This window comes from Astatotilapia calliptera, chromosome 13 (genome assembly GCF_964374335.1).
Source record: "Astatotilapia calliptera chromosome 13, fAstCal68.1, whole genome shotgun sequence".
NCBI classification, from domain to species: Eukaryota; Metazoa; Chordata; class Actinopteri; order Cichliformes; family Cichlidae; genus Astatotilapia; species Astatotilapia calliptera.
In genome coordinates, this window is record NC_137434.1 from 28,043,411 (window position 1) to 28,102,184 (window position 58,774).

Consider the following 58,774-nt stretch of genomic DNA (forward strand, 5'->3'; position numbering starts at 1 on the left):
AGAAAAAAAATACTTAAGACTGCTTCTCTTCTACTGACCTCAGTATTAGACCCCATTACTGTATTTCATCTATCTTAACCATCTCACTGTACTACATTATTCCAATGGAGCACATTGCTCTCAGACTGTGGGCTTACTTTGTGCTTCCTAGAGTTTCCAAAAGCAAGAATCTTCATTTCTTCTGTGGAACCAGATTCCTTAGGTTTCCTTTTGATAAAATTTATAGTTACAGCTGAATTAAGTGACTCCGACCACCGATTAGATAGGCTGCTGGAGGACTTTCCATCACGTACTATGCACTTCTTCTCTACTCCCCATGTCTTTATGTGCTAGTACTGCATGTTATTCACTCTGCCTCACAGTTTGCATTGTGTCCTTGTCTCTCTGTGTCTTGTTTTTTGTATTTTCTTCCCCCTTGGCCCCCAACTAGTTGTGAAGATGGCTGCTCCCTCCCTGAGCCTGGTTCTGCCAGAGGTTTCTTCCTAGTAAAGAATTGTTTTTCCTTCCCACCATGGCGAGTGCTGCTCATAAAGGATTGTCTCATTATCTAATATTGCAGGATCTTTGCATTACAACACAAATAAACTTGAGGTGGCTGTTGTGGCGTTATGTTGGTGCCATGGAAACAGAATTTAATTGAGTGTTGGACCCTCCCCTGGTGGACACTGTAAAATATAATACAACCTCAAAGTATATTGATGAAGAATTCTATTTTATTGAGCTACATACTATTCTATTATTATGGCTGTTTCTTTTACAGTCTGTTATGCGTTGTGGTTTTTGGTTTTTTTGCTAACTCCTTTATACTTATTTCTTAGAACAACTTATTTTCTTTGCTGTGTTTTTGATATGATTGTTTTCATATTTGTAGATAAAATAAAAACCACGTTTTGAACAGTACACGTCCCTGTTAGTCCTTTGCCTACTCTGCCCCTCACACATCACTGCTTCCTTACAATGATGCTGTCTTTTATCAGCATGACTGTCCTGAATTGATGATGAATTAGTGTATTTTTTATCACTTTTGTGCTTTTCATTTATTTGTTTTTTAAAGATGTATTTGTATGTGTAGGTTTATTGTGACATTAAATTGAACCTATCAGCCTCTCAGAGGATTGGTATTTTCTGCCTTACCTTATTTCCATCTGAGGTTCAGAACATTATGCCCCTCTATCTTTCAACAATGAAGTATCATAAAAGGCATTTTGTTGTGTATTATCTTCATGGGCCAGCAGGTGTCTCCAAATCCTCATCAACTTGTTCTGGGCGTCCCAGCTTCTCTTTCAAAACCAACATAGTTTATGGAGAGGTGTAATATGGGCAAAGAAAAGGGCTCTTCTAATTAGATTTTCCATAAACTAGATCCTTAAATAATGTAATGAGTTTACAGCCTAAGAGTTCAAACACTAAATTTACTCAGCCTTCTGTCTCCAGGCAGCATACAGAGACATTGTTTGAAGACAAATCCAGTCACGTCTCTGCTCTTACTTGATCTTTGATCCAGAGGTAAAGCAAGGCCTGGGCTGCCATCAGCTGACTGTCTTTCTAGAATGACTTCATGAGCAGTAAACTGACACCTTACCAGCAAGAGCGGCCCTCTGGGTATGACTGAGAGTTCAACTCTCTTTAAAGAGACAGGGAGTGCACCACAAAATGTTACTTTAAGTGGATATATTCAATGTCTAATCTGCTATTTATTTATATATATAAATATATATATATATATAAATATATATATACACATACATATAAATATATATATACACATACATATATATATACATATACATACAGGAAACAAGACTCCAAATAGTGTTATTACAGTAGCAGATGTAACTTACTACACTGATAATATAAGATTTACACATATTTGCTCACCACGGCGTCTTTAATTCGCTTTAAGATGAACTGAACACAAAAATGTCAAATCCACATTTAGGGTCATGCTTGGCTTCATATTTGTTTAACAAATCGGCTGAGGCAACTGTAAAATTAGTCTGGTCTTATCTTTAATAAAAATTACTGGTTTGATAAGACCAGTGATGTTTATTGCCTTTACTCTGGAGGGATTTTTAAAAGAGCAGAACATCACCCGGCTGCAGGGACAAGCTGTCAGCTCCTGACAAACACCATGAAATGAAGAGTCGTTTTTACATGTCTGTACGTTTTCTTTTAATTGATCCTTAACCATCTTATCTGTAACAACATTCAGCTACCACATTACAGTCAAACACCAATTACAGTAAAAGAAATTAAACCAACTCTGTCCTGCCTGTGAAACCAGGTAAATAACATCTTCCTTCAGTCCAGATGGTGCCCACAATAGTTACCCTACATTATAAAGTCACGCCACAATATTAGCTCGTGATGCTTGTATGCCAGCTGATTTCACTGTACCTCCGCATGGTGGTGGGTTTCAAGGCATCAATGTAATATTTATACAACCCCACAATTCTTGGCTGTAAGGAGGCAGATAAATACATCACCTTTAGCAAGAAATCTTTAAAAACTTCAAAGGAGCCTGATGACAGGCAGGGGGTAAAAACAGGAGCTCAGAGGGGCAGTTTCAGGAGTGTTAACAAAAGCGGTATTTCCCAAATTCAGTCCACAACAAACTAAGAGCATTCACAGCAGGTAGAAGTCTTTAATCATATTTGTGCAAAGGTCAGACACTCACAACTTGAATATGAATGCTGAGGGCAGATTCAAAATCAGCACCAGTTTCCACCAAAACTCCACACAGGCTTCATTGCCGTTTCACTTTCATGTAGCTGATATTAGATGAATTTTATTATTCATCGTTTTGAAAATAAAGTATATGGTGATAGCTCTGTTAGTCAAAATACCAGACACATGTTGTCATGGAAAAGAATGAGAGAAGACCCATCCTCCCAAGAGATTTTTTAAATAATGTGATTAGTATGTACTCGTACAGACTCAACAAAAACAGGACTCTGGTTTTATGTTTGGTCACTTGAACAGCTGCTCAAAACTCATCTGACCTTAACAGGAAGTGAAAATTACAGCAAACACCAGTCTGAGAACATACATTAACCGTCTGTCCAAATGGCTAAACATAAAATCATATTTAATGTGTAATGGCAGAAAAAAAAAACATTAAAATTACATTAAATATTGTGATCTCAGTGATCTTTTCATGACGTTGCTGACTTGAGGTATGCAATGAGGTCTTGGCGCTCTCCCTTCTTTTTGATGCCAGCAAAGATCATTTTGGTTCCAGGAATGTACTTCTTGGGGTTCTCCAGGTACTCCATCAAAGTGTCCTCACCCCAAATGATACCTGAGGGAAAATGGTCATCAATGAGTCAAGTAGCAAGCAGGTGACACCAAGTATCAGTGACCAGTTTAATGTGTGGCTTTAAAGAGGCCACATTAATAAAAAGCATTTAGCTTGTATACAATCTTTAAGAAAAAAAAAGGAATTAAAGCTGCCATTTATATAAGTCTAGTTTAGACTCAAAACGAATTAACTGAGGTGAAAATAAATGTCACCTAACACTTCCCACTCATTTGCTTGCTTCTTCTGAATGAATCTCACTAGAGACTTGTTACAACTCTAAACAGTCTTGTAGCAATTGAATAGTTTATTGTACAAACTGTTTGTGTACTCCAAATATTTAAGTATCTCATGGCTTGTCAGATGACATACTGCTTCACCACAAATACAGGATATCTGTTAGTGTCAGCAGCCTGCGATGCCAAAACAGTCACACTGAGACAATAGCGGAAATTTTAAAGATCCGTCCTTTTGTCCTTAAACACCCATAACCTTTAAGAGTACGTCTCTCAAGCGCTTACTGTTGCTAAGCTACGAGAACACGTCTTTATCGCATCTACCATTATCTTGACTGATATCACACACCTGCCCCTTCTTGAGTTTGAAGTTGGGAGGGGAAAGTTACAGAAGGAAGGAAAGCACCACAGAGGGGCAGTTTTACACAAAGGACTTTGAGCGTGTTGGCCCCCAGCTTCAGCAGGATTTATAGAGAAAACAAATGGCGAGGGTGCTAAAAATCGCAGGGATCTTTAGGCCTGTGTGCACAGTGAAAGAGTGTCATGAGACCTTTTATGAAACCTAAAATGGCTTTGTCATTTGCAAAATGTGAAAGAAATGTTCAAGTAATCCAACACCATTATAGTCAATGTGCACTGCATAACATAACGACCTCAGCAGGTTGTTATGTTGTTTTGGGGGTTTTTTTCCCATCAGAGCATCCAAGGCAGTGGCAAGAAAGATGTGGCACTCTTCCAAAAAGGGCCACAGGAGATCATTTTATTAACTTTACTTCAAGAGTGAGAAAGACCAGAGATACACCTTCAGGTACAAACTGTGTGTGATTTGAGCTGAAAACGTGCAAGCCTCAAAATGTGAAAACGGAGGATGATATGAGACTTTTAAAGCCCTAAAGAAAAAAAAAGAAAAAAAAAGCTTGACTACTTTTAATATAGATGCTTAAATGGGAATCCTTTGCCTTATTAAAATTAATAAAATGGTTTTAAAAAAAGACAGAAAAAAATCTTTAGCTTGTAAGCTACTGAGACAACATATAAACACGAAATAGCCCTTTAAAGACTTCTGAATAAAAAAAACAAAAACATTTGTGAACAGAGGTTTAGATGCAAGTCATTGTCCTCTGTCTACACACTTAGTCAAGCGAGGCAGTTTCCAGAGAAAGTCCCCGCAAATCAATTTAAAAACCTTTAAAATAACTTAGATTTCAGACAATGTCAGTCTCCCTTCTATATCTAGCATACAAATGTATTTATAATCTTCTCAGAGACCCAGTGAACTCACCTTTGCTCTTGTTGGCGTCTGTGTAAGTGAAGCCTTCTGCCTGTCCGGTCTTCCTTCCGAACAGACCCCAGAGGTTGGGGCCCACCTTATGCTTGCCACCCTGCTCTACTGTGTGGCACTGAGCACACTTCTGGACAAAAACCTTTTTTCCCTTTTCAGCGTCTCCCATAGTTGACTGGAGAAACAAAGCCAACAGGAAAAAGAACAGAATGAGATGAAAAAGGAGTTTAAAAAGTAAAAGTATACAGAATTATGAAGGGCTCTTTAAATACACCAGACAGTCTTCTATCCATAGCCCAGTTAGGAAGCTTAAAGCTCTAATTTGACCCCAGCGCCATTTTGTGAAGGTCACTTAAGGTCACAACTCCATAACTTTTACCATTTCTTTATCGTTGGCTCCAACTTTACAATGCATTCAGGTAAGTGATCGCATTGCCCTGTGCGCTGGCACGACGCCGAGATTACCCGGAAAGCTGACAGAAGCAGCGCAGGAAGCCGAAACTACACCGCCCTTAAAACACGTTGGACTAGCCACGAAGGGCCTCAGCTCGAGTTACTCCAGGGGGGACAGGTTGCCAGGTTTGGCGAGTAAAGGAGGACCTTTTTAATGATATTGCGCCATGAGGCAAAAGGTTTACCGAGGGGAGCCAAGGTTAATGTGCTTAGCGGAAAACGTGCTGTAATTACTAGAGCACCAGTGGCAGAGATCCGACCGGTGTTTCTGCCATAAAGTCGCTTCTACTTTGAGTTTCGAGGTTAAAAATGATGGTCTATCATCACTGGGGGAAACATTTTAGTGCAACACCACTAACATGACCCCCGGTCCCCCAAAATCCTTCTACCGCCCCCTTTTCATTAAAACTACCTACAAATCAACATTTTAGTTATCAGCTATCATTAAACGGCCAGTATTTTAGTAATTACATAACATAGCGGCTAATTTTCTCATTCTAGTTCTTAAGAGACGAACCGCACCACATCGTTTGCCGCGTAGCCTCCAACATGGCGGCAGCCGGCTGAATGACATCCCCCTCACGTAATATCAAGGGCATACACCCTTTACAACAAGTATCAACGTGTATTCGCGGTCTACGTGGCATTTTCGCCTGATTTTGACGCTTCGAATCGCTGACTCAAGCTCAGCCTGAACTCAGCTTGGGCCGACCATCGTGCTAGTAGTACGATAAGCCGGGTATGGGTCGCCCACCGGGGCTGTCAAGGATGCTTCAATGTCGGCGTACGGAAATTGCACTTCAAAGCTGCTGTGTTGCCCAAATATTTTCCCAAATCACACAAGAGCCCAGGTAAAATGTCTATAACGTTTAAATTACCTTATTATTCCCCCATAGCGGACTACGCAATGAGAACACAACCGGCTATTCACCAACGTGGGCGCTAACTCCCGCTACATACTACTGTTGCGACTCATATCCTGTTACTTATAATATAACCTCCATTCCCCTGTAAATACATTTATAAAGTATGAAATGTTACCTTTTTATGAGAAGATGTCGGGTTAAAAATACTCTACTGTAGGTAAGTAACCGTCTCAGCCTCGGCCGACAAGCAGTTTGTGACGGTCGCAAAGAAGGTCACTTCACTTTAAAGGCACCGGCTTTCGACGTCATCACAGCCAATCACGTGCCGCGAGATTACCGCTTAACCATTACGTGTCGTGTAGTATCATTTCTATGTTTTTTTGTTTTCAGTTTTATTTGTCATATGCAAGTTAGCACAAAGTCAACATCGCAATGAAATGTATTTGACGAGCAGAAGACAGTCACTCAGCAGAAAGGTACAGTAGAAGAAAAATAAATAAAAAAAAATAAATAGAAAAGAGCAAAATATCAATATGTATCCTCATCCATGTCATAGCTTTAATTTTGTATAAAGAAGTCGTTTACTTTTTATGAAAAAAATACAATTTAAACACAGAAACACTAATTTCGTGTCTATATGTAAGGTTTTACTAAGTCTTGTTATGTGTGTACACGCAAGGCGACGAGGCTGAGAGCAAGAACACGAAAGGGAGTTTTAGCACAGGTCCCAAGAATCTTGTCGCATTTCCTCCAGAGCCTTTATGGGGAAAACTGAACCTGCTTTTCTGGAGAAGTTTCGTGAAGGATTTTGGCAACCGAAAGTACTCCACGTTTAACTTGGTAACCAAAGATAGCCTTTTAATTTAACAAAACTGACACGTAATTTAATAAGTCACTCAATGATCGTACACACTTAGGTACATGTACTCTCCACAAACCAATTACGAATAGAAAATGTGCGCATAATGTTTACAAATTATTAAATAAATTATATTTTCTTCTTTTTATGTCTTCTACTTGTAGTTTCTTACATTGCCTTTTGCACTCTACATCCTTATCCCAAAATGAACCCTCACTCGCGAAGTGAAGTTTATGTGCCTAAATGATATTTATATTAAACATGAAAGACAAAAGAAAATGAAAAAATAAATAAATAAATAAAAAGGTTAAGTGATAACCCTTGAGTGTTTTCTCAAGGTAACCCTATGTGTCCCCAGGATAGTAAAAAAGACTTGTTTTATTAAACACAAGGAAATATAGCGATCAACATTCACAACATGTGAAACTGGAATACTATGACAGAAAGTGGCTATAAAATCTAAACGTTTGTGCTCAGAAGGGTCATTCAGCACGTGACCCGTAAGCGCCTAAAAATACACCTAGACACCAGCGATCGCGCGCGCGCGCGCACGAACATGAAAACTAGGATGCTTTCAAAAATAATATTCTACCTCCTGTACAGCACATCATATTTTAACAGCACGTGTTTTATTTAAATATCATGGTCTGACATTATAGATATAACCCCACAACTTTTCTGGTCGCCTGTCCCCAGCACGAATGTGACTAACTCTATCATCTGTAACGAAGGGCTAGCTCCCTCTTATTTCTTTAACTAAACACACACAGAGGCAGACAGAAAGAGCTCAGGTAACTATTTCACAGCTGATCCCTGATGAGTGTAATCCTGTGTCAAGTATTTATAGAACACGATTAATAGGATTAATAAACCATCAGGGCTTCTCGTTTGGTGATAAGTCCCATTACTCATGTTAATTAACGTGTTAGTTACAAAACCTCTCTGCAGCATCTTTTCGTAACACCAGGGTATTTTGTAACACCTGCATTTCTCCTTCCCGTGCTGCAGAGGGCAGTAAACGCAAATACGTGTCATCAGCGCCGCGGATGCATTTAAAACTGTCGGAATTTCTACAATTAATTCTCTAAAGTTCTCATTTGACAGCGAACAAAGCAATTCACTTTCTAAAGATTTAAAACAAAAGTACTAAAACAAGATTTAATCTCATGCCTTATAAACATTCTCTATGCACGATTCAATTTCATTGCTTCTCTGATTCATAACTTTTTCAAATGCTTGCAAATGGCTACTACAAGCGGTAAGTCGTGAATTTTTAAGTCTCAATCTAAATAATGTTAATGAAGGAATTTACTTTTCCAAAAGCTTTTTCTTTCAAAACACGTAGATAACGAGAGCGTTATATTTTACTTAAAAAATTGCCGCGGAGCACATGAAGGCAGCATTAACAACTGCAAGCAACGCTGCTGTGTTTATCAGTGATGGGATTTCCGGATCATTTTAGAGAACCGGCTCTTTCGGCTCGCCTCACTAAAAAGAGTCGGCTCTTTCGGCTCCCAACCGCCTCTTCAGGTTGTTTTGTTGCTTTAATTAATTTATTATTAACAATAATATAAAATTATGCACAAAAAGAATTACTAATGTAAAAGAAGTGGTTTTTATTTATATATGTTTATATATAAATATATACAGTGGCCCCTAGAGACAAAACACGTACAAACTCCAAAACACATTTCTAGCATTAACTGAACTTCCAAAACAGAGCTACCTAGATCACTTAAATTACACAATTAAAAGCATATGTGTATTGTTTGTGTATTTATACACAAGCACTCATATACATTCAAATAATTAAAAAAAAAAAAGTTCATTAACCTGTTACTACCACACACCAAAGCCGGTCGTTAGTACTTGCTGGCTTGTGTAGCCTCTAAGTAACAAAAGCTCAACACTGCGCCTAGCATTCTGGAGCACTTCTGTTGTGTTTTGTACGTGTTTTGGAGTTTTTACGTGCTTCTGAGTTTTTATGTGTTTTGGAGCTTTTACGTGCTTCTGAGTTTTTACGTGTTTTGGAGTTTGTACGTGCTTCAGGGTTTGTACGTGTTTTGAAGTTTGTACATGCTTTGTCTCTAGGGGCCAACGTAAATATACTTTTATAAATATACTTTTTTATTACATAAAATGTAATAAATAAATCATATAATACAAAAACCAACTAGTCACAGTTCAACTTTTAACTATTTAAATTTTCAGCCCTTTCCTTTCAAACAAATGTAAAATGAAACAACACAAAACACTGCAAACCACAACACAATTAAATATAAATTAAAATATGAAAACAAAAAGAAGATGCACATTCTCTGTCATATAGGCCTGCATGAATAAACCTTCTGAATCCTTTATCATCCGCAACTGAAAATAGTTGTGGATGACTACTATACCTTTCTAATGTGAGTTGTTGTCCCTGGCTTTCTTTCTCTGTCTCTCCCTCAAGCTCTGTTCCTGTGCTACTGTGTAACTACCGCCCCTCCCCCCTCTTCCCAGCGCAAAACACAAGGCTGGCATGTGGAGTGAAGCGGAAAAAAATTCCAGAGAGGATGAGAGAAGGAAAAAAAAAACATGGCTCGCGATAAGGAGCCGTCTCGCGTCATTCACGTCAAAGATTCGGATCTAAGAGCCATTTCGTTCGCGACCGACACATCACTAGTGTTTACAGGGAAGCGAAGATGGAGGAGTATCCCTCCAAACAGGTGCCCGAAAACCTCGACGATCCTCCCAACAGCCGACTGTTCGTGGTGACGAGTCGGTCCATCACTGAAGATGAGCTGCGGGAAAGCTTCTACGTGTTTGGGGACATTCAGGGGGTCTGGGTTGTCAAAGACAAGCAGACAAAGGAGTCCAAAGGCATTGCCTACATAAAGTTTGCCAAGTCTTCTCAGGCCTGCTTGGCCATGGAAGAAATGCACGGAAAAGTCCTGGTGGAAGGGACTAAACCTGTGAAGGTAATGTCAATGGTTAGGTCTCCAAAAAGATTATATTTTGTCTGCTTCAGTTCAGACGGTCGATTTATAATATGCGTATAGCTAGCAAGCTAAAGGGGCGTGATCGTTAGCTGCTTTCAGTTCACGGAACCTTAATTATCTACAATCTCACTCTTCTGTGCAAAATGCTGTTTAAATTTTAAATATTTGGAACTGAGAAGACAAAACATGGAATATTTATTGGCGAGGGATAAATCTTATTCTTAACTTTACATAAGAAAATATCATAGTTGCGATTCTTCTTCGAAAATATACAATTAACGTGTATCGTCCGCTATTTTAATGCATAATTTGTGTCTCTTTGTTTGCAAATGTTGGCTCTTCAGGTATTTATAGCCCAGTCACGGTCATCAACGAGACACAGAGATGTTGAGGATGAGGAGCTGACCAGGATTTTTGTCATGATCCCCAAATCCTTCTCAGAAGAGGACCTCAAAGAAACATTCAAAGTAATACTTCTTCTTTTGTGGTTCTGCAGCTCTATGTTTGCCTGTGTTTTAATGTCAGTATTGTGTTTCCTTTATGAAAAATATTTTTGTGCTCACCTACAGAGGTTTTGGCCATCTACCAAAGAACCTACACCAGGACTGTGATTAAAGTATTTTGCTCTAAGCTAAATATATTTATATTTGTCTATCAAATGGCCTAAAAATGCATAAACTTCTGTTAAGTAAGAACAAAAAACATGCTTTAACTGTATACAGACCACTTATGCTTAGCGTATATAGTGTGTTCTTTTAGGCCATCTTAATTGAGGCTCTCTAGAACTCACTGACACCCCTAAATGCTCATTTAGATTCTTTCTGTTTTCTGTTTTGCAGGAGTATGGGGATATTGAGTATTGTGTGATCATCAAAAACAAGTTTACAGGAGAAAGTAAAGGCCTCGGCTACGTAAGGTACTACAAACCCTCCCAAGCTGCCCTCGCCATAGAGAACTGCGACAAAGGTAGGTCTGCCAAACTCATTTACTTGTTCATTAATCCTGGTAGAAGCAGCTGTATGAACATCAAATATACAGAATGGTTGGTGAACGGTTACAGCTGTGGTGACTTCTCACTTCTGTTAACACTTAGTAAAGGTTATGTTTATGATTTAAAACTGTGGAAATGATGTTATTAGCCTACAGGGCCATTCTGGCTGAGCCTCGAAGCAAATCGACAGCAACAGAAGATTACAGCTCTGGAGGAGCAGCAGCCAGAAATGATTATGCTGGCGGCTCTGAATCCATGAACCAGTACACGTTGGGTACGAGTTTCTTTGTCATCAGAATTTACTACCACAGGAAGGAAAGGGTAAAGGTCTTAGTATTATCCTCTGTCTTGGTACTGACCCTGGTGTCCTTCTTCTCTGTATAGGCGACCCTGGGAACTACACAGTCATAGATTACCGCCACGGTGATTTCACACGCTGTCTCATTGTGTCCACGCGCATTGCACTCAATCAAGAGCAGATTTTTTCTCTTTTTGACATTATACCTGGCATGGAGTACTGCGAGCTGCAGAGGGATGCCTATGGAATGAACAAAGGTTAACAGTTCAATGTTATTTATATACCTCCAACATGTTACACCAGTCAGAATCTGTTGCATTGAGGAGAAAAAAACCCCTTTTAACACGAACCATCTGCAGAATGAGGCTCAGGGACGGTAACTGTCCAACTTCACCTGTTGGGCCAAGGAATCACTAAACACTGAGCAGATTGTTGGGAACAGTAACCTCAAAGTAAGCTCTTACAGAACATAGAGCCACCAATGTTATCAATTTAATCCTCTACAGATGTGACAAGATTTTAATCATGAATGTTTTCTTAGTGTGACAGAGTGACTAAAAATATTGTATTTGTGATTATATGAGATGGCTAAAAGGAGCAAACCCTCACATTTGAAAAACTGGATGGAGCTGATGGTTATTTTACACACTACATCAGCTTTACTCTAGTTTGCAGTATCGGTTCTCTGTGGATGTTGATGTGGTCCATTCTATTTTGATGACTGTAAAATATTCCACTCTGACCTTTTCTTTGCTGTGTGTCACCTGCCTCCAGGCCATGCTTTGATTCGCTACAGCAATCTTGGGTCAGCACTTTATGCCAGAGAAAAGCTAAATGGCTTTGAATATCCACCTGGAAACAGACTGGTTGTAAATTTTGTTGACGACGGCGAGGACCGCGGCAGGTATACACACAATGCACACATAACTACACAACAGTATATGTTTAACTTTGAGCCTGCAGAAGGGTCACAAATTACTGGAGCCTCAGAGAAGAAAAACCCTTTAAAGTTAATATATCCATAAATTAAAAGATAGGAACGAAAATGCCACTGATAATTAACTGCGACCTTGTCTGCATGCCTTCTTGGCCACATTTTATTTGTTGTTAAATATTCACAGGTGAAAGTTGTCCCCTGTGGGTTGTAGTGACCGGGCAGTGTTTTTTCAGAGTGCCGTGACTGCCTTTTTAAATATTACGTGATCTCAAAGCTGTTAGCGATACACACTCGCATTATTCATGAACTTCACACTCTCTCTAGTAAAAGACATCAGAAGAACAGGCAGAAGACGATCCTGAACAATATGGATCTAGTTAACTTGGCCAGGGTATTAAATTTGGTGCTTGTGGACTATATAGTGACAGTGAACTGGGGCTGAGATGCACAGCTGTCATTCCCCCTGCTGTTTCTCAATATGCTATGCCTCAGCATCTCTAACTATGCAATGTAGGACCAGTGTTTCCTTTCCTGTTCAAGTTGGCTTGAACATGAAAATTACACATCAGTAGAATACAGCGCAACACAGGAAGAAGCACAAAAAGCCATCAGAGATTAAAGTAGCATGCACTACTACACAGTACACAGTGTTTTAAACACTCTTCTTCTAAACACCTTCTGTCTTTAACATCACAAACATGAAAAAGAGTCACTCTCATTATAGTTGCTGCACAGAGTTTTAACACTGCCCCCTTGTGATTATATTTAGCTATAACATGTAGACGAAGCCCTACAAGCGACCAGTGCACCTCTGTGCTGGGTGCTTGAGGCAGACTTAATTTTCCCATCGTGTCCACAGCTGGAAACAGCCTGTATGTTTGCTGTTGTGTGTAGTCCTGTAGGTCGGATGGCCATGCAGTTTGTTGCAGCACAGATGATGTCAGCGGTCTGGAACGGACCATCCAGCAGCCAAGTGATGAAACCTGTGAGTCATTAATTCAACATCTGATTTACAAAATTGTGTCAGGTCATCGTCTTGTTACTCTGCACATTTTATTTACATTTCAGATGGTTTTTTTAGCAATGATAATAAGAAAATTTCTAAAAAAGCTATATTTTAATTCTTATTAGCTTATCTTTTAAAAATCTGTGCTCACATAAAGATTAAAAGTAGTTCAACAGATCAAACCTAGAATCTCCTTTTCTGAGGGATATGCAGTGTGTGAACAGTATGTGACATTTAAATTACTGATCCTGTGTTCTCTGTGTTGGTATGTACCAGGGCTTCTCTGTTGTCTCGTCAGTTTCTCGAATTCAGACCGACGCCAACCTGCCGTCGCTGAAGAAGCTTGCTCCGCCTGAGAGCAAAACCAAGGAGCGGCTGTTTGTCGTGTTCAGCCCCTCCCCGCTGCCCCCCGATGTGTTGGAGGATGTTTTTTGGTAAGTGCCCTGTGGTCTGACTCAATCACTAAAAGTAAAAAACAAACAAAACAAAAAAAACCAGTGCATTACCGGGACGGTTAAAGGTCTGCTTGATCACGACTCTTGGCTCAATCAGTGCAAACTGCTGTGGATGATAACATCAGGCTAAGTGCTCTTAAATAACAGAGTAAAGCTGCTATTAAACCAAACAGACAGAATTAGCAAATGTTCCTGCTTTACAATTAAATGTTATTTGTTCGTCTGTGCCTCCCTGTGTCTGTCTGTCTAGTCGCTTTGGCTCCCTCATTGAAGTCCACTTGGTTCCAGGGAGGAAAGTTGGATACATGAAGTATGCAGATAAACAGGTAAAGCTCAGATTGAGGATAAACTTGTGGGTTTTATTAATGAAGGAATAGAATGTAAGTAAACTTCAAACTCTTCTTCATCACTGTGTTCATCTCTGTCAGTGTGCGGACGAGGCCATGGCAGCGCTCCACGGACGCGTCGTTAACGGGGTAAAGATGAAGGTGATGCTGGCTGATCCTCCCAGAGAGGAATCTCATAAACGTCCTCGTACCTACTGAAGCCTACATGACACGAACCAGTGGTAAGTGTGCAGTCTTCTACTGCAGGCTCACCAGTATGTGCAATTGGAAGTATTTTGGAAACAAAATATATACACTGTACACGTAATTTGTCTGTTTACATGTTTGTTTAAGAAAATATCAGACACACTGCCAACGAGAATAATTTCTTATATTTTTGATTAGGAATTCTGATTTATTTAATCCAACACGTGTGTGTGTGTGTGTGTGTGTGCGCTCTAGTGTCAGATGCTTCGGGTATATGTGTTGACTGACCACAAAGTAAAGACGCTCTTAACAAACGTCGACAAAAGATCAAAAATGAAGCATATAAACACAATAAGTACAAAAAGGGAAAGGATCAGGGACAGTGTGAGGTGACGGCTTGAAGTAATCTGGGAGTTCAAATCTCAGCTGCGTAATAGTGGGAAACAAGCGTAACTCTTGGCTTTCTACATCACCTGTCAGGGTCTGTTCAGCGACAAGAAAGGCTCAGTGTGTAGGCAGGCTAACCAACTACAAAGGACCAGTGCTACTTCATCAGTTCACAAGGAAGAAAGTTCTGCAGTGCTGCGATGTCTGATCCAACAGGTGGTATCATGGAGGCAGGTAGACGTGCAAAAAGAAAACGTTAGGAAGCACTACACAGACAACAAAGTATTTATGAAATAAAACACTAGGAAACACCAACTTTCTGGATTTTTCCTGATATATTAGCAATGTCACAGCATGTGTTGTACATAAGTGTTCTTGCAATACTAAGTCTGGTCAGTAAAGCAAAAAAACACAGATCAGAGTCTTCAAATTGTGTTGAAGGCTTTCAAAGCCTGATTATAAGCTAAAAGAATTCAAAGTAGTAAAAGAGTATTTATTAATCATATCATTAGAAAGTTCTATCATTATACATCAAGCTTTGCACCCCTACTCTGCTTCCATTGCAGGTTATTAGTTTAGAATATTTAACCTCGATGTTACCCACAGCGAAGGCCCTTTATGATTTATTTGCAACTTAAACTGTGTGAGAGCTCCTTCACGTCACCCACCTGTGCACTCCTGTGAAGCTCTCTCCTCATGAGTCACAAAAGCGACACTCTAACAAGATGTCAAGAAGTTTCTGATGACAGTCGTTTCTCTTCCTGTGAATAACACTGCAGCTTCTTGTTCCCCAGGCGACTGTTGCCATGACACAATGACACCTGACCTGACAGACCGATATCAAGACCTTCTCCCGACCTCTGACACGACCTTTGACACCTGTCTGACCTTACTCCCGGTCAGTGACCTTGCAGCGACTCACTGATAGGACGCTCCAGTGTTATAACACTAATAAACTGAAGTCTTAATCGTAAACAGTCTGTGAATAGCAATTGTGTAGTTTGTGGTCAGTGTCATACTTTCGTGCTTTCTAAGTGCAAAATGTCAGCCTCGACACTGCTCTTTGATTTAACAGATTATTTAAGAAACGCTGACGTGAGAAGTCTCATGGTTCGAGCAGTGTGCAGCATTTTACTTTATGAAAATCTGCAGGCAGGAGGCTGCAGTTTACTGATAAGCTGTGAAAAACAGGCTTTATAAAGCTGGATGTGGACAGTTTGTAGTTCACATCTGGTCCTCCTTATTTGTCTGATGGTACGCTCTGTAGCCTGTGCAGGTCTCGGTTAAAAGGTGGTGATTTGAATGACTGTGAAACCTTTTTTTTTTTTGTCAATAAAAATATAGTTGAACACATTGTCTGTCTCATTTCTTCTTTTACAACATATTAACTGAACAGCTAATAAAAAATAAATTATAAAACCATCATTTCTCCTGTTATGCTAAGAAGCTTGCTAAATTAAAAGGTCATGCATTCAGTTTGTAGTTTTTAAAAAAATATGTGATGATGACCCAGAGACCATCTGGATACTGGGTCTTCATTTCCTTCTGTTGTACTTGTCTTTGTCCTGCAGTGTCCCTCTGATGCTCTAAAGGGGGAAGCCCTGTTTGACTTGGCTATTCACCCATGTGCATATATCTGACACTAAAAACCTGGGTGGATTTTTACTTAGGTTGCATTTTCAGAAATACATGTTTTCTTAATTAGCGCTTTATCTAGTCTCCTGTTCTGGCTTAAGAGCAATCTTGGATTTCAACATATAGATATTATAAATAACTGAGTGGGTTTGGCATAAAGTATAACTCTACTAATCAACTTTAAAACCACTGGTTGGGGCCACAGACTTTGAGAGTGGAGGTGGTTGGTTTACAGAGCTCCAAATCTTTTTTTCTTCTCAGCATTGGCGCTGGTTGTGTGTTATCCTGGTCCTAGCCCAGAGAGAGGGTCTAAAAAGGTAAAGCTGACCCTGAATCACTGAAAATACACTGCTTTTATTTTATGGTACACAACAGGAGGGGAGCAGACAACAATCACTGAAATATGGGTGTTAAACAGAAAAGGGACAGCATCAAGCTATTTAGCAATGGCATCCAAAAAGAGACGGACACTGGATGTACAGTAATTTTATTTTATTTTTAGGCAACTCATGAGAACATTATTTACAATACCAGGCTGGCACTGGGAACAAATCTGGTCTCAGATCAGGGAGCTGACATTTAAGAAGCTCAGTTTGGACCTTTCCTTCAAACATTTTTTTTACTAAAAATAAGAGATTTTTTCAGCAGAGCTGTGACCTCAGCTAAATGAAATAGTGGATCTGTTGAAGGGAAAACAATCTTGAATCTACTTTAATCACAAAAGTGCATCTCCTAACTAAAGCTTTTTGGCATGAGAGCAGGTGAGTTGTGTTCACCTTCCACTTGTATAACTTCTTCGCCACTGAAGTCTGGTTTAATAATACAGTCTAACAGGTATAGCTCTTTAATTTTAAATCTGATACACTTCCCTTAAATCAATATATTCAATATTTTACTGATCAAGTAGAGAAACACTTGAAGCCTAATTTACCAAATGTCAGTGTAAGCCATCAAGTTTGTAAAGCAACAAAAAGTGTGCAACCACAGCAAAGTTCTCCTCAGCAGAGATGCGTGGAGTTGGCCCTGCCGTGGAAATTTGGACACCCAGAGGACAGAATGATGTACGGTGAAAACAGAGGGCAGAGACAGGCAGTGATGTCAAGATATAATCAGGCTTTATTACTGGAGTCTCTGAAACTTAAAATCATTCAAACGTCTGGTCTCTTTGATGTTTAGCTCCATGCATCCATCAGTCCATCCCTTTGCCACTTAGTCCATCTGACTTCTACCTCCTGCTCCCTCCTCATCAGTCTTCCAGCGCCAGTGTGTTGAGTTCTTCATCGAGCTCCTCCAGATCTTCTCCCGTGAACAGGTTTTCATCTACCGGTACTTCCTCTTCCTCTTCATCCTCCCCTCCTCCATCCTCCCCTCCGCCCTCTTCCTCTGAAAGCCCGTTGGCCTCGGCGCCACCACAAGCTCCGTTCAGCTGTTCCTCTGCAAGCAGGAGGGGAAAAAAATGCTACTCACACAGCTGACGTTTGTTCATCAGAAGTACTCAGAAGTACTGTGTTTGTTCTCTTACAAAAAAGGGATAAACTTTGACCAGTGTGTTTTTTCTCTCACCGTCGTCTGATTCCGTCGTCTCTGTCTTATTCCTAGAGGTGAACCGGTCCATGGATGCTACAGTAATACCTGTGTTGTCGACCTCTTGTGGAACAAAGCGAGATAAGTCTATGTCCTGGATGTCTGTAGTATCAATCTGAAATTTAAAAGAAGAAAGAAAGAAAAGAAAAAACGTGGAAGGGCTGGAAATGTGAATTTTAAAAAACTCTAGTGTCCAAATAAAATTGCAAGAAAAAAAAGTAATATTAAAATTCTTATCTTTGATGTATACATTTTTCCTTTTCCATAAAATTAGAAAATATCTGAATACTAGTCTAGCTAGGAAGCATAAACCATTGTGACTACATTGGAAAAGCAACAATAAGACAACTGTCAAAAAGGGAATTTTGGGAGACTTGCATGTGTGGATTTAACTAAAGAAAACACTGACATTGTCTCGATATGTGGTACAGATGTGCATGGCTCAACCAATCACTGGTAAGAAGGTTCAACTATCATTAATACTATCAGTAATATTAATATTTATTCACCTATAAGTCTTTTTTCACCAGCTATAAAATACTGAAATACTGGCTTCATATTTGAATGCTTTTTCTCCAGTATAAATCAGTACCTTAACATATCTGCCTGACTACACTGACCTCACAGAGAAACTAAAATAAATCGCTTGAAGTGGTAACACCAACACACTGCATGCCAACATCAAAACATTTATATTTCATACCAACAACGCAAACTATATTAGACACCAAACACAGGTTATTGTGCGGGGACATCTCATTTCAAGTGTGAGAGCCACAGAGCTGAAATCAATATAAACTCACAGACTACAGAAAAACAAGACTGTGGGAGGTTTTTGTCTATTCTAAAACACAGAGCTTCTTTCAAACTGCCTCCAACCAAATCTGTGAGTTTATTGCATTATGCAATTGCTGGAAATTTCACAATTACCTCTTCCTCCTCCTCTTCTTCTTCGTCGGCATATCTAGTGTCGTCAGCTTCATCATCGTCATCATCAACCAGCTCTGGGCGGAATTCGAACACCTCACGGCCGCTCACCTGCAGATAATTAATACAGATAATAATACAAATTGCGTTTGGACATTTTTGCTTCGGCACCGCTGCCAAGGTGAAATTTCACAACCACTGCACTCACCACCAGAGATTTGCCAGCCTTAAAGTCAGCCTTCTTCTTCTCCATTTCCTCCCTTGCTTTGTCCACCTGATAAAACAAAAACATCAAGTATATCTTGACAAAAATATTTGAAAAAGCTTTAATGATTTCAGTCATTGAAAACCCCCCGAGGAATCAAGTCTTTAATAATATCAGGGAAAAAGTGGGGACTTGGCTCTGACAACCTGATGTTACTACAATGTTTGAATGTGTCCAACCTTCTCCTGCCTTTTCCTTTTCTTCCAAGCCAGGAAAGTCTCCAGAGTTATCCGAGTGACATTTGGACCCAGAGCTGCACGCTGGAGAGAGACAAAGAAAGAAATCTCAGTTTCCGCACTTAAATTAATTAATTTGAGGTAACAGCATGAGGCCACAACATCTGAAGACAGAGACATTTCTTAGCATTCAATTATAATATCTCAGTCTTAGCTTATGTCCTCTCTTAACAGCAAGTTTTGCTGTTTTTCAATACTGAGTAGAAATAGTTTACTTTCATAATTACATATGTTGAATTGTTAGCAAACATCCTAAGTAACACATTCAAAAATAATCCAAAACAGCAGCACTGACCGCGACACCAATTTATATTAAGCAGTTTTGTATTCATGTTTAAACATCGTTCCACTACCCTGCAGAGGTCACATAGTTTGCTCACATTTATTAGCACTGCTGTCACTAAATGTCTAGATGTCTGCAATGATACGTAATCTCATCTGTCTGGACTAAACTATTTGAAACGTACTTTTCTTAAGAAATCATAACCGATTCAGATACATGTTTGCACTCAGCTTGGACTAGGTGAGGCTGCTGCTATTGGTTGTGATGTGTGTGCCATTACAGAAACACCAGTAGTGATAACATTCACACGTAAAGCTTTAAGCTGGAGACGTGAATGTTTGCAGAAGCTCTAAACACAGACAACTTAGCTTTCTGTTTCAGATGGCATTTTTTTAATAGTTAAACTGTCCAACATGATTTCAACAGAAACTGCTATAAAGTTTTAACAAAATGCAGTGACTTCTTCAACATGGTGTCAATCAGTCTGGATCAAAGTGGTTCCAGTCTGTTCCTCTAGCTGCAAAAAATACAATGGCTCAATCCCAGACGATTTGTTTCTTATATTGTAAGTAACACTAGTAATTGTATAACCAATGACAATTTGGTCTAATGGGACCATATCGAGCAACAACTGACCAGTGGACCCTGGAACTACCGCTCTCCTATTGACCTGCCTACTTGGAGCATTAGTTGAGGCATTTAATCATTCAGCACCCACATAAAGGTTTCACAGCTTCTGTTTGGTTTGGTACGTGAACCTCCACACCAGGCTGAGCCAGCCTTTTGAAGTTAAAGGAGAAAAGTGCAAAGTTGTCTATGGTAAAAACGGTTTGCATATCAGCAATACCCAAGACAGCAGCCTCACTTTTACACCTTCCAGTCCATCTCATTCAATAGTTGAACTCTGTGCTGCTGTTACTCACCTCAAAGGTTCCCTAAAGCACGCTGTTGTAGTTATCCTTACCTCACTCTCTATAAGTTCCTCCAACGAGATCTCTTCCTCTGTCTCCTCCTTCTTCTTGTCTTTTTTCAGTACAAAACCGGGAGGCAGAGCATGCCGGTACATACAATTGTCGCCCCCTGCGGGACACACCCAGAACCAGCCGTACTTATTGTTTTCTATGGCCTCCAAGAAGTACTTACACACCTGCAGACAAACAAGTGTGAGTTAGCAACAGTAAAGCAGACAAAATCGTGTATTATTATTGGTATTAGTTGACTGAACTGTTAGATGGACTGTCTTTGAGGAATTTTGTTTAGAGCCAAAAGACTCTTGGGAACAAACTGAGAGGAAAAAAGCACATTTTTTTTCCCTAGATTTGGTTTTCTCTGCTTCTTCTTTATCCAGCAAACATCCTGAACTCCCTGCATTTCACCTTACCACACAAACAAGTCCGTTTCCCACACTCTCATTAAACCACCTGATGAAAACACAGACGACCAGCAAATATCTAGCTCCTTGTCTTCATTCACTAATTAACAGACTTACGATTTGTGTTTTGGCTTTCTTCTTCTCAGCTTCTCCGTGTTTTTTGTTGACGACTTCCTCTAGTTTCTTCTCATCCCAGTTCTCCATAGTGTCTGAAAGCAGCACATCACAGTCTTTCAGCATGGGGTATGAATTCAAATCACTAAAATGCCCAACACCCTCTCCTGTAGCTCATAAAAATAGCTCACATTGGCCTTTTTTGTACAAGGATGGGGCTCTAAGATAGTAAGACGTAGCAGAACTTTCAGTTAATTTTCAAAGGAAAAACAAACAAACATGGTAGGCATGATGGACCACCCGTCCAGGTAAAGTCAATAAAGGAGATAAGGCAAAGGCCTGGTTAATTTAATGAAGTGTTCATCATTGAATTTTAAGTCCAGATATCAGTAGTTGAAATAAACTCAGAATGAGGTTTATTTGCATTACAGGGGAAAATATTGACTATTTTATTCAGGAAAAATAAACAAAGCTGCCATAAAGTAGGCTTAAGACCCATGTAATCATAACTAAATATCAAATCAAGCTGTTTACATATTTAGCAGATGGTTGTCTTCTTAATTTATCTGAATAATATAAAATGATAAACAGATTTGCTAAGAAAAATCATGATGCAGATGTTGATATCATGCAGCAATAACCCCCCTTTCAATATGTACAGGTTAACTGTGATGTCTACCAACCTTTCTCCAGGTCTTCATCTCTTTCGTCTACATAGACGCTTCTCTTTTCACATTTCCTCTCCATGGATAGATCATGGCTGAACTTGCACTTGTCTCCTTTAGTACACTGACCCTGCTTAAAGAACGCACACAACACTGATTTTGGATCAACACCTGCAGGAAATAAAGAGAGAAAAAAGATCAATCATCTTTTCTTATCAAATTTAACACATCAAATGATTCATCTCCTGTGTGTCACATGCTGTGTGTTACCTTTGCTGACTTTCTGAGCAACAACTACGGGTTTAAAAAGCTCATTGAGTTCATCCAGCTCTTTCTTCTTATCATTCTTCTTGGTGGTCTTTTCTGCCTCAGCCTGGGCAATCTAAACACGACAAATTCAGCCACATTTAAAGATTATCTTACTTACAAAAGATTTAAGGAAGACAGCAAGTAGAGTGAGCAAAAGTAAGAGAAGAATGTTTGGCTTAAGGATTAAGAAGATACACAAGGATGAAGGCAGAAAGAAATACAGAAGGCAAGAACAGTTCGCCAACCTGTCTGGCACTTTGTTGTCCATATTTGACTTGCTGAGTAACATTCTTGATGTACTTCTGCTGCTTGGCCCCTTTTTTGTTCTTTAAGCCAAATGTCTTATCCTACAAAAAACAAACAAACAAACACAAGAGCCCAAACAAATCTTTATTAATTGTCACTTTTATAATACAATTCCAAACACAAAGCCTGAGTGAGTGTTACATCACAACAACAAGGAGTACAGTGAAATCCACTTGACACATCTGCAATATCAAGCCATGGTTCACTTTTCCATCCATACCTAGTTGAAGTGTGCTAGTCAGGTGAAAACTCTAAAGTTTTAAGATCGCTTAAAGAATGAGTGAATTGATTTTCTTTTGCACATATCACAGCAAAAATTATCACACAACCAAAACCGAGATTGTAGTCTTGGTTCAGTCTTGTTAGGCTCATTATGCAAAGCATAACCTCCAAGTTTGCTTTTATTGCATAGATCCTTTAAAATAATGCTGATGCATCTGTTCTCTTTCGTTTGACTAACAGCAACATGAGGCCAGTGGTCAGGGATTTCAGAGAAACCAAAATTTGTCTCAGCAGACCAAGTCTGTGAAAAGTTAGACTATCGACAAGGAACAGATCATAAATGCATGTCTAATTCAACAAATACTGACACACTTGTTCAAAATCTGACATACAGCTATGATAAAAAATTAGCTCACTAAACATCATTACTCAGGGTAATTTTCACAGCGATTAGAACTGAAGGCTATGGTTGGCCTTCTGCGGCACTGTATCGCTCTGTCTAAATGTTTTATTTAGGCACTACCTTGCCTGCAGCACTCATCCCAAGTTTCATCTTTATTTAGTTCACGTTCATTCTTTATTAAAAACCCACAGGCCCAATTTATCATCCACCATAACAGTAGGCTTTGATTTTAACAGGTGGTCTTGAACCAAGAGTGCAATATGTGGCTCATCTATGTGTTTAAATAGTTATTTTACCAACAACAAAAGTCACACCTACAGCCTGGCTCAACACCATTTTCTGTTGTAAAATTAAAAACTTTGCAACTGAAAGCAAGAGTTGCTTGTCTGGTGTTAAGGAAACTGAATTATGAAGTTGCATGTTAAAAACTTCGAGCACAAACTGCGCCCCTTTCAAAATTTACTTGAAATTCCCGCTGCTAAACTTAACCACAACAGAAAACATGTAAGCGACCGGAAGACGCTGATAACATTAAGTGTTGTTTCAGTAAAAAACTAAATACACACAAATTGAGCTTGAAATTACTCATTTCTAGCCCGTTTACATCACTGAAACAGACTGAAATGTGTTTCCTGAGCAGTCCTGAGGCCGGTCAGAAAACAGGCCTTTCACTCTGCGCCTTCGTGCCCGTTTGTGTTTAAAACCATGAATAAAACCTCATAAAACACTACATAAGCTTTAACATAATGTTTGTAATTCTTACATGCGTCTTCAACAGGGGATATTAACCTTAAAGCAATAACTGTGGACACTTGCTCATGCGGCGGGACGGCCCTGATAGCAGCTTAGCTTTATCGGTTAGCTGCATGCCTTCGTCGAGAGTCAGCTAGCTTTAGGTTTAACTATACCCGAAGGGGCCTTTAGTAGAATACTACTAACTATGGAAATATGGACCGAACAATTAGAAGGCACTGACAACTGCCCAGAGGCCAGAACAACTTTACGATTCACCTGTCAGCACTTGCGATAGCCTGGGTTAGCCGTATGCTAGCTTATCAGCTAGGGTTAATCAACGACACGCTAACTCGTGTAACTTTTACCTCAATAATCTTTTCCTTTTTCTTCTCCTGAGTTTTTTTATTTCCCCCGGGCTGGGCGGGTTTCTTCGGAGGCATGCCGGCTCAGGTACAGCTCTCTCAAAATGCGTGAAGCTGTTCAATATCTTTATTAATATGGTGATTTTGCAGGGGAGTCAGCTCCACATTACCCGCTTGTTGCTAGCACCGCAACAGCGCCTTCTAGGCCACATGTGAGTTGTTGATGTTCTGTGACGTCAACACGCACCCCGAGAGGCAGGATGGGTACTGTAGTCTGTAGAAAAATCAGACTCAGAATACTTTATTAATCCCTAAGGAAATTATGTAATCCCTAAGGAAATTGCAAAACACGTCTAGTTCAGGGGTGTCAAACATAAGGCTCTTCTTCCTCTTCTTCTTCTTCTTCTTACAGTGGTGGTGCAGGACATGTATGAAGACATGGTGAGATGGTAAGATGTATTTAAGGTGCGGGTAGGATTAATTTAGGGATCAGCTCTGAGCCCATTCTTGTTTGCAGTGATGATGGACAGGTTTACAGTTGCGGTCAGGCACGAGTGTCCATGGACTGCAATGTTTGCAGACAACACTGTGATCTATAGTGATATAAGGTAGCAGGCTGAAGAGTCTGGAGAGGGGGAGGTATGCTTTGGAGAGAAGAGGAATGAAAGTCTGTAAAAGATGTGTGTGGATGACAGGAAGACAGGTGTAACAGTGAAGCTGCAGAGAGCAGATGCAGTGAAGGTAGAGTTTAAATACCTGGGGTGAACCATCCAGAGCAAAGTTCCCAGAGTGTTCACAAACTAGTTGCTTGTCCTCAGCAGAGATGGTTACTGTAATCTGATTGCTTTTTTCAGGTAATGAGTAAAGTAAGGGATTACTATTACAAAAACGGTAATTAGATTACCGTTACTTTCCCGTAGGAACGCTGCGTTACTGCGTTACTAAAACCATGATTTTTTTTGCGAGAATGTCTCATGACAGTGATGTAAGCGAGTGCGCCGTTCGTGACAACAGCTGTGTGCAGATCAACAGTGGATCATATATCGAGTGCAGGAGAGAGTATGAGCGTGCAGCATTTAAAGCTTGGAAGTACTGACCTTACTTTGAGTTTGATTCCATAAAAAGTGACAAAAGCATTAGTGTACGTTGTGCGTGGGAAGAAAACTTCTTTTTACAGCGAAACCCCCCCCACCCCCCCCCCCCCACCCCTAAACTTCCAAGCAAGCACCGGGAGTGCGCTACCACGTAATGGGAAACTCACAGAGAAACTCGCGGATTCTTCAACTGACCGCTGCGGCACACCTGCACCAGGGTAAACCTCCGCCTACCCCACTCCTGCTTTACAGGTGAAAATAGAGCAACAGGACCGCTAGTCTTTGATGTTATTTATTTTCTGCTGTGTTTTACTTGCATCTATTTGAAAGAGTGAGTGTAAACACACAAAAATGTATATTTTATGTGCTGGAATGTGCAGAAAATAGGTTTAAATGTTAAACAAATTTCTTCCAGTCAGAGAATGTTGCATATAATTAAATTTTTGGTTGATGCATAAAGTTAAAAGATTAAAACTAATAAAACAAGTTTTAAAAAGAGACTTTTCCATTTGATTACATTTTGTATGATGGATTATGCAGAAAAAGTAAAATTGGGCTAAAAGATCTATTGCTTTATCACCTATTCAGGTTGTAAATCGTGTTTTTAAAAAGTAACTAAGTAATTAATTACTTTTTAAAATATGTAATCAGTAAAGTAACGGGATTACTTTTTTGGGGAAGTAATCAGTAATTAGTTACTGATTACTTTTTTCAAGTAACTTGACCAACACTGGTCCTCGTGTCATTTCTTTTGTATCAATTTGTATTAAGTCTTTATTTTCCCAGTATGTTTTCTTTTCACCTCCTGCTTTATTTTGTGAGTTTACTGTTACTCATGCTTTACCTTTGGTTTCACTTCCTGTGTCTCGTCTTATGCAGTTCATTTCAGCCGTGTCTCACCATCAGAAACAAGAACAGGCTCAGGACCTGAGTGTCTGCATCTGGCTCCTACTCACAAGTTTCAGTGTGCATATACTGCAGACTATGATACCGGGTTTGAAGCCATTTGATTGCAGTTATAAGATTTAACCATCTGGTGTCAGTATTGCAATATATGTCAGCTGAAGCAAGACGCTTCAAGAAGTTGTACATTAAGAAAAGAGGACCTCACTCATTTAACGGTCAAGTGTAAACAAAATTCAGACATATATTGTTAGAGAGCCCAGAATTATTTGAGGGCACGGACTTTCTGTGTTTTGGAAAACTAACTGGATAATGAGGAAAACAGATCTGCAGTGTTACAAGTATTTAGTTATTACAAAAACATCTTCAAAATTATTTGAAATGCTGCCTGCAAGGTGAGGTGATATAATGAGGCCACTATGAGAGAGTACTTACTTTACAGTTTCTTTTGACAGATTAATGTTGCAGCCTCAAACAGCAACCAAAAGATCAAGAAGTGGCTCAACTCAGGAGACTTGAGAAGGACCACATGCCTAAATTGGAGTTTGGTTGAATGACTTTGGAGTATTTGATTACACGGGTACTGAGAAATCAGCAGAAAGGAGATGTGTGTTTCTATCATAGGCGGTAGATAAAAAAGGTTATTAGAGAGCCACCATCTGGCCACTGAAAATAAGACTGTTTTATTAGCATTTTACTCTTTTTTTTTTCACCGTTTGATTAGACCACTAGTCAATTAATTTCAACTTTGGTATGACTTTTACTGGCTGAGTAATGGATCAGCCCCTATCTGCAAACCCTCTGTGGTTTGCTGTGAGGAAAATTATAGGAAGCACAAAAAGAAGAGAAAGAGCAGGAACAAAGCTACAGTTGGGTGCATTTGTAGAAGAAAAGAAAGAAAAGCACCCCTTTGTCATCGCTGCGAGGTGGAGAACTAACCAGCAGGGGTTTTACCGCTTCAGCTGCTGATTTAACTTGATTTAATTAGATTTCACTTAAGTTACTAATGTGATTTGGTTTGGCACATTTGAAATGTGTGGCCTTCATCCACATCATGCCTCGGTTCATCGGCCACTTCACTGTTCAGAACGTGTGTGTGTGCAAATGTGTGTATGTGTCGCACAAGAAACCGAGGCACAGACAAGAGCCAAAATGGGTCACACACGCCTGCTCCTTTTGGGCTCTCATTTGCGCTCATGTCTTTTAATGAGTCCTGGTTTTCAAGGGTAAGGGACAACATTTACTCAGTTTGGGTGCTCTTATAATGGCAGTACTAGTTGTGCACTTTAATGAGTCCCAGAGTGAGACAATGAATTAACTCTAGTAACAGCATCCTTGGCTGAAAATGTGTTATAAAGCCATGTGTTACCAGACATTTCTCTCTGCTCGCATGCTCTGCTGCAACTTTATTTTATTCCATGCAATGCGGAGACTTTTTATTTCTAACACACTTATCATGCATGGCGCTTTTCCACCTTGCAAATATGTGTGCGTCTATGTGTGCGCGAGTGTGTGCATACAATAACCTATATTGACACTACCGCTGACTGCATGGCTGAAGGCTAGATTTTAAGACAACAGAGGCTGGTAATATTGCCTCAAGCAAACTTTCCCTGTGTGTTTCTTTCTCTTGCTCCTCCTTTTTTCTTTTTCTCTGAACGTCTTTGTCTCTCTGAGTGGAGTATAATAAATCACTATATCTGCTAGAAGAGCATTTTCCCTATAACCTCGCTCTTCATATTCATACAAACATCGATCCTCTCTGCAGAGGGCATTATGTCACGCGCACACGCACACACACACACACACACACACACACACACACACACACACACACACACACACACACACACACACACACACACACTGAAGCACACACACACACACACACACTGAAGCACACACTCGAATGCACTTGAATCCAGAGATGCCTGCAGATGGAAAGAAAACATCTCCGGCCTAATTAAGAAAGCACAACAGTCGATCTTCTTCCCATGGTAGCCGAGAAAACTTGACACTGCGCAACCTGTAACCGTCTCATTTTTCTGAGGCAATAATCAAAAGCATCCTGGCATTCAGTCTGCCTCAGCCTCCTCCTGCTTCCAAGGACAAACTGCAGCACCTTGTCTGTACCGCTAACTTGCTGAGCAGGTCATCGGCTGTCAGCTGCTCCCCATCAAGGTGCTGCACGACACCAGGGGCGAAGAAAAGGGCAGGAACGATAATCTCCAGCCAGGCCCACCCAGGCAACCTCCTGCTCCAAAAGCAAAAACATGTAACTCCACTGTAGATTGGGGAAAAGTGTTCTGCTGCATAAAGACCTTGACCACCCATCACCTCAGGGCTTTTTTCTCTGCACACTGCTGAGATCCCATCATCCCGCGGTGCTCCCCGCAACCCAGGACTTATTCAGTGCTAAAGTTCCTCTCTTTTTTTTCTTTTTGGTGTAATGCACATTCCCCTCAACCTGCCTTGTCTACATTTACTTCAGAAGATGGTTTCTTACAATTCTGACAGTCCCAAGAGAACAGATGTGAACTTGTTGTATTTAGCTTTATGCTCTGTGTTCAGGTAATAACCAATAGCAGTAGCAAGAGTGATAGCGAGAGACAGTGCTTTTTTTTATCTGGGAAAAGGGGAGAATCGTATCCTTTTACTGATAACACAACTCGTCTGCTGCATGCATTGTACTCAGGTCCCTTGAGGCTACTGTCGGTGGAGAGATTGCTGTGTATTCCTGCTCTCATGGTGGATTTCTGTCTCGCCGTGTGAGAGTTGAAAGTCGGTGCAAAATGAAGAGTCTAGAAAGGAGCGCTTTGCTCGCTAATCCCAAGGGACTGACACCAAAACAGGATGTTTAGCTTACTGTTGATGTTTCAGATAACTGAAGAATGTGGGACTGCAATTGTAGTGCTTTTAAGTTTCAATATCAGTGTAGCTACACTGGAAATATCTGGAGTGATTTATGGAAAAACAGAACACCAAACAAGAAGATGGGCTCGAAACATTTGAGATATTTACCAGTAGCTATTTTTAAAACATGTTAAACTATTTTCAGCAGGATTTTTCTCTAACTAGCTGTCCCATTATTCACTCACTGCAGGAAAAATACGCAGGCTTCTTCTCACAATTGGATAAAGTTGTTTGTAAACCTATTACTGTCAGTCATAAGTGCTACCACCAATTCATTTTAGCAGAAGCACCAGCAGCACTGATAACCGATTTTAGGTTTTCAGCATTTCGGCTATTGACTCCCTGCAGGGTTTTATCATCTCATGCTTGCCTGCGTGGCATAAAACTGTTGGTTGTTTTTGTGATTTTACTCATTCCTACATTTTATTGCATTCCTTCTGTGCCTTTTTATTGTGTATTCCTATTTCATTATTTTATTGTTAACTCCATCTGCAAACCATATTCATCTCAGGGGACAATAAATATTGAATTGAACCGCACTCAGTCGTTTCAGGGAAGATTGGAAGGTGGGGGTTTACTGCCTGATAACTGGAAACATGAATGAATGAGTGAGAACATTGGTGGGGAAAGTCAAAGGATTAGACAGAGTAGTGTTCATGGCTTTAAACCGTAGCACATTATCAGTAAAAAACAGAAAAAAAATCAGATAAGAAGTCTTTTAAAGTGCTCACAAAATGAAAATGATAGTGTTTAGGTTTTGGAGCTGAGCTTGAACTCCACCGCCTGAGAAATATCTCAAGAAAAGGTTTAACTTTAGAAGTTTAAACTTTATCCTCAAACTTAATTTGATGTCTTTGTAAGTCTTTAAGTAAATGCTACATTAGCCTCAATTACACATGATAAAAAAAAATAGGGACACATACAGTCTTACTGTCACAGTCTTCCAGGTGTGGCGCCTGTCTGTTTCTCTTTCTCTCTCCTATCCATGTGACTGGAGGCAATGTTGTGAGTTAACCAGTCTGTTTCAGTGCTGAGCATGGTGTCAGGAAACCCAGGGCAGGCGCACCAGTGTTTAAAGCTGGCTTCCACCACCACCTGTTGCCAGATTTTTAACCTATGCATACGTTAGCATGGCGCTTACCTGCTTGTTTGTATCCTCATGGACCTTGTACTTGTCTGCCCACCTGGAGAGTGTGCCTCACCCGCTCTCACTGCCCTTGCTGCTGTAACATCTCTACTCTGAGGACTCAAATATTGGAAACCTTAGCCTGAGGAAAGAGAGGAAAACTGCAGTAACAGTGTTTGCCCCCTGCCTAAAGTATACTTACCTGCTTATTTAGAAACTTGTCCAAGTCCCCTGCAGCTTGTGAATGATCAGCTTACCAGAAAGATTACTTACCTAATCTGTTTCACTGTTTACCTGCAAGTATTCCCCGCTCTTGTTGCTCAGAGAATTGCTCATTAAAACTACTGACCTTTTTCAGTGTTCTGCATTTGAGGTTTAAATCCTTCTGGATAACATTACCACTTACTGGTCACACATTACACACATTATTAAAATGATGACATAATAATAATGCTTCAGAGGGTGTAGTAACAAGGTATGTTTCAGCACTGCCTCTGTGCAGGAAGTTCATACATAACCATCAAAACTTAGGGCACCTGCAAGAATCATTTGCACTCGCTTTCAAGACTGCATTTGGTTCCATCACTGCAGGAAGATCTATGTTAAAAAAATTTGTTAATCCCTTAAAAAAAGACAGTTTCAAGTGAAATTTAAATAATTTCATTTTGTCGTCATTTTTAAAAGTAATACAAGCGCAGATATTAGCCCTTTTTCTCATCTCCCACCAAATGTTTAGCCAAAACGGGGGTGAGATATGACTTGGAAGAAATGGAAATTTAACACCCACAACAGGGCAAACTCTGTTGGACGCAATTCACCTTATGGGGATTAAATAATAAAAAAAACACTGACATGCACTGAAAATGAACGGGGTGTAAAGATACTACAAAATGTTTCACACATGTGAATGGATAATGTGGAATTAATTTTAATCAGTTACCACTCAATACTGTACATCATCTCAAAGATTAAACCTATTTAACAGATAACTAAATGTCTTTCTATAAAGTTAATGCTTAAAACTCAGCAACTGTTTAGTAAAGAATATGAAAAATCAAGAGAAGAAGTCACACAATAAAAACTCAGATTATTATAGCAGAATGTTCAGAGATTACAAACTCCCAGAGATAATTAGACTTCAAATAAAAAATGAAGACTTTCATTCCAAAATTAGATATCTGCCACTTGGCAAAAAAAAGATATATATATATATTTTCCACCTACCAGCAGATGATTGCTGGCAGTAAAGCTCAGCACTATTATAGTTAGGAGTCGTGTCACGTTCGCTCGGCGAATTGTTACAAGTTAAGGACTTAATAAACTGTGTTTCTGAAATATTAACAGATGAAATTCAGACAGTAAGGACAAATTTATTGCAGCTTGAAATGAAACCTGTAAATCACTTTCAGTTCCATGAGTGAGACTCTTGTTATTGCCAATAAAAGAATACAGATGAACATTTCACCTGCTGCCAGTCACAGCTTGTCCAAGCCTTGCAGGCATGCCTGCGTTTTAATATTCTTTTGTTTTTATTAAAACAACATGGAGGATAATTTACAAGCATAAACTGTTTAAACTTGGAATAAATAAAGGGAGCGATGCTCTTCTGGAGTCCAGTCACGTCTTGTGTGAGAAGCATGCAGCTCAACTCCAACTATTTTGATTAGAGTTGAAATGAACTCCGTGTTAATGATCTGAGTGTTTCAGTTAAGATTTGCAATCAGCTAAATGGCTCAATTTAGAACAACTGAAATAAACCAAATAATTAATTTGGAAGTGTTCGGAAAGAGCTAAAAGATTAATTTCTGAGAGTGGCAAAGAAGTAAATGATTTATCTGGGAAGAAGTGGAAGGAGCTTAATGTTGAATGGAAGCAAGCGATTCATTCAAAGGAGTCGGTCCTAAATGACTCTGAGCCAGCTTCATCCTGAAGTTAAAAATAGACTTTCAGCGGTTGAAGAAGATCACTGCACACATATGCATGCACACCCACATGCACATATGCATGGCTATTGGTGCACGTGCTGTCGCCATGCAAATGCACACAAATGAAGATACGGGAACCACAAAACACCACAATTACATTTTGTGAAATTTCAAATGAAAAAAGAAAAAGAAACTTGCTCACACACACAGCCGGTGTCACACTTTCTGTCACTAGCTCTCTTTTTTGTTCTCTCACTTGCTGACACACAAACACACACATTCTCTGACACAATCGCACAAACACTGAAACACTGTCGCTCTCGCTCGCTCTCGCTCTCGGTCTCTCTCTCTCTCTCTCTCTCTCTCTCTCTCACACACACACATATATACACACACACTCTTGCGCTCTGGCTCATGAATTAAAGAGCAGAGCTGGTCCAGGGGGAAGAAATTATTCAGGCAGATCTGCTCTCTGACAGAGGAGTGGGAGGGAGGGAAGAGAGGAATGGAAAGGGAAAGAGGGAGAGGGAAGGGGGGAGGAAGAGGATGCAAAGACAGGAGGGAAAAGGAGAGGAAAAAAGGGGATGGAGAAAAGAAGAGGGGAGAGAAGAAAAGGACCTTTAATAAGGAATGCACTGATTTGACATAGAGAGGCGATCGAACCCCCAGTGGTGCACTGCATGAGTGCATGTGTTTCAGTTCTGTGTCTCCCCAGCCCTCCCCCCTGGCCTGTGTGTGCTTCTTTATTGACTCTCTGTGTAATGGATGTGGGAATGCATGTATCTGTTTCTTTGTGAGGTTATGTTAGTACCTGTGTGAGCATTCAGGTGTGTGTGTGCGTGCCACTTTCATGCTGCTGGATGGCAAGTTTCTCTTTTAGTCTAACTTCACATGTTGCATTAAAACAGGTGATAAGAGACGTTTTCTGTCCAAGCTCCCCGATGAGGTGAAAATTAAAGGGAAAAACCTGCTGAACAGCCATCTAACCGCAGCACACAGGACATATATCAAAGCTAGCTCTGAATTTTCCACAGTGTAAGGTTGGATAGATTAGAGGTCCTCACATGTCCAAACCACTCTTATCTAAGCAGTACCACAAACTATTTTTTGATTTCAAATGAAATTTGAAAGTTAGACACCCCAAAATTGATTGAGGAAGCGTGTTATTTCAGAGATAGGTGAGATATGAAAACCAAAGTCCAGTATGACTAACGGATCAGTGAATTCGAAGGCTTATCAGAGGCTAAAATACAGCAGCTCTAGACAGTTATCAGTTGTGCAGTTATTTTATCTTTAAATGTTAAAATAATGATTTAAATGATAAAAAATCAACTTTCTGGTAAAAAAGTCTTGTCGGTCAGGAATACTTGGTTGAAGGGCTATTGCTGCATGATGTTGGTTTCTCAATTATCATGACTTTCCTTACTTCCCTGTTATTCCAGGCACAGACCTTTGTTAGTCATCTTTAATATTAGTCTTTCTGTCACAGTTTCTGTTATTTATCTTTTGGTCATTTCCTGTTTTAACTGGAAGATTAGTTTGCTGTTGCTTGCTTACACTGTGGGTTTTCAGTAATAATAAAGTTTGACTTTTGTTCCCTTTGACCTGTGTGTGCGTTCTTTTTCTGAAAGGATGGCCCTTTTAATGCAGTCAGTTTGAACACAGCATCAAGGTGCATTCAAACAGGAAGACACCAAGAGCTACATGGGACCGGACACCACAGTGACATGTCAGTGAACTTCAAAGACCTGTAGCGATGACTGGTGAACTAAGAATGATAAATAGAGCAAGCAATTTAATAAGGTACCACTGGAAAAGAAAACATAATTGACTCACATATTTAGGTACATGTACCAACAAAATCAGAGCCTGGAATGTCCATTAGTAACCAGCTACAGCTACAAAGCACCATATTGTCCCTCATATGTCCAATCTTTGTTCTTTATTTCTCTTGTTTATTAGTTTAAAATCTTTGTGTTATGATCCCAGGTTCAACTGTGGGCTTTTGAACCTCTGATGGTGAATTCTTTGTTTGGTGTTATAGTTTTGCTTTTTGACCTTCGTGTTTTCTTCAGCATGTTTGGAAGCTTTAGTTTTATTATAATTTAGCCTTAGTATTTGAGTTTATGTTATTTACTTATTTGTTTACTGGTCTATCCTCAAGTTTATTCATGTGTCTCTGTTCTCACTTCCTGTTTTATTAAAAACAATTAATCTAGTCTGAATACTTGCGAATTCAAACACACGCAGTGAAAGTGAAGGTGATTTGAGATGTTGCCTCTTTAAATGTGGACACACTGCGTAGTCCTGTTTTATTATTAGCCTTAATATTTTTATTCTTGAAGTTTTTAGAGTGTCTTTGCATCAAAATAATCCTTATTAATATTTTACTGGTCCTCAGGGCAGCTCTTCTGATTGGCTGGACAATAGATTGTGTAGGGCTTCTTTGCTCACAGGCAAGGTTGTGTGCCTGAGAAGCGTAGTAGGGATATTCCCTCTGACTAACATCATACAGACCCTGGAATAGGAGGAAAACTTCCCTGAAACAAAGCATTTAGAGCAGTATGAAGCCTGAACTTTTAGATCACAGGGATTCGTTTTGTATATACATTGACTTATTTAGAAAACATTTAGTGCAAATTAAAACAAAATTAAACATTTAGAATTGGATCAAGATCAAATCAGCCATACAAAATGCATGTAGTCCACCTCGTCCATATAATTCACATTTTCATGAATTAAAAGCATTGATTATCCTGGAGAAAAAAGAATAAAAATCAGAATTTTTTAAAAATTCTAATATTATAGGGTCTCTACTTTACAATATAAAGCCCCTCGAGATGCTTGTAAATTGTTACGATATCAACAAAATTGAACTGAAACTAAGAATCTCATTCAATTTCATTTTCAATTAGAACCCTATCCTTTAAACCTGGAAGGCCTTGTTATTATGCTACTTCCCCAAAAAAACAACTAAAAAGTTATGATTAGGAGTTTAAATCATCTCTAAAAAGTACCTGATGATAATTTGAAACACAAGGTTTAGAATATCTTGGGATTTGACTTCATGACCAAGACCACCTCCACTAGAAGCAGCATGATATACAGTAATTAAGTGAAAAGAGCACCAATCCACATAATTCCACATAATTTAAGTGCACACCATGTTTGAACACACACACATACACACACATACACACACAAAACCCACCACAACTTCACTTGCAATAAATAAACCCATCATGATCAATGCTGTCAGTGTTTACTCAGATATTTCACATGTAGAAATGCCCACATCAGTCATGCATTCCAGTTTTTCATACATAAACGTGCTTGTGTGTTATAAAAAAGTGGTCTGTGTTGTTTTACTTTTATTTTATTGATCTAAAGTGGACCACTAATGCATTAAATCACAAGCAGCTTTATAAGATTCTGGGTAGGTCAGAGTAGAGCAAAATCTAATTAGGAATAATACAGATTGACAGCTTATCCGATAATAATGCAAGCATGTTTTTGTTGACTGGTTGAGGGTTTTATGTGGGCAAAATTGTACATGAGCAGACTATGTGAGATATCCATTTATATTAAATGAAAACATGCCAAAAAAAGATACATGCCTACCGTGATGTGACTGTCATTTTCAAAGTTGGCCTCTGAGTAACTGAGTTTGAGACCTCATACTAAACCAGCAATATAAAATACTGGAAAGTGGGACTGTGGCTCACTGCCATGAAGGCCATAGATGGATACATTTGTATATATTAAGACCACAAGCATTAAAAATCTGTTGTTCAAGAGAGACCTGCACAAGGAGTCAGTAGAGGCTATAACAGCATTAATAAACACAACTGACACACGATGCAAGGGAGCGAACATCACATCCAGATGATATGCAACAACATTTTGAGAAGAAGCACAGCTTCAACAGCAACTTTTTTCTCAATCCTTTGGAATTGACTTAAACTCCAGCATGATAACCAGTTCTCACGAATTTAGCACCTTCTTTCGATTTTTCCAGGAAAAATGGGCAGCATATTTAAAACTTTATTTTGACCTGTTCTCTTCTGGCTCCAAGGGCAAACATTTGTATAATATTGAGAAAGCAAAGGCCGTATTGATTATGGGTTTTAAATGTGCGTACACAGATAAGTGTGTGCAAGCCCAAGCAGATATTTTTATTTAGAAATAACCAATAAGAAAATCTGTGGACACAGAGAGGCGGCACTTATCAGCAGCATACAGGAAACGGCGATTTCGATCATTTCTATGGACTATTAAAGCATAAAACACAATGGTAAACAGTATTACTGCCTTTACCTGCTGTGCCAGGTGCATTCATGGAGAGCAAATGACTATAATCCAAAAGGAGAGAAAAAGTTGAGGAAATCGAGGTTTTCTTCAGCTGGAGAGCAAAATTAATAAAACGATAAACAGATAGGTTTCTAGTAACAGGACACTGTATGGCATTCCAGTTTGTAGTAAACCTCATGCCTGTGTTAAGCATCCAAGTGCCTCTCCAATGACTTGTTTCTTCATTTTTGGCCACTGTTAGATTTAATTTACAGGAATTTCCAAAAATAAATCAAGCATTGACCTGTCATAGTAGATAATTTTGTGTCTATTCAAGGGAAACCAGGATGCTGACGATCTATGAATTAAAACTGTACCAGGACAGTCAGAACAAAACACTGTGGGGTGAACAAACGAAGCAGACAGCAAGCAATTTAAATGAAAAAAAAGGGGGGTGTTGTTAATGGGCTTCAGTTAGTTAATTTAGTTAGCCAGTATGATTAAATGGACACAACAGGTTCTGACAGCAACCACACCATTTCAGTAGATCACCACTTTGCTCCTATGAAGAGAAAAGAGAATGGGCTTCAGCATCAGTTAACGTAAGTCAGTAAACACCTAATGTCTACCTATCTGTGTTTGCAGCTTTCTTAATTGGTATTTAAACATCCTCAGCTGGATGTGTGTATTTAACTACATGCTGAGTGCTTGTTTTATAGAGGTTAAATTCTCTTCTGTGTTCTCTGAAACGCTTGAATGTTTTTGCTTGCAAAGCAAACAGCAGTTGAGCCTGCTGTTGAGGCCCTAAGTCAATTCAAGATTTCCCTAATTATGCAATTAGTGTTTTTGTTCAGTCACCTGTTGAACTGTGAAACTTGAGAATCCCTCTAGGCACTGTGGACATGTATAATGTATTATCCAGATTTTTCTTTAAAAAGGAAATTGAATACTGGCTGTTTTGGCTGTCTTTTATGGAATCCCCTCAAACACAATGAGGGGGATGTTTGTAGGTCTTCTAGTCAATAGATTTCAATGATGAATAACTGTCAAAGTGGAGAGAAGACAAGAGTTAATGACATGCAATACTTGATCCAGCTCTAAATTAAAAAGGCAAGTTTGAAGTCTAATCTTAAAGGTAAAGAGATAATCTTTGTTTCCCAAATTTAATTTTAAAATTGGAAGCTGGAAACTAAGAACCACAGGTTACCTCCACTCTGAGTGCTCAGATGGCATCATTCAGGACTTGTGAAAAGAAACATCTTTAAAAAAATTCGGGGAGGGATTTTACAGGGAGCCAGTGGAGCTTCTTGGATTATGTTTACAAGTTAAGAAGGCTTTTTCTTTTACATCTCCTGTGACTATGAAAAGTAGATTAATTAAAGCTGCACAACAGATACTTTTGCCACTTGAGGCCATAAAAACACAAGATAAGCCTTTCTTCACCTTTATACCAAACTTCTTTGATGTCTGTTGCTTATTAAAACATCAAGTTATTAATTTAGAGTCATGTTTCCAGACACCTGGTGCAAGTAAGTCCAAAATTAACAGATATTAAAAAGACAAATAACCTCATCAGCTCATTGTAAATAGTTTAATTATTTCATGCGGCACGCTGATGTGAACTTATCAGCTGGATATTTTTTTAACAACTTTAAAAAAAAGGAGATTTCTCCACCCCATTGATCACTTATTGTGAAATTGTGTTGAGGGTGTATAAGCATATGTAAAATATGTGCCGGTGTCATCAGTTTTAAGCAGGAGCTGAGCTCAGCACTCTGATAAGTTAGAAAACTGACGTGTTTAACATTATAAAAGTGCTTCAAGTTTATATTTGATCCTCACGTAACAAAGCCATTTTAGCATTCCAGTCTCCTGATCAAAAGGTGGATGTGATTATGTCTCCAATATCCCAACTTGCCCATAAGGTGGTTTATTGACAAAAATGATCTTTGCAGTTGCTTTGTTTGTCTGATACCGATTTAATAATGAAACCCTTTAATACTATTGGTAAAGTAAAGCATGGTGCTGTGTTTCATGCATGCCCTACCACAAGGAGACCCTAGGGCAGACCCAGATCATGCTGGAGAGATAATGTTTCTTAGCTGAAACAGCTGTCTGAGAAGAGGGAGGTCTGGGCTTTGCTGCTTAGACCACCGTCCCAGGAGTCTAAAGAGACCAAGATCAGTGGTAGAAAATGAATGGGTTATAGCTAGCATAAATGGTAATATAATTTTTTTACACAGTAATCCTGTCATGAGGCTTGTGTTTGTTGTGTTTGGAGAGAAATATTGTGCTGGTGTGCCTTTTAAAGGACTACATTCAAACAGCATCTGATGTAATATAATAATTGTACAAACAGACAAATACCAAGACATTTTGACCAGTCAGCTTTATGATAATAAGCACTGTGCAGGAGAGCTGATCCAATCAGTGCTGCTAAATAATGATCCGTGTTTGTGAGGATGCTGTAGAAGAAAATCTACAAGCTCTGTAAGTCTTCAAATCCTATTATAGAAACTAGTGTGATGCTTGCAATGTGATCACAAGCAGCAGATGTTGCTGAAACATGTAAGGTCATGCGAGCCCTAGAAAGATGTTGGAGCAGTATCTCAGCTGATCATTTTCCGTATGTTTATCAGTATGAGCGAACCTTACCTCGTCACGTTTGTTTTCACGTTGTCATTTGATAGATGGTTATTATAGAAATACTAGCAAGAGCCACTTTATAATTAAAGCCCCCTCTTAAAGCGCAGGATTTACACTCGCTGTGATAGCTAAGGTGCTTATGTAACCTGATAATGTGTTTCTCAGCACACGGTAAGAAGTGGCATAATTACTTTGGTGACAAGAAGAAGGCATATTGGCACAAAAAACCGAAGCATTGAGAAATTTTCTAATGCATGGTGAGCATGTTTTGATGTTAAACCTTTTAGACGTAGGTACAAAATGCAAATTCTGCTAATTGAACAGTCTCAGAGCGAGAAGCGGCTGTGCCCACGTCTTTGTAGCTGCAGCTGCTGAGTGATCACAGTCAATGGGTACCTCTGTATTTCCATTGCCACATCAGATGCACCGTTTCAAAAGCGATATCAGATATGATTCTAATATTTGAAGACACTGGACATGCTTTCCTTCAGTAAAATGCAAAAGTCCTCACCTTGTGTTCCTGACACGGCAGATTTTTGTTGCATTATGTGAATCTGCAGCTCCACCAAGTTCTGGTGCTCCACCTACAAAAAGCATTCTGGACGTAAGTCTGTGTGCACAGACCTTTTGAGCAACATGAAACAGTTTTTTGCAGGGATTGAAAAGTAATCTGTCATAAAACCAAGTAACTATTTAACTTGCATGGAGCCAACTCTGTTGAGTAAGGCAGGTAGTGGGTGGCGATTGTGTTGGTGTGGACAAAAAAAAGGTATTTTTAATGTGCTGTGTAAAAAATTAAAGGTGCACTAAAGTGTGCAGCTTGACCTGATGCACTTTTCTCACAGTTGAACATTTGCAACTTTTTCACTGCAAACTTCTGTGTGGCCTTTAATTGTTTGGGTGGGAAAACGTTTTTAACTTTTATACGCTTTAATGAGTCTTTAGCTAAGTTGTGGACACAGTCTTATTCAGTATTTATTTTGGTTTCTTTCTTTTTCTTGTGTTTGTTTTAAAAAATCACCTCAAGCTATTTCTGCTAAAAAATTAGCTGGACTACAATGAGAACAGTGACTTATTGGCAGAATAGGGAATGTTTGTTTGCTTTATTTAAGGCAATTGAAAAAATATATACAATATAACAGATATAAATAAATATTCATTTGTGATATGTTTTCATTTGGATACCACATAGCATTAATGAGACTATTTCAGCAAAAACAGGAGATGAATTGTGAGCTCTGATCTTACATGTAGTTAATATTGACATGTTAAATTGAATGTTTCATGTGCCTCCTGTAGCTGCGGTACTGCCGGTGCATTATTATGTACGCACATTCAGTGGCCATAGGGGCTAAATGTTTTTTCACCACTCACTCAGCACAGTGAAGAGACCTCCTAGGGTGCAGGGTGTAGCTTGTTCAGCTACTCTCATACAGCAAGAAAGCTTTATAGATGCAGTGTATGCTTTCTATATGACACAAGTGTGCAAATTCATACAAAATAATCACTGTCAAAATGTGTGAAGAACACAGTAGCTCAAAATTGGTATTATTACAGAAAACTATTAACTTTTGTTACTGAGCCCAAAGAAAAATGACCATCTCTTTCTAAAGTTATAATAATGTAACCAGTTTTATCATATAAGAATTCATCTATTCAAGCATAATATACATTTTTCATTATTGATTTTTCACAAAAACAATGATATATCCTGTCAAATAACCTATACTTTTCCTGATCTTTTTTCTTTTCTTTTGTTTTTGCTTCAGGGTATAATGCAGTGATGCTTATTGTCTTGAATATTTGCCACCCTGGAAGCCAATTCTGTGCCAGACAGAAACCCTATTTTGAATTGTCACACAGTTCTCATGGTTTATAAAGGTATGTGGTAGTTACTCAGAACACTCTTTAAAGAGACTGAAATGAATGAGGAAGTCCTTGAAACTTTTTAGCTAAAAAGAACAAAAACACATTTTTTTTTGTCCTCATTTTGGTTGGATTATTAAGACAGCTCCAAACAGTTACACTCCACACAATACCAGTTGTCATGAATCAGCTTGAATCAAGCCGGTTGCACCAGTTTACTTTAACAATCATCTCAATGTATTTTATAACCCAAGGTAAAGATGCTTTAGCATTAGAGAAAGAACCCCAGTGATCCGACAATCCCCGGGGGACTATGCCAACAGGTTGAGGGGGGACAAAGTAGTGATACCATGGGAGATACACAAACATGCAGTAGTGGAAGATAAACTATATGACCTTACAAACTCTGTGTCAGTGGTGGAATGTACCAAATTCAAATTGGGTTACTGCGACATAACAAGAAGACCCTGCATTGCCAAATGTATCATGTATGATACATGGGTTTTGTGAGTTTATAAGACCTCTGCATCATCAGTGTGATTTTCCCCCCTACAAAATAAAAATACACTTGAATGAATAAAATCCACAAACATGATAAAAATTAAAGGTCATATATACAAATTTGTCTTTAATTCAAAGACTCAATAAACACTCCAGTTTTATATAATAGAATTTTCTGAAAATTATTTCATAGTTCATACACGACTACGTATACTTAGTAAACTATATCTAGACTACATAGACTACATTTATGTTACATGTAAAAGAATCATTGTAAGCACGGCATGTAATCATAGTTACTCAGTGGTATAAACTGCAGTGTAGATGCATCCTTTTCCACAAAGACTACCTCTCTAACTGGTTAACAAATTTTTTGTTATTAAATAAAGAATAATTTCTTTCAGCACCAATTTACAGTTTATTTTAGAAACCATAAAATGGTTTGAATAAGAACCCTTGAAATGCAGCCTTCATTGACTGTGGCTGAAGAACAGGCTGTCAAAAAATAAAGAACATTAAAATTTCTTTTAAGAAAAGGATGAAGGACATGGCAAAGCTACTAGATGTGCATTTTCAGTTAGTCAGAATTTATTTGAATAGCATTATTTGTGCAGTTTAATCCAGGAAACAATGAGAAGCAACTTAAAGATTGTAAACAGAAAACATAATAGAGCAAAAAATTTTAAATATGTAGCGTCATTCCATAAACATGGTAAATGGCCTGCATTTGTATAGCGCTTTTCTAGTCCATAGGACCCCAAAGCGCTTTACACTACATTCAGTCATTCACCCATTCACACACACATTCACACACTGGTGATGGCAAGCTACGTTGTAGCCACAGCTGCCCTGGGGCGCACTGACAGAGGCGAGGCTGCCGGACACAGGCGCCACCGGTCCCTCTGACCACCACCAGTAGGCAAACATGGGGTTAGTATCTTGCCCAAGGATATTTGGCATGCAGCCAGGATGCAGCCTGGGATCGAACCACCGACCTTCTGATTAGTGGCTGACCTGCTCTGCCACCTGAGCTACAGCCACCCCTTGATCACCTTGTATGTATAATAACTTCTTTATAATTACATAACTTTATCTTCATACTGTAAAGCTTTTCAGAGTTACATGTCTCTAAGCTTTCTTGAACCCAGTTGAACTAGGCTATCTTATGTCATCGAAATGTGGGTGAGATGGCTGTTAAAGAAAACAAGTAAAAAGTTAGAAAACACATACAGAAAAACATATGAGAGGTCTCTTTTTTACCAACATTGTCTGGTTTTCTTTTTCCTTCTGGGTGAAAATTACTTTCTAATATAGTCATTTTTTTGGCAAATTGGAAAGCACCAAATTCCAGCCCTCCTCTGTGTGCTTTGAGGGCCTGTAACTTGGAAACTTTTCTTAGTATGAAGGTAAAAATAGCTACATTACTGTCAATATACTGGATGTTTTTCAGTATATACAGTGGGGCAAAAAAGTATTTGGCAGCCACTGAGTGTGTAAGTTATCCCACTTAAAAAGATGAGCCTCAGACAACATTCTGTCTCTCACAGTTGAAGTCAACCTATGCTGAAAATTACAGACCTCTCTCATCTTTTTCTGTGGGACAACTTGCACAATCGGCGGGCGCCAGTTACTTTTTTCTACTGATTTTTCACAGTGTGACCTAATAGTATATCAGTAAATTAAGAGCAACTGAATCAATAATGCTTGATAAGCTTTTAAAAAGACAACGTATTATGTATGATGAAATTTACAGTAATAGCTTTAAGAACTAAATTAAAGAAAGCAAACCAGAATAAAATTAAATTACCTAAAAAGCCAAAGAAATTAAATTGAATCAAACTACAAGGTAATGACATAAAAGTAGAGAGTGAAGTTTTGCCTTTATCGGCTAGGATATGTTTACAGATCACCGAATCAACGAAACACACCAGCTGTTCTTAATCTACCATCAGCTCTTGGCTTTGTGGTGTCTGAGCCTCATTCACATTCAGTCACCAGCTGAGTTTCTGATACCAGTAGAAGTTTCTCAGTCGGGGGGCAAGCAGTCATAATAGTACATGAAATCAATTTCTATCTGTTTCGTTCTGTTCAGAGTGTTTTTTCCTACAGAAACTCAAGGTTGGCACACAGCGGGTTTTCAGGAGCTTTCAATATCAATAAGTGGAGACAAGGAAACATTTGTCTTGAGAAGTATGACCTTGGGCACATAGAGAAATAATATTACATGGGTCCGCCACGGTGGTATACAGGGTGGCCTGGAAGTGTTGTGTTTTCTGTGTTTCGGAAATAAATGTGGGCGACTGTGGGTCCCCAGAGCAACTAATGGAGCAGCTGAGTATTCCCGCACTCCTGCAGAGAAAGGTTAAAATCTCCTTCCTAGGACAGAACATTGAATCCATTATGTTGTTGTTGTTTTCTTATGTTTTTTTTAAAGAGCCAGTTGTTTTTGATTTCATTTTTGAAACATCTCTCAACAGTACAATCATACTGCCCTTGACTGAGGTATTTCACCTCCAGCTGTTCAATCAGAGCTGCCGAGCACCAACAGCCAGCAGGGTTAAACTGGGCAGATCTGAGAGCTTTCTGTCCTCAGTTGATCTGTAGAATCGATATCTGGACCAATCACTGTATATTTTAATAGCTGAATAAAGCTTGGAAAGGACCAATCACTGTATATTTTAATAGCTGAATAAAGCTTGGAAAATGATTTTTTTTTTGTTCACCCCATGTGCTCAGTTTAACCACAAGAACTGGCTTCTAACTAACAGAAAACAAATCAAAGAAGTACAGTGGTGAGCAGTTTCATGCAAATATCCATTCTTGCTTCAAGAGCAATAAAAAAACCCCTAAAGGTTAAAAACTTGCAAACAGTTGCTTTGCATGTATTGCATCATTATTTTGCAGGTTAACAATTCAACTGCAGAGCTTGCAGAAGCCACTTTAATACTGTAGAGTCAGGATTTAACAAAGACGCTTCGCCTCAGCTAAAAAATTAAGAGTGCCATTCTTAATATCAGATAAAAATTGTTATGGTTCTAAGAAAAACTAAACTTTTGGGAAAGATAATGCAGACGCTAAGCATTTATCTAATGAGTAAGGCGAATGTTTATAATTGATAAGGAGATGAGATGCGTCATCTGTGTGATTCAGTTCCAGTTTTCTGCATTTAATCCTCTGCTGTCCTTCGGGAAATATTATCTGATTCTGAATGCTTTGTAATATTTTTTTAAATTTAATTTCTCCATATCATACTTAAATTGCTCTTTACTCACAGTGTCTGTAAGTCCTGGAGAAGCCCCCCCCCCCCCCCAATGCTTTTTTTTTGCCTTGGGCTCCCATTTTGTTTACTTGTTCAGTTTTTGTTATTTTTTCCCTCAGTTGAACTGAAGCTCTGAACATGTATAGTGGCATTGCCCATTGTCAGATGAGCAATGTATTTATCAAAATAGATCATGGCAAAGTAAGGTGACGTAAGTGTTAAACGAGTGAAACTCTGCTGGTCTCTGAGATAGGTGCTGCATGTAAATGGTACCCAAAGCACTTTGACACTACAAGCCACACTCACTCATTCACACACAGTTCTTTATTCCATACTCTTTAGGTAGGTTATCTATCCCACACTCTCACTCTTACACTGATGGATGTAATGGGGTAATTCGGAGCAATTTGGGGTTCAGCATCTTGCCCCAAGGACAATTTTGACATGTGGAATGGAGGAGATGGAGATCACACCACTAACCTTCAAATAAGTGGATGACCTTCTCTGCCTCCTGAGCCACAACTGCCCTGCACGTCCATCTATCACCCAACCTCTACATGCTTACTTTCTGCCTTGCTAAAGGTACATAAAGATATTATCTGTGTAAGCCTTGAACACTGTCATTAGTCATGAATACCAGGGTCTCTGCCTTTTGACCCTCTACCACCCCTAAACAATGGGTCTTGTTTTCCTTTTAGACAAAAGCTACAGCCTTTAACTTGGCTAATGTATATTTCCTGTTAACTGTTTTTTTACCACACGAAACAGGATTTAACTCAACTCAAAACTATAATCACAGCTAATCAGTGAAAATAAAAAGCGCAGCACCTAGACAGAACATTTATTGTTCAATTCTGTTTGAACCACCACACATTTAATATTAGCATTGTAGTGGGTAGCTGATAGAGTTACACTAGTTTAAATGACTTTATGTAATTTATATTTTATAAATATTATATGCTGTTGATATGCAGAAACATCAGCTGTAATCGAAAGGTTGTAAGAAAATTAAGAGCAGAGGAAATAAGAAAAACATACTTTTAGACTTTGAGGACATCTGAAATGTGACTCACAGGGTGTCAACACTAGCATAACATTAAACAGTGTGCTGTAATGTAAAATCTTCTTTATATTTTATTCACTGATTAAAACCTTCATATTAAAGGTAACCACTAACTGTGCAGCATAAATGTAGATGAAGTATTAGAAAGTATTATTTCATCATGTGATGTGTGGAAGTATAAAATATAATGAAACTGAAGTTTTCAAGTCCAACATAAATGCTTCCAAATAGCAAATTTATGCAGTTACCTTCAACTATTCAACAATTAGACACAAGTAATAACTCAGATCCGTAACAATAGTTATTTTCTTTTGTTGGACTTGACAGTGAGAAAGTGTGAATTTGATGGAGACTTTGAGACACTTTTCTGTTTTACAGTCAATGTATCAGTGACCCTAACGGACTTATCTGCCAAAGACAAACTTTACTGCCATTTTCCTCTTGACGTGCTGTAATTTTGAACCGTGCTTGTAACCAAGAGTGTAATTAACATGTCTGGTTTATGTTGAGGATAATAAAAATAATGTCAGTTGCTCTTGTGGTATAAAAGAGCTTTCAGCGTTCAGGAAGATTGACATAGTTAAATGAAGTACAAAGGAGAGGGCAGCAGAAAGCAATCGCCTCACATTATGTTCGAGGCTGCAATTGCAAGAGAAATATACGCAAACACATTTTCAAACCCCAGTCCACATTTGTTGTTCACTGTCATCTCTATTCAGTGTTGCTGGCTTATGAAATGCAGATTCTATATTTGAGCTTCTTTCTTAAGATAAGAGCTTTACTCCCACACCCAGCCTCCCAGAACTTACATTTGTGTTATTATATTTATAAGATGTTTTTGAAATGATGCTGAGAGGGGAAAATGTAATTTCTGACTCAATTAGATTCAGAGGCAAAATTTACCAGAATGCATGAGCTGTGGCATTGATGCTAGAGGTGGGTGGATAGTATCAATATCAATCAATACTAGCATGATAGGACTGATACTTTGTTTCTATTCTCTAATTTCAGTATGTATTCCACTGAATTGTGTTAAATTATTATTATTATTTTTGAGGGGAAATGAAAATACAGCTTGAACATGCACTATGAGAAATGTCTTTTTGTTTCCACTGTCACGTATATTTTACTTATAGCCTATAGAACATTTAAACAGCAGAAGCTGATCCAGAGTCCTTTAAAGACAGAAAATTTTCCATTCTAGGTTTCCAAAAAAGTAAGAATTGCAATGTTACGTGTTAAGAATTTGCAAATTGGTAATGATTATCTCACAAGCCATGATGCATTGTTCTTCCCTGCATAAGCTGCCTTTATATATAGGCTAAAAGTATCGGTGTTGGTATCAGCAATACTGGCACTGTGTTTACCTGGTTTGACACCAACATTTGCAGTATTGCACAACACTAGCTGATGGTACTTTTGAGTGGTAGTCAGAGTGGCTGGTGGACATATAAAGCCCAGGATTGTGACAACATAAACATGTCGCTGTGGTCCAGGTTTTATTTGTGGATGATTTTGTCATTTTGTTTTGCTAAACTAAACATCTGTCTCCTTGAGAATTCAGGTAAATTACTAACCCAAAGAAAACAATTCAAAGTCGGTGCTAATAATAAACTGCAGTTGAATTGGGGTCATTATGCAAGTTCTCAAAACTGGGACTGTGACTAAATGAGAGTTGAGTCATCTTTAATTAGTACTAAAAATTATTGTAAATTCAGAAACCACGTTTGAGAACGAGACCAAAAACTGTGGCAACGTGAAAATTGTTTCAAGGCCATGGGTTGAGCTGAGTGCTTCAGTTAGGTCAGTTTTTACCCCACAAAGTCTGAGTTATTCTGTTTATTGAAATTCTGCACAGAGGCAGCTTCGTTCTGCACTGCACATACCTCTCTGCTAAAAGTGCAACTGAAATCTTTTACAAAGTTATGTAGAATTTCAAAATAAAGCATTTCAATCAACTGCTGTAATAACTTGCCAGTCAACATTTCCTTTATTGCATTTTGCAACTTGACAAATATATAAATTTTCCTCATTATGTTAATTGATAGAAGACTTACCGGTAATCTGTTTAGCATTACATTTCCTTCTGGATGCAGAAATTGTTGTTTGATTACGTAATCAATATTTCTTCATTTGTAACACAGACAAAACGATTGCTTGGATATTGACACAGATTGTTACTGATAAGATTTTATTGACACCAATCGCATTATCAGTTGTGCTTAAAGTCTGATTGTGTATTGATTTGTTTATTGGTTCCTAATTCACTTTTCTCTATGGAAAAAATGAGGAACCTACACAACCTCTTAGACTCATCCCAGACATTTATTGTTGTTGTCTGAAAGAGAAGAAAAAAGATATGCAGGTGGTTTACTGTAGGTCCTTGTTTTGTAATATACAACTATCAGAAAAACATTGGCAGTGATAACCGTAGTGGCACGATTCCAGCGGATTAGACATTCTGTTAGCTGGTTCTCATTTGGAGCTGATTATGAATTCTATCCCAGTTATAGAGCTGCAACTAACAATTATTTTCACTGCTAATCTAAAAAAAATAGTAATCGCCAAATGCCTTTAAACCAAAATAAATCATTTGGTGTTTAACTAATACCACCACAAGAATACAGTGAAGGCAATTATCCCATTACACACATGCAAAGCAGCAAATCCATGAACTGAGAAACTGGAACAAGAGAATGTTTTTATTTGTGCTTAAAATGCTTACTACACTCGGGCCACTTTATTAGGTACACCTGTTCAACTGTTCATTAACTAAAATATCTAATCACAATCACATGGCAGTAAGCCAACGCATTTAGGCATGTAGTCACTAGTCTACTTCAGTTCAAAATGAGCACCAGAAATGTAATGAAAGGTGATTTAAGAGAATTTGAGTGTGCCAGATGGGCTGGTCTGAGTATTTCAGAAATTGCTGATCTGTAAGAATTTTCCCACACAGCCATCTCCAGGGTTGAAAATCCAGTGAGCAGCAGTTCTCTGGACAAAAATGTTTTGTTTATATCAGAGGTCAGAGGAGAACAGCCAGACTACTTTGAGCTAATAGGAAGGGGAAAACTAACTGTAGCAAGAACTTCTTAAAACCAAAATAACACATCAAACAGTTGATGGTCTACATCAGCAGAGGTCTACACCAAATCTCATTCCTGTAAGTTAAGAACTGTAATTGTTACTGTAAACTGGTAACATTTGGATGGAAAGATCAGAATGGATCCATTCTGCCTTGTATCAACAGTTCAGGCTGGTGGCAGTGGCACAATGGTGTGTAGGATATTTTCTTGGCACACTTTTGGCCACAGCCTACCTCGGTATTGTTTCTGATCACGTCCATTCTTTGAAGACCAACTGTACCCATCTACTGAAGGATGGATCTATCAGGATAACCTGCCTTGCCATAAAGCTCTTTCTTGAGCATGACAGGGATTTCAGTGTACTTGAATGGCCTCAACAGTCATCATATTTCAGTCCAACAGAGCATCTTTGGAGTGTGGTGGAAGGGCAGATTTGCATTTTGGATGTGCATCCTGCAAAATTACAGCAACTCCTCTATGCTCTCAGGGCAACATGGAACAAAATCTCTGAGGAATCTTTCCAGCACCTTATTTAATCTACGCCACAAAGAATTCTGAAAGCAAAAGGGTTCTAACCCAGTACTAGCAAGCTAATAATACCAATATTTATTCCTAATAATAAAGCATTGTATAATTGTATTAAACAAAAGCACAAAATCGAAGCAACTGACCGCCTAAAACTCTGGAAATTGTAGCACCTAAATATTAATTTTTTACTTATTCTGTTCAGTCTCTATCGTGACATTTTAGTCTGAGAGTTAATCAGAAAATCCAGCTGCATGTGCAAATTTTTATATGTAATGTAATACCTGCACTCTGAGTCACACTATTATATGATGCATGTACTAGTACACTTCCTGAAGTGAAGAGAAGTACATGCACACTTGTGCAAGTCTGAGGGAGAAATAATGGTAAATGCTAGACTCTCCGTTCCCCCAGCTTCTCCCTGGACATTGCCTTTCTGCTGTTTGTATGGAGATTGTCTTTGAAATGCTATGTAAGGCTTATCTGAGAGCACCTTAAGGATCATAGCGTGTGAATGCATTCATGTGTCTCTGCTTTGACTCCAAGCCCCGAATGTGAGGTTTTATCTCCCCAAGAATGTGACAAATAATTCAAAAAGTTATAAGACAGCAAAGCACATATAAACAAGTTGCTGGCTGCTTGCGTTTCTGTCCCCATCATCACCCATCTCATTACCTGCAGCATTATTCATCAATACTCCCACCTCGAGCCCCCTCTTCCTCACCAGCAGCACACATATACCCCCACTGGGAAGGATGGCAGCCTCTGACAAGCCCAGAGTAAATGGGCACCTCATCTTAGCGCGTGTGTGTATATATGTGTGTGTGTATTTGTGTGACAAGTGCTGACAGTCCAGGAGTCTGGCCTCGTACAAGGTCAGCATCTGTGAGCTTCATCAGTGTGTACGAGTGTGTGTATGTGTGTGGGTACAAACAATATACCACCTGTGCCCCCTGCCATGTCCGCACCCAGCAGATGCTCTGAAAGTCAAACTCAGACTTACAAACACACACAGCGAAACACACACCTAGGCACGAGTACCATGCAGAGTTATCAAAGTCAGCCGAGGTTAGCTGTAGTGTTATGAGTGTGATAAATATGATAAAATATGGACCATAAATTCAGCTCATATGGAGAGGGGACGGGGCCTAAAGGCTCACCGTGACACACACAAACACGCAGAGAGGAAAAGATACATGCATCTGGGGACAACGTGTGTGGCTTAAAACAATGGAATACTTAGATTAGATAGAACTTTATTAATCCCTCGGGTGGGTTCCTCTGGGAAATTCGATTCATCAAGTTTCAAGAGTGTTATCATGGTGGATGTAGAAGTCCTTAAAACAGTAAATGGAGATGTGAAATTTTAAATTACAAATAATTATAACTGGAGTGGCCACTTGAGGCCGGCTTTCAAAGCCAGTTAATGCCCGGAGACAAAATGTCCAGTTTTACAGCAGAAAAAAGCCTCTGTCAATATTTTCTGGCTATATAACAACTGCACGATGTGTGAATACCTGTTATGGGGTAAAGGTGCACAGTGCCCCTCCTTCGCATGTACCTGAGGCCTGGTGTCAGGGGCTGTGTCTGAGACCCTGTGTTTTGTGTTATTGTTAATCTTTGATGTCATTATGGTTTATCACTGCTAGTGTTTTGGTTTCTATTTTGTATTTCTAGCTCCTTGAGTTCTCTAGTATTTCTTGATTTCTAGTCTTTAGGTTTTGTTTATGTGCCTTCTCTGTGCTCCATGTTAGATCTACTTTGTGCTTTCCTGCTCACGTTTCAGGTGTCTATGTTTTTCCTTGACTCTGTGTTCGTGTGTTTCCTGTTTTACTTTGAAAGTCTGTGTCTTATGTCAGTGTATTCTGTATTGCTTCCTTTGTATCATTATGTCAGATTAGCCCAAGATGTGTCTCCCCAGGTGTTTCCAATTCGCTCATTACTCTTCTGTGTGTTTAAGTCCTCTGTCTCGTTGTGTTCTTTGTCAGGTCGTCTGTTGTCTTCATGTCAAGTCATGCTAACAGAGTCTTGTTTTCGATGGCATAGGATGCTCATGCACGGATTGTTTCAGTCATGTTTTTGCATGTTCCTGCTCAGTTTCATATTCTTGTCTCTTGACCTCATTTTCATAGTTAGTTTTAGTTTAGTTTCGTCTTTGTTTTGTCTCGCCTTGGTTTGCTATTTTTTTTTTTATCAGCCTAAATAAATGGCTTGCTTTTTGTTATACTTAGTTTCCTCTCCTACGTGTCTGCTTTTGGGTCTGCTTTGAAAACACACCAGCTGCCCGGCCATGACACCTAGTTCCTTCTGAAGCTGAGATCTCACATCATTTAGGTTGGATTTTGGATAACCTCTATATGAAAGTCATCTCTGTACCCACTCAAGACAGAGCCTCCAATTACAACATGTGCCACAGGCTGTTTTGTAGAAGTGTCAAGCTGAACTGAGTAGAAGAAGTAGGCATGAAGTTAGAAACGAGAACAGTTAGACAATCTGTCCAGCTTTCGAAGTAAAAGCCCTGTGTTTCTGAAACACCCCTGACGTGATTTCAAGCTTTGGAAAAAAAAGTTACAAACCTGTATCTGAGATGCACACCTGGTGTACTCCCGGGGCAGGACATAAACCTCGGTTGCGCCAATGTCAATGTGATGTAGCAATAAAAATAACAAAAGAAAGAACTTGTGCTTCTGTCATTTAAAAATAAAAATATTCTTGAGTTGGAAAGAGTTGGGCTTTCACTTAAAATTTCAAATAAGAAGGTCAGCAAATGTACAAGGAACCCCTGTGAGCCCTTTAGATTTTAGATTTCAGTTCTTTCTACTCTTAGATCTCAGCAATGTCAATGGGTGGATATCCCCAGTATGGTGATCTCAGGCATATAGTTTTTTGCTGTGAGCGCAGAAGCTTCACACCTGCTGTTCAAACTCAAGGGGCAGCCAATCTGTAGAAATTTAAATCAAAAAAGGTTCAGACAGAGGCTGCACCAAGGTCCAGCAGAAGATAAAAAGGATTATTGTGAACTGTGAATCATGCAAAGCCAAATTTAAAGGAAAACAAAAAGGAAAAACCCCTGCAGTAACTTGCAGTTGGCACAAGTTCACTTAATTCACACTCTTAACAACTATATATATATATATATATATATATATATATATATATATATATATATATATATATATATATATCCACTTTTTTCTTTTACTTTATTAGCAAAGACTTTTTAGAGTCCTCTAATAAAAACAACAACAGCCACAAGAAACCCAGACAAAAAATTGATTTGAATTTTATTAACACTTCAATAAAAGCGTCTGGTATGTCAAGACAGAATGTTTGAATTTTAAGCAGGGTGAAAACAGTGCAGCTCGATGGGAGGCAATACTGTCACACCAAGAGCCAGAGGGAGGCATTATTGTTATTGTCTCCCTTGGTGGTGACTCACTTACAATGTTGCATTGCTATTAGAGAGCAACATAAAAATAAAATCAGATTAAATGCACATGACAGGAGGCAAACTCTCCAACTGGAGTCAACTGTATGACAAGCTTGTGTCATTTACTGTGACTGCATGATTTATTTGGCCTCGCAGAGAAGAGCTGGGAGTTTTCTGATTCCTTTCACCATCATTTCTACAGCCATCAGTCAAAGATGCAGAGCAGGCACTGTGTATGAGCGCTCGATAAATGGGCTGTTAATGCTGCCAAGTTACATTTGCAGTCTTTGTTATTTTAATTCTTGTTTGTGAGTTATGTTTTGAACCTCTGGTTTTTTTTCATCATTTTAATAACACTATCAGCACTGCTCAGCCCTGCTTTTCTGATTTTTTTCCCCCCACACTGTGCTACACATGAAGGATTATGATAGTGAGTGTTCAACAGTCGAGCATGTGATGAGAACTAGTTGGATTTATGGAGATGAGAACCACAACTGTCCATCCATGCCAATTCCTTTGTAGCATTTGTTGGGTAGGATGCACCTGAAAAGTTTATTTTCTTAATGGCTGACAGACAGCTGTTAAGGCTCATTTTGACACCAGAGGCAATTTAGACTCATCAATCAATCAGTTGTGTTTTCTTGAAAATATTTTAATATAAAAGCAGCAGGACCAGTAAGAGAAAATGTTAATTGGCAAACCAAGTATTGATGCTGAACACATTGGAGGATCATAGAAATAAAAATGTTGTGATTTCCAAGTAAAGTATCTGCAGTTTTTAAAGATTTCATGGTTATAATGAGGCACTGACAGCAGCTCATTGGGGTTAAAGAAAGATCATGGTTTGATTTAATAAAGAAAAAGCAACAAGATTAATATTTAATGTAAATAAGGTTCTTTTCCTGGCTTTAACCAAAGTGCTTTTCTTGTCTTAAACTAATCTGATGCCCTGGAAGCTTTATTACTCAGATCCATATCGGAAGCGTCCTTGTAAACTGTTTAGAAAAGGGCTGGCAGTATTAAAAAACACAATTGGATGATCCATATGTCTAGCACCGTCTACTGCGGTCTGACTTCCACCAATCAGATCAATGAATGACAAGAGTGCCTAAGGGGAAAAACAAGATGTAGTTTGAGAAGCTTTCGGGTTACTTAGCTATGCATGAAGCATATTAATGGAAGACTGTTGCAGAAAGATTGTGGATAAATGACACTCATAGGGAGTCATTTTCAGAAAGATACCGAGCAGGTATTGGGATGAACCATCTGTCAGCACACCAGAAATGCATGTCACTGAAAATTTATTGAAAAACCTTTTTTTATAGGATTGTCCAAATAAATGTTCACATGAATTTGTCTTCAAAGGTAAACAAACTACAGATGGGAGTCTGGTTAGAAACTCAAGGGAGTCTACACTGCAAAACAAGTTTAACATCCCCAGAATATCTGGCTTTACTAAGCCTGACAATTATTTTAAACAGCCTCATGATGGTGTTTATGAACTCTTTAAGTCAACCCAAGTTTTCTATGGACTGTATATAGACTATGAAAAAAGTCTGAAAAGTGAAGCCTTATTGCATTCCTTCTAAAAGCCAGCAGAAGGGGATGACTTGTGTGACTGCATATGGAAGTTATGAGAAAACAGCTTCTGACTCACTTGGTTTTTGACCAAGTCTGTGCATTTTGAATGCAGCTACACTGACCTAAAATAGGAATGTTTTCACCACATGACCAGCTGCAAAATTGGACAGGTGTAGATATGCATGTTTTTCACACAAAGAATGAACTATACTTAAAGATGTACCTTGAAGTCAAAATGTAATATAGACTACAAGGAACACAGCTGCTGTAGCCCCAGGTAGGGGAGAAAACTGACAAAAGCAAACTGTGTGGAAGACTTAACATGCTTAGGACTGTAACTACCTCAGAGTACACATAAACTGCACTGGGTTAAATCAAATCAAATCAATTTATTTATATAGCACTTTTCACAGGATAAAAACCATAAAGTGCTTCACAGTAATATAAAACAGAAATACATAAAATACATTAATAATAAAACATACAGCACAAATCTAATTAAAAGCCAATCTAAATAAATGAGTCTTAAGTTGCTTTTTAAAAGAATAAATACAATCAAGGCAACGTAATGATGGAGGGAGAGCATTCCACAACCTGGGGGCCACCGCTCTAAAAGATCTATCACCTCTGGTTTTAAAATATGTTCGAGGGACTACCAACAGCCTTTGATTAGAAGATCTCAGGCTGTGAGAGGGAGCGTGGGGTTCTAAAAGATCAGAAATGTAAGCAGGGGCATCACAATTCAAAGCTTTAAAAGTCAGTACCAAAATTTTAAAATGAATTCTGAAATGTACTGGAAGCCAGTGTAATGAGCTTAACACTGGTGTAATGTGCTCTCTTTTTCGTGTCTTAGTTAAAAGCCTTGCAGCAGCATTCTGGACTAACTGGAGATGGTCAAGATTCCTTTTGCTCAAACAAAGAAAAAGGCTGTTACAATAATCTAAGCGAGAAGAAATAAAAGCATGAATAACCATTTCTAACTCAGACTTAGACAGCAAAGTTCGCAGTTTGGAGATGTTTCTTAGCTGAAAAAGGCAGTTCCTAATTAACTGGCGAGAGTGTTGCTCTAGGGACATGGCAGAATCAAACATCACACCAAGGTACCTGAGGCACAGGTGAACAGATGAGCCAAGAGAACCAAGATGCCGTTTCATTAGAGATATCTGGTTGTCGGGGGCAATAATTAATGTTCCTGACTTCTCAGAGTTCAACCGTAAGTAGTTGTCACCAAGCCACTGTTCAATGGAAGCTAAACATTTAATTAAAGAGGACAGTTTATGGACTTCCATCGGCTTAAAAGAGCAATAGAGCTGAATATCATCAGCATAGAAGTGATAAGACACCTCAGGGAACTGCCTAATTATAAGTCCTAGAGGTAACATGTACAAAAGGAAAAGAATAGGACCCAGGACTGAACCCTGCGGTACCCCACATGTCAGATCTTTAGAATGTGACATAAACCGATTCGCAAAAACACTAAAAGATCTGTTGGAGAGGTATGACTGAAACCACTTCAAAGCCAGACCGGACACACCAACTACGCCCTGGAGCCTTTTAATCAGGATGGTATGATCAATGGTGTCAAAGGCAGATGTCAAGTCCAACAAAACCATAACCAAGGATGCTCCGGAGTCAGCTGACATCATAAAGTCTCTAGAGACTTTAAGTAATGCGGTTTCTGTTGAGTGACTTTTACGGAAACCTGACTGAAATTTGTCATAAATTTCATGTTTTTCTAAAAAAGTGGTAAGTTGATCTGCAACTACTTTTTCCAGAATTTTTGATAATAATGGAAGCTTAGAGATAGGCCTATAATTCCTAAGCTGAGTTGGATCCAAACTGCTCTTTTTTAATATCAGCTCAACAACAGCACTAAAAACACCACTGCACTCTACAGGAAGAGCTGCAGTCGTGTCTATTCTCTCTATTCTCTCTTTTCTCTCTTTTCTCTCTATTCTCTCTATTTTCTCTATTCTCTTAAAGTGGTGTCAGAGAGGCTGATGTTGTCCAAGATAAGGACAATGCTGGACAATACCTCCCACCCACTCCATGACATGCTGGCCAGAGACAGGACATCACCCAAATGCACTAATGCACAGTACACAATGCAATAGTTACACCTTCTACAGAAAAAATAACAAAGTTTTGCAGTGTAGACTAAAATGTCAACCATATATATTTAATCTTTGTAATACTGTGGGTTAATAATTGAGCTATTTATATATATTAGAGCTAATTTTTATATTTTGTAATTTTGTGATATATTTAATTATTTAATTTAGTTCAGTTTGTTACTGTTATTGTCTTGGAGCAACTGTAACCACATAATTTCCTTGGGGATAAATAAAGTATTCTGATTCTTTTCAAAATGACTTTAAGGCATATCATATCGATATGTTAGGTAGTTTCTCATCTTGAGTGAGACAAACAAGCTTTTCTTGTTTCAGTTGTGACCCTGGTTTGGTTAAATGATCGCGAAACAAGTAAAGAACAAATATGAAATAAAAATGAAACCACTGAAGAGGTTTAGGTCTTAGTCACACAAGTCCTTAGTGAAACTGGCATATAACCATGGCAGAACTGGCGACACATACATGCTTTTCAGCATACTTTATTATTATTTCACCATTGCTGTTAAACCCACACGAATGGCCGCAGCTCTCCTGCTGCCAGCTGCACACATCACCAACAACAACCCAACACAGAACCCAGTACAATATTTAAGTTGGCAGAGCATGATTGAGGGTGTCGTACAGGGGCGTCCGCCTTCCCTGCACAGCACCGCAGACCATGCCCCGCCACAGAAACAATAAAAATTGCAACAGAAACTGGAAAAGGAGCCCATTCACCTTCAAAGGAAAAGTTGAGCTTTGTCACTTCAACCAAAATGAAGCAAAGTCCATGTTGGCTCAGGTAGTAATTGGCTACTGTTTGCCAACAAGTTGGTGTCTTCTATCCAAACTTGTTGCTACCAGTTTGTTAGCAATCAAAGCTCTGCTAACACAAAGCACAATATACCTCTTTGCAACCAATTCTGTCTTGTGGCTGCCAGGGAATACACATTTTTCCTTAGCAACCCATAGTTGCAAGGCTGTCACTAACCACTCTCTAGGCATGTGTGACAGAGGCCTTAGAAATCTTAGAAGGTCAACAAGTGCTTTAATACAGAAAAGCAGCCCCCACTGCTCTAGTCAATATTTTTCTTTGAGAAGGTTTTAAACAGCTTCTTTCCACAGTCTCTTGCCATGCATAGAGAGGGATAGGTGCACAGCCCATCAAGTTACCTTGACCAGGCAGCCCAGTATTGAACCACTATTGTGACACCTTGGGTTAACGTTACCCTGCTGTGTCAGGGTAACTTTACAGTGCACCTCTCAGGCTCTGGTTTCGCAGTAATGCACTTTGTAAGACCACCTTTCACTTTAACCACTTCAATTTCTAATATAATTTTACCACCAGTTCCATCAAAATGTAATGGATGAAGCATGTAAGTACTTCTCAACAAAGGATCTATCATGGTCCCTGTGCCTCCCTGGCCAGCCTAGTTTGGCCAGTTTGTTGTTTTGCTTCACATGTATATATATAGGGCACCAGTGTGATTAATAAAGATCTGTTTGAACCGTGCCTTCTCAGTCTGTGCCTGAGTCCGTTCCACCGCCGTGACAGGATCAGACCATACTTCTTCATTATCTTATGTAAAAGTAAACTGAATATTTGGTTTTTAAACTCTTTAGAAGATAGCTGTATAAAAACTTAACTTCCACTTTACAATATTAGGTAATTGACCCCTTTCACTGCTTTCTAAAATTTCGTAGCCCTAGTGATTAACTGATTTGAAACAGTTGCACCCTCAAATGCAGCAATGCGGTACATTTCCTCTATGGCTTAGTAAGCCCATTATTATATCTTCTGTGACATTTGCAGAGGTGCACTATAAAAAAAAGTGGATATTATGGTCACAAAGCATAAAATTTGAACTTCAAGTACAAAAGTGGATTGAGCACTGTAAAAGTTGACCATAAGAAGCTAATAGCAAATGACAAAGAAACAAAAGTTGTGCTAGAACCACATAAAGTGAAATATTTTAAACAGACATGCGTAAAGAAACGAGTACAATTAATTTAAATATGCTTTAATTCATGTTTTAAATAAATACAGATAGTATGCATTTTGAACTTTAAATGGCATACTGAAGCTAACATTCAGAATTATTCCACTGCAGCTTTATGTGTTTTCTTCTCAAAAGACACCAATCTTTTTAAATCATTGATTTTAGACACATTCAACCATTCAAATTACCTTTTAAATAGGCTGCATTCAAGACTCTCTCTATCAACACCACTGTGGAAGTAAAGGTGTGCTTCTCTTTAAATAATGTTAACAAATTCATCACTCAGAGCTCTGCTTCTGATTTATGTTTAAAGATTTCAAACTGTGGTTAGAAGAAAGACTGTTGAAATAAGTTTTTATGGATCCAAATTATGTATTAAGAAGTAATTCAGATGAAATATTTGTTCAGCTGGTCTTGATTTAGAGTGGAAAGCCCCTAAGTGCTCACTTAGA

At 38.9% G+C, this 58,774-nt stretch overlaps 3 protein-coding genes across 6 annotated transcripts; 1 reads left to right on the forward strand and 2 right to left on the reverse strand.

Annotated features, from left to right (window-relative positions):
• Window positions 1-2,147: 2,147 nt before the first annotated feature.
• On the reverse strand, window positions 2,148-6,477 carry LOC113035255 (cytochrome c). 2 transcript variants are annotated; one of them, XM_026190701.2, is made up of 3 exons: window positions 6,311-6,477; window positions 4,817-4,991; window positions 2,148-3,301 (listed from the first exon to the last, which is right to left on the reverse strand). In XM_026190701.2, exons 2-3 carry the CDS (start codon window positions 4,983-4,985, stop codon window positions 3,156-3,158), a joined length of 315 nt encoding a protein of 104 aa, XP_026046486.1. In that variant the 5' UTR covers window positions 4,986-4,991; window positions 6,311-6,477; the 3' UTR covers window positions 2,148-3,155. The 2 variants fall into 2 exon arrangements, with proteins under 2 accessions (XP_026046486.1, XP_026046485.2); XM_026190700.2 differs by lacking the exon at window positions 6,311-6,477 and adding an exon at window positions 5,196-5,823.
• Window positions 6,440-15,935, forward strand: rbm45 (RNA binding motif protein 45). Of its 3 annotated transcripts, none has more exons than XM_026190696.2 (12): window positions 6,440-6,611; window positions 9,447-9,954; window positions 10,320-10,442; window positions 10,815-10,941; window positions 11,115-11,240; window positions 11,351-11,521; window positions 12,039-12,168; window positions 13,096-13,186; window positions 13,484-13,641; window positions 13,913-13,988; window positions 14,091-14,230; window positions 15,377-15,935. In XM_026190696.2, the coding sequence occupies exons 2-11, from the start codon at window positions 9,679-9,681 to the stop codon at window positions 14,205-14,207; spliced, it is 1,395 nt and encodes a 464-aa protein (XP_026046481.1). In that variant the 5' UTR covers window positions 6,440-6,611; window positions 9,447-9,678; the 3' UTR covers window positions 14,208-14,230; window positions 15,377-15,935. The 3 variants fall into 3 exon arrangements, with proteins under 3 accessions (XP_026046481.1, XP_026046483.1, XP_026046482.1); XM_026190698.2 differs by having other exon boundaries at window positions 11,351-11,389; XM_026190697.2 differs by lacking the exon at window positions 15,377-15,935 and adding an exon at window positions 14,676-14,816.
• A 759-nt stretch (window positions 15,936-16,694) lies between these two features.
• On the reverse strand, window positions 16,695-24,232 carry zc3h15 (zinc finger CCCH-type containing 15). Its single transcript, XM_026190633.2, has 11 exons — window positions 24,004-24,232; window positions 22,218-22,319; window positions 21,934-22,045; window positions 21,682-21,834; window positions 21,002-21,093; window positions 20,477-20,659; window positions 19,173-19,253; window positions 18,937-19,002; window positions 18,732-18,839; window positions 17,781-17,916; window positions 16,695-17,651 (listed from the first exon to the last, which is right to left on the reverse strand). The coding sequence occupies exons 1-11, from the start codon at window positions 24,076-24,078 to the stop codon at window positions 17,464-17,466; spliced, it is 1,296 nt and encodes a 431-aa protein (XP_026046418.2). The 5' UTR covers window positions 24,079-24,232; the 3' UTR covers window positions 16,695-17,463.
• Window positions 24,233-58,774: the final 34,542 nt, after the last annotated feature.

Coding starts and splice junctions, on each gene's coding strand:
- LOC113035255 (XM_026190700.2), bottom strand. CDS start 5,231: ATGCATTGTAAAGTTGGAGCCAACGATAAAGAAATG. Junction 4,992..5,195: donor GAGCCAACGATAAAGAAATG/GTAAAAGTTATG, acceptor TTGTTTCTCCAG/TCAACTATGGGAGACGCTGA. Junction 3,302..4,816: donor AGACGCCAACAAGAGCAAAG/GTGAGTTCACTG, acceptor ATTTTCCCTCAG/GTATCATTTGGGGTGAGGAC.
- rbm45 (XM_026190696.2), top strand. CDS start 9,679: ATGGAGGAGTATCCCTCCAAACAGGTGCCCGAAAACCTCGACGATCCT. Junction 9,955..10,319: donor AAGGGACTAAACCTGTGAAG/GTAATGTCAATG, acceptor TTGGCTCTTCAG/GTATTTATAGCCCAGTCACG. Junction 10,443..10,814: donor ACCTCAAAGAAACATTCAAA/GTAATACTTCTT, acceptor TCTGTTTTGCAG/GAGTATGGGGATATTGAGTA.
- zc3h15 (XM_026190633.2), bottom strand. CDS start 24,078: ATGCCTCCGAAGAAACCCGCCCAGCCCGGGGGAAATAAAAAAACTCAG. Junction 22,320..24,003: donor AAAAGGAAAAGATTATTGAG/GTAAAAGTTACA, acceptor TGTTTTTTGTAG/GATAAGACATTTGGCTTAAA. Junction 17,917..18,731: donor AAGAAGAGGAGGAGGAAGAG/GTAATTGTGAAA, acceptor TTTAAATTTCAG/ATTGATACTACAGACATCCA.